Source organism: Gopherus flavomarginatus, chromosome 18, assembly GCF_025201925.1.
Source record: "Gopherus flavomarginatus isolate rGopFla2 chromosome 18, rGopFla2.mat.asm, whole genome shotgun sequence".
NCBI lineage: Eukaryota > Metazoa > Chordata > Testudines > Testudinidae > Gopherus > Gopherus flavomarginatus.
Genome location: NC_066634.1, coordinates 15,213,935 through 15,273,023, shown reverse-complemented (window position 1 = coordinate 15,273,023; position 59,089 = coordinate 15,213,935). Strand labels below are relative to the sequence as shown.

The window sequence follows — 59,089 nt, the reverse complement described above, 5'->3', positions numbered from 1 at the left end:
CAATGTGTCTCTCCCAAAGCCTCAGATCTGCGTTCCCAGAAGGCTCCTGCGCTGCCTCTGCTCCTTTCACCTTCTACAGCAAGGAGCAGCAGCAAGGGTCAGGCATGAGCCATAGGCACTAGGTGGGAGGCAGAGGCTTCAGGAGCCCAGAGTGTTTGCCAGTCTGGGCATTTTGGCTGAGACCTCAGGGACACATTGTGAGGCAGAATCCCAGGCATCTGTATGAAAGGAGCATAGGGACTTAAGAGCAGCCAGACTGGGTCAGACTGGGTCCATTTTGCCCAGTGTCCTGTCTTCCCATAGCGGCTAAAGCCAGGTGCCCCAGAGGGAATGAACAGAACAGGTAATCATCAAGTGATCTATCCCCTGTCACCCGCTCCCAGCAAACAGACACTAGGGACACCTTCCCTGCTTTTTGCTGGCCGCTGCACATTGAGTGGATGTTTGCAGAGAACTATCCACAGTGACTCCAAGATCTCTCACTTGAGTTGCAATAGCTATTTTACATCCCATCGTTTTATATGTAGAGTTGAGATTGTGTTTGCCAATGTGCATCACCTTGCATTTATCAACATTGAATTTCATCTGCCATTTTGTTGCCCTTTCACCCAGTTTTGTGAAATCTCTTTTTAGCTCCTCACAGGCTGCTTCGCACTTAACTATCCTCTGTAGTTTGGGATCATCTGCAAAATTTGTCACCTCGCTGTTTAGCAGATCGTTTATCAATATGTTGAATAGTCCCAATACAGACACCACTAGTTACCTGTTTGCTTCCTGAAAACTGACCATTTAGTCCTACCCTTTGTTTCCTAGCTTTTAACCAGTTATTGATCCAGGTGAGGTCCTTCCAGAGGTGAAAGTAAGCCGGGCCGGTCCGGTATGGGGTACCGGCAAGAGCGGGTACGCTGTGCTAGCCCGGCCCAGCTTCCCCAAGCTGGTGATTTAAAGGACCCAGGGCTCCCTGCAGAGGCCAGAGCCCCGGGCCTTTTAAATCGCTGCCTGAGCCCCCCTGCCGGAGCCCTGGGGAACAAATCACTGCCGTGGAACGCTGCTCTCTCCCGCCCCACGAACACAGAGCAGGGGCGACGGGAGCTTCCTTACAGTGTGTGTGGGGGCACTGTTGTCTGAACTGTGGTGCTCCCATGACACCCCTTCCCCAGGGACCCACATTCACACCACCCCTCCCCCGAAGCCACACCCAGAGAACGCCTTTTCCCCCCAAGACTCCACCCTTCCCCCCACTCCATCATTTCTCCTAACAGCCAGTAAAGAGTGGTGGGGCCATGGCCCTCTAACCCCCTGTTCCAGCACCCCTGACACAGAGCTAAGCAGGCAGCAGTGTGTGTGTGTCACAGAGGCTGCTGTGCTGAGATGAGCCAGTGAGGGAAACAGTGGCTGATGTTGGGGCTGTCCCCTTCCCCCTGCCTCAGGACTGGTTGCTTGCAGCAGCTGTCTGAACTTAGAGACAGTGTGCCCACACAATCCCTCTCCCCACACACACAAACACACTCTCTACCCCACCAGGCACATTGCAGTTGAAAAGCAGCAGGCAATCTAGTAGGATTCCCATGGAACAATGGGATAGAGAAACCTGCATCATGTGATGCTGTACCAGCCCATGAGGCTTTGCAAACCCTTCCCAAAGCACCCGCAGCCAGTTGCACAGCTACCCACAATGCACTGCTCTCTGTGGCCATCCAAGAGTCTAGCCTGGATGTGTTCTGGTGACACAAGGGGCATAGTGTGGACATGCAACAGCTATTTAATTGAAACACTTTAAAGCCACATTACCCAATAGTGTAGATATAGCTTGAGAGTGAGACAAGACCCAGCTCTGTTGAAACTGAAGAACCACAACTTCCTCCATAGTTGGCAGGATTTGAACCTGTTCAGGGAAACCCCAATGGATTTCTAGCCCATCACCTTAACCCCTCAGCCACAACTACTTGCTTGAGATGTGTCTCTCACTACACTCCAGTTCTGTTCTCACTGAGTGATCAATTCCAATTGTTCCCTCAGACCAGCTTCCACAACACACACACTGCTGTGCCATTGTGTAAGTGTGTCCCTGGCTGAACTGCAAGAATTCCTGGGCATGGCCCAACATCTAAACAACATCTAAACAACATCTAATTCAAGAAAGATGTGGAGAAATTGGAGTGGGTCCAGAGAAGAGCAACAAGAATGATTAAAGGTCTTGAGAACATGACCTATGAAGGAAGGCTGAAGGAATTGGGTTTGTTTAGTTTGGAAAAGAGAAGACTGAGAGGGGACATGATAGCAGTTTTCAGGTATCTAAAAGGGTGTCATCAGGAGGAGGGAGAACACTTGTTCACCTTAGCCTCCAATGATAGAACAAGAAGCAATGGGCTTAAACTGCAGCAAGGGAGATTTAGGTTGGACATTAGGAAAAAGTTCCTAACTGTCAGGGTAGTTAAACACTGGAATAGATTGCCTAGGGAAGTTGTGGAATCTCCATCTCTGGAGATATTTAAGAGTAGGTTAGATAAATGTCTATCAGGAATGGTCTAGACAGTATTTGGTCCTGCCATGAGGGCAGGGGACTGGACTCGATGACCTCTCGAGGTCCCTTCCAGTCCTAGAGTCTATGAGTCTATGAGTCTAAGTACTTTGCCTCAGTTTTTAATAAGACTAGTGAGGAGTCTAGCGATGATGGAGGGATGATAAACGGGAATGTGGATATGGAAGTGGATATTACCACAACTGAGTAGAGGCCGTACGTGAACAGCTCAATGGGACAAAGTCGGAGGGCCCGGACAATCTCCATCCGAGGATATTAAAGGAACTGGCGCGTGAAATTGCGAGCCCGTTAGCGAGAATTTTTAAGCAGTCGATAAACTCGGGGGTTGTGCCGTATGACTGGAGGATTGCTAATGTAGTTCCTATTTTTAAGAAAGGGAATAAAAGTGATCCGGGTAATTATAGGCCTGTTAGCTTGACGTCTGTAGTATGTAAGGTCTTGGAAAAAATTGTAAGGGAGAAAGTAGTTAAGGACATAGAGGTCAATGGTAATTGGGACGAATTGCAATATGGATTTACTAAAGGTAGATCGTGTCAAACCAATCTGATCTCCTTCTTTGAGAAGGTGACGGATTACTTAGATAAAGGAAATGCGGTAGATATAGTTTACCTCGATTTCAGTAAGGCATTTGACACGGTTCCGCATGGTGAACTGTTAGTTACATTGGAAAAGATGGGGATGAATATGAAAGTTGTAAGGTGGATAAGGAACTGGTTAAAGGGGAGACTCCAGCGGGTCGTATTGAAAGGTGAACTGTCAGACTGGAAGGAGGTCACTAGTGGAGTCCCTCAAGGATCGGTTTTGGGACAGATCTTATTTAACCTTTTTATTAATGACCTTGGCACAAAGAGCGGGAATGTGCTAATAAAGTTTGCGGATGACACCAAGCTGGGGGGTATTGCTAACACGGAGAAGGACAGGGATACTATTCAGGAAGATCTGAATCACCTTGTAAACTGGAGTAATAGAAATAGGATGAAATACAATAGTGAAAAGTGCAAGGTCATGCACTTAGGAATTAATAATAAGAATTTTAGATATACGTTGGGGGCGCATGAGTTGGAAGCGACAGAGGAGGAGAAGGACCTTGGGGTATTGGCTGATAGCAGGAAGACTATGAGTCGCCAATGTGATACGGCTGTTAAAAAAGCAAATGCGATTTTGGGATGCATCAGGTGGGGTATTTCCAGCAAGGATAAGGAGGTGTTAGTACCGTTATATAAGGCGTTGGTGAGACCCCATCTGGAATACTGTGTGCAGTTCTGGTGTCCCATGTTCAAGAAGGATGAATTCAAACTGGAACAGGTTCAGAGACGGGCTACTAGGATGATCCGAGGAATGGAAAACCTGTCATATGAAAGGAGACTCAAAGAGCTTGGCTTGTTTAGCCTGGCCAGAAGAAGGCTGCGGGGGGATATGCTTGCTCTATATAAATATATCAAGGGGGTTAACGTTAGGGAGGGAGAGGAATTATTTAAGTTTAGTACTAATGTAGGCACGAGGACGAATGGGTATAAACTGGATATTAGGAAGTTTAGACTTGAAATTAGATGAAGGTTTCTAACCATTAGGGGAGTGAAGTTCTGGAACAGCCTTCCGAGGGAAGTAGTGGGGGCAAAAGACTTTTCTGGCTTTAAGACAAAGCTTGATAAGTATATGGAGGGGATGTTATGATAGGATCGTTAATTTGGGCAATTGATCTTGGATTACCACCAGATAGGTCTGCTCAGTGGTTTGCGGGGAGATGTTGGATGGGATGGGAACTGAGTTACTGCAGAGAATTCCTTCTTGGGTGCTGGCTGGTGAGTCTTGCCCACATGCTCAGGGTTTTGCTGATCGCCATATTTGGGGTCGGGAAGGAATTTTCCTCCAGGGCGGATTGGCAGGGGCCCTGGAGGTTTTTCGCCTTCCCCTGCAGCGTGGGGCATGGGTCGCTTGCTGGTGGATTCTCTGCAGTTTGAGGTCTTCAAACCAATTTTGAGGATTTCAATAACTCAGTCCTGGGTTAGGGGTTGTTATAAAATTGGATGGGTGGGGTTTGGTGGCCTGCCTTGTGCAGGAGGTCAGACTAGATGATCATATTGGTCCCTTCTGACCTATGAGTCTATGAGTCTATCAGGAGAGTGTGTTTGTGGTCAATGACGTTCCTGTAGATTCTTGTCCATTTCTTGCCTTGATCATTCAGACAGTTCCTTTACCATCATATCCCCAGCACATCAGGGATTGCAATAGCAGGGGGCAGGTTTTCTCTGGGGCACGAGCTTTGCCAGGGAGTTGGTGGTTCCTCTCCTTCCTCACCCTGGAGTAAACTCAGCTTTTTATTCCATCCTTGATGTTTCAAGGAATAACAAGAGATGACCAAGGAAAGAGGTGGACAGTGCGGGTCTCAGGTAAGGGGCAGAGAGGTGCAAGTGGTGGGCAGGGCCAGTCTTATGGGTGGGGCAAAGAGGTGTGGGTGGTGGACAGGGCAGGTCAGGGGAGGGGATAGAGAGGTGTGAGTGCTGGGCAAGGTGGGTCTCAGGAGAGGCAGAGAGGTGTGAGTGCTGGGCAGGGTGAGTCTCAGGGGAAGGGCAGAGAGGTGGGGGCAGCAGGCAGACCCTTGGGGGCGGGGGTGGAGAGACACAAGGAGGCCTTCTGGGAGGAGAGGAGCAAGCAAAAGGTGGACCAGCAGGCCTCAGCCAAAGAGAAAGAGCAGGAGTGGGAAGTGGCCAAATGGGAGTGAGAGCAGAGCACAGGTGGGGCTTCAGAGGGAGGAGAATGAGTCAAGGGGGTGGAGTGGACAGAACTGCACAGAGGATTCAGGGGGCCTGAGGCAAAACAATTTTGGGTGCCCCTTCATAAAAAAAAGTTGCAATACTATAGAATACTATATTCTCATGGGATCCCTGCAGGGTCTGGGGTAAATTGCCCCACTTGCCCCCCCCGGGTGACCGTGCCCTCAGCCTCTCCTCGTAAGTCCACTGACCCCTAATCATTTTTGTTGCCCTCCCCTAGACTCTCTCCAATTTGTTTCTGTAGTGAGAGGGCAAAAACTGGACACAATGCTCCAGATGTGGCCTCACCAGTGCTGAATAGAGGGGAATAATCACTTCTCTCGATCTGCTGGAAATGCTCCTACTAATCCAGCCCAATACGACCAGTTACCCATACTGAATGCAGACCCAGCAATATTTGATAAACTGGTTACTGTCCATTCAGGAGGTTCTTTCCTACCTATTCATAAAGAGTGAAGATGCTCTAAGCAGAGGGGAGAGAGCTGTCCCATCCGTGTAGTTAATCCATCTCCCCGAGAGGTGGTAGCTATGTCACTGGGGGAAGCTATGTGGGTGGGTGTGCAAGCTGTGGTGTCTCCATATATCTATAAGTTTAATCAAACCCCATTTTTAAAAGCACTGTGGTCTGGGAAGAGTACAGGAGATCTCTGAGGCAGGGCCTGTCCTTCAAAATCTTTACAATCACCGATTTACCTCCACAGCAGCCATGGGGGTGTAACTCAGTAGTAGAGTATTTGACTGAAAATCAAAGGGGTCTTGGTTCAAGTCCCTTTGCCACCTTACAAACTTCTTCCTTCAACAAAAATAATTTCATTTCCATTATGTTGAGGAGTTCCACTGAATAGGGATCCCTGAAATGAATGGAAACACTCAATATTTTCCTGTGCAAATGCATGAAAACCTAGCAAACATGTGACTCCACTGAAATCAGTTCCAATCCTCTAAAGGATTAAAGAATCCTTACTGAGGTTGCAGGAAAAAACCATCCCAATGTGTAGAAAGAATAGTATATATGGCAGGTGACCAGCTTGGCTTAACAGTGAAATCCTTGCTGATCTTAAACGCAAAAAAGAAGCTTCCAAGAAGTGGAAGATTGGACAAATGACCAGGGAGGAGTATAAAAATATTGCTCAGGCATCCAGGAGTGAAATCAGGAAGGCCAAATCACACTCGGAGTTGCAGCTAGCAAGAGATGTTAAGGGTAACAAGAAGGCTTTCTTTAGGTATGTTAGTAACATGAAGAAAGTCAAGGAAAGTGTGGGCCCCTTACTGAATGAGGGAGGTAACTTAGTGGACAAAGGATGTGGAAAAAGCTAATGTACTCAATGCTTTTTTTGCCTCTGTCTTCACAAACAAGGTCAGCTCCCAGACTGCTGCACTGGGCAGCACAGCATGGGGAGAAGGTGACCAGCCCTCTGTGGAGAAAGAAGTGGTTCGGGACTATTTAGAAAAACTGGAGACAAGCACATGTCCATGGGGCCGGATGCGCTGCATCCGAGGGTGCTAAAGGAGTTGGCGGATGTGATTGCAGAGCCATTGGCCATTATCTTTGAAAACTCATGGTGTTCAGGGTGGTCCCGGATGACTGGAAAAAGGCTACTGTAGTGCCCATCTATAAAAAGGGAAGAAGGAGGATCCAGGGAACTACAGACCAGTCAGTCTCACCTCAGTCCCTGGAAAAATCATGGAGCAGGTCCTCAAGGAATCAATTCTGAAGCACTTAGGGGAGAGGAAAGTGATCAGGAACAGTCAGCATGGATTCACCAAGGGCAAGTCATGCCTGACTAACCTAATTACCTTCTATGAGGAGATAACTGGCTCTGTGGATGAGGGGAAAGCAGTGCATGTGTTATTCCTTGACTTTAGCAAAGCTTTTGATACGGTCTCCCATAGTATTCTTGCCAGCAAGTTAAAGAAGTGTGGGCTGGATGAATGGACTGTAACGTGGATAGAAAGCTGGCTAGATCGTCAGGCTCAATGGGTAGTGATCAACGGCTCCATGTCTAGTTGGCAGCCGGTTTCAAGCGCAGTGCCCCAAGGGTCGGTCCTGGGGCTGGTTTTGTTCAATATCTTCATTGATGATCTGGAGGATGGTGTGGATTGCACCCTCAACAAGTTTGCAGATGACCCTAAACTGGGAGGAGTGGTAGATACACTGGAGGGTAGGGATAGGATACAGAGGGACCTAGACAAATTAGAGAACTGGGCCAAAATAAACCTGATGAGGTTCAGCAAGGACAAGTGCTGAGTCCTGCACTTAGGACGGAAGAATCCCATTCACTGTTACAGACTAGGGACCAAATGGCTAGGAAGGAGTTCTGCAGAAAAGGACCTAGCGGTTACACTAGACGAGAAGCTGGCTATGAGTCAACAGTGTGCCCTTGTTGCCAAGAAGACTAACGGCATTCTGGGCTGTATAAGTAGGGGCATTGCCAGCAGATCGAGGGATGTGATCATTCCTCTCTATTCGGCATTGGTGAAGCCTCATCTGGTGTACTGTGTCCAGTTTGGGGCCCGACACTACAAGAAGGATGTGGAAAAATTGGAAACAGTCCAGCAGAGGGCAACAAAAATGATCAGGGGTCTGAAGCGCATGACTAATGAGGAAAGGCTAAGGGAACTGGGCTTGTTTAGTCTGAAGAAGAGAAGACTGAAGGGGGATTTGATAGCTGCTTTTAAGTACCTGAAAGGGGGTTCCAGAGAGGATGGACCTAGACTGTTCTCAGTGGTAGCAGATGAGAGAACAAGGAGTAAGGGTCTCAAGTTGCAGTGGGGGAGGTTTAGGCTGGATATTAGGAAAAAACTTTTTCACTAGGAGGGTGGTGAAGCACTGGAATGGGATGGCTAAGGAGGTGGTGGAATCTCCTTCCTTAGAGGTTTTTAAGGGCAGGCTTGACAAACCCCTGCCTGGGATGATTTAGTTGGGGATTGGTCCTGCTTTGAGCAGTGGATTGGACTAGATGACTTCCTGAGGTCCCTTCCAACACTAATATTCTATGATTATATGATTAGATGCTCTAATGGTTTCTTCTGGCCATAAAGTCGACTAATTTCTGAAAAACGGAGCGTAGCATTGGGAGCAGCATCTGATGTTTTACTGTCTAGACGGCTTGCTGCCTAGAACGAACACTCTTTGAGTGGGGTGATCCACAGGGAGTAGCTCAAACCTCCAAAGTGCCTGGCCTGGGGTAGGACATTAGCACAGCAAGGGAGGGGTGTGGCAGTGACATCACAAAGGCCTTTTGCAGGACCTCAGACTATTGGTCAAAGGTGGTGGGGAGGTGGTGACCTCACAGAGAGATGCTGACATCAGCCAGGCAGGACAGGGGCGAGGGGCCAGGGAAACCTCAGAGACCCCTGTGGCTTTGCGTCAGCAAGTCTCCTTCTCCAGGTCTCTCCTTGAGGACTGATAAAGTATTCGGGTTCACAGATGTGAGCACCAGGAGCAACCTCTTTCGAGTTTTCTCCTTCCCTTGTAGTGATTTTACTAGAAAACAGCTGTCCCTGTTTAGAAGGTAAGAGCCTCCTGGAGGTTTGAAACCTGTTCAGTCTGATCCCTCTGGTGAGAGTTGAATTCTAGACATGGAAAACACGAGCTTAAGGAGGCAGAATTTTATTGCGCACCAGGGATTTTGTCCCTTAGAATCAGTGCGGACATAAGGGTTTGTCCTTTTTGTTTCAGCTTTTCCTTCATCCATCCTTCCCTCCTTTCTCTTCTTCTCTTGCTTCTTATTTCCTTTTTCCTATTCCCCTCTCAACACCAGGATGTGTGCTTCTGTGTGTGTGTGTGTGTGTGTGTGTTGCGGGGGAGTGCTCTGCAGCTCCCACTGTGAGAGATCCACCCAAAAATGTGGGACTGAAATAGTGCTTGGGCAGTGATCCCCAGCAGTCACCTGGGCCATCTTTTGGGCTCTCTGGTAAGAATCCTCAGCCTCCCATCCTCAGTCTCTATCCTGATTGGCTGAGCAGGGGGTTATTGACAGGGAGGAGACTCAGGTCCATGTTGTTCTCTTTTCAGAACAAGGAAATAAGTCAGAACCAGTTCTATGTTTGACATATTTTGTTGCTTCTCTGCATTAATTGTCTCGGAGCAGTTGGTGATTCTCTCTAACATTGCAGTTCTCCTCAAATACTTGCTGAATAATTACTGTGCACTGTTGTTGGTCTGGAGCTCATCTGAGAGCACATTATTCAGGTCATTCAATGTCTGAAATTCAAGATCCGATGGTTGGTTTGAAAATCAGGGCTCTTGGGTCCTATTCCCAACTCTGCCACTGCCTGGCTGTGTGACCTAAGACAAGTCAGTTCTCCTTTCTCAGCCTTAGCTCCTCCCTCTTTCAATAGGGATAATAATGATCCACTCTTACCTACCTCATGGTGGTGGAGGATGGGGATCCATTGGAGAGTGTCACTAAGAGTAGTGCATAATATGAGGTGTCCCATCACGTTTACTCAGAGCAGATTATGACATAATAGATTAGCTGAAACAGTCTTTTTTATTTGTATTTTTTTATTTTGGAATTGTTAAGAGCAGCAATGACTTAGCTCAGACTGAAGCATCTTATCTAATTCTCAAGATCTAAGTGTCTCCTCCTTGTGTGTGATGACACAATTTAACACACTGTGACAAACAGGAGATGCTTTTGTTTTGCAACAAAATCTTTTTGCAAAGAACTTCCATCTCACTTCTTATGATTCTGAGAAACAAACTGGTTTAGTCTGAATGGGATATTTGGACAGAAACGGTTGGAATGAATTTTCCCACCATCTCAATTCCTGAGCTCTATCCCTGCCTCTGGGGGGATTTGTTGTCTGTTAGAACAGGAGTCTGACTGGCGGCTTCTCTTTCTGGCTCTGCCACCGCCTTGCTGTGTAGGCCCTTGGGTAGGTCACCTCCCTTCTCTGTACCTCAGGCTCCTCCCATTTGTCCAATAGGAACAGGGACAGTTCTCGAATTCTGGGCAGTTGTGAGCCTGAGTGAGAAAAGGGGTGTTGAAGCCCTCTGTGAAGAAGAAAGGGGAGTTTCACAGTGTTTTTGCACCAAGGAATTCTAAAGTTTGCTAAAGTGTCTAGTCTGTGGAAACAATAAATGGTCGGGGCCAAACTTATTAACTACTGCCTTTTTAAAGCCCTTTCAAGGATGTGAATCCCTATCTTTTAGGTACCTGGGGTTCTTTGCCAGCAGGAGAGAAGAGGTTCCTGCCTCCGTTTTTGTGGCCTTAACAAACCAGGTGTTATGACCCAGTTCTCGTCTGAGATCCCTGAAAAAGAACATCTTCCCATCCATGAACAAGACAGGACCTATCTTTCAAGGGAGAACAAAGAGATCCCTGGGACTTACAGACTAGCTAGCCTGACTGCCATAGCTGGAGAGATACTGGAATACATTCTTAAACACTCAGTTTGTCAGCAGCACCTACAGGATAATTTGGTTCTTAGGACGAGTGAGCATGGATTTGTCAAGAACAAATCATTCCAAACCAATCCTCATTCCTTCTTCGGCAGGGATCCGGGCCTGGTGTAGGTGGGTAAACAGTAGATGGGATATAGCTTGCAGATACTAAGGCTTTTGACACTGTCCTGTAGGACATTCTCACAAGCAAACGAGGGAAATGCAGTCCAGCTGCAATCAGTGTAATGTGGGTGCAGAGCTGGTTGAAAGCCGAGACTCCAGGAGCCCTTCTCCATATTTGGCTGTCCAATGGAGAGGGTGTACCTAGTGGGTCTGGCAGGCATCAGTCCAGAGTCCGGTACTATTCAATATTTTCATGAATGATTTTGAAAATGCAGTGCAGACCATGCTTCTAAAATTTGCAACTGACACCAATCACTTTGGAGCACAGGATTGAAATTCAAAACGTCCTTAACAAATTGGACACTTGGTCTTCTTGAGCCAAACTCCATGGTTGGGCCCCTCTCTCTACACTGGGCTGAAGTGAAACCCCAGAGCCAAACACTCCTCCTGGGCAGTGCGCTCTGACCTTGAATGGTCAGATGCTGCTTAGCACTCTCAGAGCAACTTTTGCTGGGAGATTCTCCCAGCACTTTCCAATAGCGGGAAAGTATGAAATCCCCATTTCACTGCTGGGGAAAGAGCCCTAGAGGGGGGAGCAACTTGCCCAAAGTCCCCCAGGAAAAGGAAAAGAACCAGCAGTGGAACCAATAGGAAACCCAGCAATGGAACTCAGGAGTCCTCGGGGTGTGCTAGGGTGACCACATGTCCTTATTTTATAGGGACAGTCCGAATTTTGGGGTCTTTTTCTTATCTAGGATCCTATTACCTCCCACCCCGTGTCCCGATTTTTCACACTTGCTGTCTGGTCACCCTAGGGTGTGCACATGTGTGGGTCCCAGCTTCTCCCTGCCCCCCTCATTGAAGCAGAAGAGCAGGGTTACCGCCCTGGGTACTGCAGGGCACCGGTGGATATGGGGCTGGCTGGAGGTAGGGTCTGGCTGCAGGCAGGGTATGGGGTGCGGGGCTGTCTGGCTTCAGGCAGGGGGGTGCATTGGGTTGGCTGGAGACAGGGCAGGGGATGCAGGGCTAGCTTCAGACAGGGGGTGCAGGGCTGGTGCAGGCTGAGTGTGTGGGGGGGGCTGGTTGGCTTTGGGTAGGGCCACAGGGGTGTGTGGCAGGAGATGGCTGGAGACAGGGCTGGGGGTTTGTCAGGGGCTTTGCTGCAGGGCTGGCTGCAAGTAGGGCAGGGAGGATGCGGCTGGTGTGGGCAGGGCAGAAGGTGCAGGGCTGTCTGGAGACAGAGGATGGCTGCGGGCAGGGCAGGGCAGGGGGTGCAGGGCTGGCTGCAGGCAGGGCATGGGGCAGGGCTGGTGCAAGGATGTTTCACTCCCTAGGCGAAACTTCCACCTTGCACCCTGCCCCCCTGCGCCCCCACCCTGAGGTGCCCCACCCGTGGCAGCTCCTCCCCTCCACCCTGAGGCTCCCCTCTTGTGGCAACTACCCCGCTTTGCCCTGTGGCAGCCCCCCTCGCCCCAGCTCACCCCTGCTCCAAGCACGAGCACCCTGAGCACACCATGGCCGCTTCACTTCTCCTGCCTCCCAGGCTTGTGGTGCCTAAGCCTGCCAGGCAGTCAAGCACCCTCCTCTGAGCCACAGCAGCCCTGACAGTTGACAATAGAGGCACCTTAGCTCCTGAGTTCCTTCAATGTGTCCCCCTCCGGGGTCCAGCTCCGATCACCAGATACTCGGGGTATGTCTATACCACCTGCCGAATCGGTGGGCAGCGATCGATCCAGCGAGGGTCGATATATCGCGTCTAGTGTAGATTCAACACATCGAGTGCTCTCCCCTCGACTGCTGTACTCCAGCTCGGTAAGAGACACAGGCAGAGTCTACGGGGAGCTGCAGCAGTTGACTCACCGTGACTGTGACATTATAAGTATAATATAATATCTCATTGAAAGGTGACAGGGCCAGAAAGAGTTAATTAACTCACCTCACCGACTGATCTGACCCATGGGTGAACCTTAAGAACTGGTTAGCAAGATATGTGAATGAACAGAGCTTTGAAATGCAAGTCTGTATTGTTAGAGGTAGAAGGGGAGATGTTTGCTCAGGTCTTGTGATGTAGGCAAACAAGTCTTGTCTATTGCTACAGTTTTAATTCAAAGAGCAAAAAAGGAATATTAACATTAATGATGATACTTGAGTGAAATAGTATTATTGTCTATGTGTCTCTTTGAAGGTTGTGGTAACCTGTATCTGAACTGTTTAATGAATAAATTACTCTGTACTAATTGCCAGGATGCTTGGAAGGAGAGTTAAGCCTATTGTCTTCTGAGACCGAAAGGCTGCTGGAAATGTATAAGAACCCTGGGACACGATCCTTCTTCATCTCAGATCTGCTTTGGGTTTCAAGAAGGGGAAACCTTAAGCCACAAGGATTGAGATCCCCAGTCATTGACTGGAGCCACCCTGAATATGGAAATTGGACTATAACGTATGGACTATTTCTAAAAAGACTTTTGGCAACTACAAACTCACCTCTACTATGTATCTGAACTTCAAGAATTGAATTCAAGTCTATATGTCTATTGATCTTTTAACCAACACTCTCTCTCTTTTCTTTTCTAATACATTTTAGCTTAGTTAATAAGAATTGCCTATAGCATGTATTTTAGCTAAGATCTAAGTTATAATTGAACCTGGGTATGTAGCTGATCCTTTGGGATCAGAAGAATCTTTTCTTTAACATGATGAAGTAAGATTTTCAGGAATCATCATCATATCTGACAGGTGTGTCTGGACGGAGGCCTGAGGCTGGGTACTTTAAGGGAACTGCGTGGTTTAAACTTCTAAGTAACCAGTGAGGTACTACAGAAGCTGTTTTGTGTTGACTTGGTAAATCTAAGTATTGGAATAACCAGCAGCATTTGGAATTTGTCTGTCCTATTTTGTTTGCGGTTCACCCTGATTGAGTGACCTCAGCTGGCTCCCACGGGCAGCACCATCACACCTACATCCAGGCTGTAGGGGTCCGGGGGATCTTAGGGGCCTTGGGGTGCACAGATACCTACGTCAAGGCTGTAGAGGTCCCTGGGGGGCTTAGAGAGCTTTGGGGAAGGGCACAGATACCAATCTCCAGGCTCTAGGGGTCCGAGGGGCTTAGGGGGTTCGTGGGGGGCACATATTCGTACATCCAGGCTTTAGTGGTACCAGGGGGGCTTAGATTGTTAGTGGGGGGCATAGATACCTACGTCCAGGCTGGAGGCATCCTGGGAGTCTTAGGGATTTTTGGTGGCCCAAGATACCTATGTCCAGGCTGTACGGGTACCAGGGGGTCTTAGGGGTTTGGGTGGGCACAGATACGTATGTCCAGGCTGTATCAGTCCCGGGGGGGAGGGATAGAGGTTTCATGAGGGGCACAGATATCTACGTCCAGATTGTAGCTGTCCCGGGGGGTGAGGGGGTTTCTGGGGGGGCACATATACCTACGTGCACACTGGAGTGTCCCGGGGGGCTTATGGAGTCCCTATAGGGCACAGATACAAATGCCCTGGCTGTATAGGTACCTGGGGGGCTTAGGGGGCTTGTGGGGGGCACAGATACCTAAGTTCAGGCTGGAGGGGTCTCCGGGGGCCTTAGGTATTTGGTGGGGGGCACAGATACCTACATCCAGGCTGCAGGGGTCCTGGAGGGGCTTAGGGTCTGTCACGGAGTGTGGGAGAGTCCAGTCCTGCACCCCTCTTCCTGGGACTCAAAGTGACTCTCAGCCAGCCAGTAAAACAGAAAGTTTATTGGACAACAGGAGCGAAAGATACAGCAGAACTTGAAGGCACAGGCAGGATCCCGCATTCGAGTCCTTCTGGGGCTTCAGGAAACTTAGTTCCCAGTTTGGGATTCCCTCAATTCCAACCACCCAGACCAAAACCGAAACTGAACTAACCCAACTCTCTCCAGCCAGCCCCTTCTTTTGTCCAGCTTCCCGGGCAAAGGTGCTGACCCCCTCCCTCCTTCCTAGCTCAGGTTACAGGCTGAGCATGTGTCCAGTCCTAAGGTCACCTGCTGCTCTCCCATCCCCCCCACAGACAGTCCCTACTCCATCACAGTAATGCACAGAGCATTTCCCTCACAGAGCAACAGTGACACCATGTGGCCATATAGGATAATGCACAGAGCATTTCCTGCATGGAACAACAGTGGCACTGTGTGGCCATGCAGGGTAATGCACAGATCATTTCCTGCATGGAGCAACAGTGTCACCATGTGGAGACGCAGGGTAGTACAGAGAGCATTTCCCTCATGGTGCAACAGTGACACCATGTGGCCACGCACGGTAATGCACAGAGCATTTCCTGCATGGAGCAACAGTGACACCGTGTGGCCACTCAGGGAAATGCACAGAGCATCACACCTACGTAGTTGCTTTAGAGAACCCTGGGGGGCTTAGGGGCATGGGGGGCACAGATAGCTACTTCTAGGCTGGAGGCATTCCGGTGGGTATTAGGGGCTTCATGGGGGACACAAATATCTACTTCCGGGCTGGAGAGGTCCCTGGATGGCTTAGGGGGTTGTGGTGAGCACAAATACATAAGTCCAGGCTGTAGTGGTCCCTGGGGGTTTAGGGAGTTGGTGAGGGGCACAAGAACCTACGTATGGTCTGGATGGGTCCCTGGGTGACTTAAGGGGTTGTGATTGTGCAGATACCTACGTCCCAGTTGGAGCTGGCCCTGGGGAGCTTAGGGTGTTTGTGCCTCATACACACACCTACAAACAGACTGGTGGGGCCCCTATTTGTCTTAGGGGGCTTGTTGGGGGCAGAGATACCTATGTCCAGGCTGGAGAAGTCCTGGGGAGGCTTAGGGGGTTCCTGGAGGTCACAAATATCCACAACCAGGCTGGAGGGGTTCTGGGGGTATTAGGGAGATGTAGGGGGGCACAGATATCTATTTCGAGGCTGTAGGGGTCCCGGGGTTACTTTTGGGCATCTTGGAGTACAGATATCTACGTCCATGCTGTAGGGGTCGCTGGGAGGATCAGTGGTTTCGTGAGGGTGCACAGATACCTATGTCCAGGGTATAAGGATCCAGGGGGGCTTAGGGGTTTGTGGGGGGCACAGATACCTTCATCCAGGCAAGAGGGGTCCTGGGGGCCTTAGGCGGTTTGTGTTGGGCACAGATACCTGCGTCTAGGCTAGAGGCATTCCGCGGGGCTTAGGGGGGTTGTGAGGGCACAGTTAACTATGTTGAGGCTGGAGAGGTCCCATCATGGCCTAGGAGGGTTATGGGGGGCACAGATACCTGCGTCTAGGCTGGAGGGGTTTTGGGGGTCTTAGGAGGGTTGTGGGGGCACAGATACCTATGTCCATGCTGGAGGGGTCCCGTCGTGGCTTAGGAGATTCGTGGGGTCAGAGATACCTACGTCTAGGCTGGAGGGGTTCTGGGGGGAATTAGGTGTTTTGGGGGGGAACAGATACCTATGTCCCGATTGTAGGGGGCCCTGGGTAGCTTAGGCGGTTTGTGGGGATCACAGATACAAACATCCATGCTGTACGGGTCCCGAGGGTCTTTGTGTGGCTCTGGGGGTCACAGATACCTACCTACAGGCTGGAGGGGTCCTGTGGGTCTTAGGGGGTTTGTGGGGCATACAATGCCTACATCTGGGCTTTTGGGTTCCCTGGGGGGCTTAGAGGTTTGTGGGGAGCACAGATACCTTTATCCAGGATAGATGGGTCCCGGTCGGATTAGGGGGTTGTGGGGGGCACAGATACCTATGTAAGCAGAATCAGGATGAACTCTACCCTGACGTCTGGTGGTGAATTATGGCAAGTGTGGAAAAGAATTTCAGGAGCTGATCGTGTTTGCATAGGCACACCCACCCCGCCTGACATGGCCACGGCAGCCTGGGATGGTTGCTTTGGCAGCTGTGGTATCACATTTATTTGTTGTTGGGGCATGAGATGTGGAGTATTGTCACCCTGATTGTGTGGATGAGGAACTGTGAAACTGCTTTGAGACAGTGATTCTCACCACCAATTGAGTGGCACTCGCTAGACAAGGGAGTGGGCTCCTTGGGTGTGTTAGAGTCACCAATTGCACTTTTTTTCTTTTAACAGTTGGATAGCAGTGTTGATTTTTTATTCTCTTAAGAGTTGAAATTCTAGGTTCTTGAGCTGAAATCACTGAAAAGATGTGTTAGCTTGTGGGGGACTCTGAAACTGTATTGCAGGACACAGTAGTTGACAGAAAGGAGCAGTTTGTGGGAGTGGCCCACGGAGTGAGGGGAATCTAGCAGTTTTGTGGGACAGCTGGAGCAGAACACAGGTCAGCTGGCAGAGCAGCTGGTGGACCGAGCTGAGCAGTTTGTGGGGAAGGCAAAAGCAGAATCCCATGGAGAGGCAGAGCAGTCAGCAGTGGAACGCATAAGGTGCCTCTTTCTACTCAGGCTGGCAGGGGGAAAAACCCTGCAGATAGACTCTTGAACTCAGGGGTTGCGCAACTGTGGGTGATTTTGGGTTTGCTGGACTCTTGAAACATTGGAGATATTGGACTTTGGAGCCTTGGGGTGATTTGGGGATTGCTGGACTCATAAGCCCAGGGAAAAGGACATGGCCTAGTTGAGGTGTTTTCCCAATTTAATGCTATGTTGTTTATCTCACGTTATTAACCATTTTCTGCTACACCCAGACTCTATGCTTGCGAGAGGGGAAGTATTGCGTCTTTGAGGCACCTAGGGGTGCGTATGTAAAATTTTCCCATGTCTCTGGGTGGGGGCTCAAGCTGGTTTGCATTACATTGTAGGCAAGGGACCCCTATGTATTGAACCCAGTCCTTGCTGCTATCAGTTCAGACTGGCAGAAGGGTTCCACCTACGTCCAGGCTCAAGGGGTCCCTGGGGGGCTTAGGGAGTTCGTGGGGGGCACAGATATCTAGGTCCAGGTTGTAGGGGGTGGGGGAGGCTCAGGAGTTTGGTGGGGGGCACAGATACCTACGTCCAGGCTGCAGGGGTCCCAGAGGGGCTTAGGGGGTGTCACGTAGTGTGGTGGAATCTGGCCCTGCACCCCTCTTCCTGGGACACACAGTGACTCAGCCAGCCAGTAAAACAGAAGGGTTTTTTGGCCAACAGGAATGAAGGATACAGCAGAGCTTTTGGGCACAACCAGGACCCCTCAATCGAGTCCTTCTGGGGGTTCAGGAAGCTTCGTTCCCAGTTTGGGATTCCCTGAATTCCAACAACCCAGCTCCAAACCAAAACTGAACTAACTCCCTCCAGCCAGCCCCTTCCATTATTCAGCTTCCTGGGCAAAGGTGCTGACCCCCTCCCCGCTGCCTAGCTTAAGATACAGGCTTAGGTCCTGTCCCTCACCTAAAGTCACCCGCTGCTCTCCCATCCCCCACACAGACAGTCCCTACTCCATCACAGTAATGCCCAGAGCATTTCCCGCATGGAACAACAGTGACACCATGTGGCCACGCAGGGTAATGCACAGAGCATTTCCTGCATGGAGCAACAGTGACACTGTGTGGCCACTCAGGGTAATGCACAGAGCATCACACCTACGTAGAGGCTGTAGAAATCCCTGGGGGCTTAGGGTTCATGGGAGGTACAGATAGCTACATCCAGGCTGGAGGCATTCTGGGGGGCTTAGGGGGGTTCGTAGGGTCACAGATACCTATGTCCAGGATGGTCGGGACTCTGGGGGAGTTAGGGGGGTTGTGGGGGGCATAGGTACTTGCGTCCAGACTGTAGAGGTCCTGGTGGGGATTAAGGGCTTCCTGGAGGACACCAATATCTACGTCCGCGCTGGAGTGATCCCTGGACGGCTTAGAGGTTGTGTTGAGCACAGTGATCCCTGGGGGTTTAGGAACTTGGTGAGGAGCAGAGGTACCTATGTTTGTCCTGGAGGGGTCCCTGGGGGGGCTTAGTGGTATTGTAGGGGACACAGATACCTACGTCCAGGCTATAGGCATTCTGGGGGGGCTTAGGGCTTTGGGGGGGCACAGATACCTACATCCAGGCTGGAGGGGTCCCAGGGGGGCTTAGGGGGATTGTGGGGGGCACAGCTATGTACGTCCAGGCTGGAGAGGTTCCAGGGAGTATAAGGAATTTTTGTGGACAGCAGAGATACCTATCTCCAGGATCTAGGGGTCCCTGGGGGGCTTAGGGTTTTTTTTTGGGAGGCACAGATAACTATGTCCAGGTTGGAGTAGTTCCTGGGGGGATTAGGGGGTTCCTGGGGGGCACAGATACCTAGGTCCATTCTGTAGGGGTCCCCTGGTGGATTAAGGGTTTTCTGAGGGGTACAGATACATATGTCTAGGCTGTAGGGGTCCCTGGGAGGCTTAGCGGGTTTGTAGGGGGCAGCGATACCTAAGTCCAGGCAATAGGGCTTCCAGGGGGAATTAGTGTGTTGGGGGGGCACAGATACCTAGATCCAGGCTGGAGGGTTCCCGATGTGGGGGGGCTTAGGCAGTTTGTGTTCAGCAAAGATACCTACCTCCAGGCTGGAGGGGTGTCTCGGCACTTAGGGATTGTGGAGGGGCACAGATACCTCCGTCCAGGGTGGAGGGTCCCTGGGGAGCTTAGCGGGTTCGTAGGGGGCACAGATACCTAAATCCAGGCTGGAGGGATCCAGGGGGGGCTTATGGGGTTCAGGGGGCACAGATACTTATCTCTAGGCTGTAGGGGTCCCTGGTGGGCTTAGGGGTGTTTGGGGGGCCCCAGATACCTAAGTCCATGCTGTAGGCGTCCCTACAGGTGCTTATGGATTCGTGGGGTGCACAGATACTTATGTCCAGTCTGGAGGGGGCAGGGGGGGTTGGGGTTTCATGGGGGGCACAGATACGAACCTCCAAGCTGTAGGAGTCCCAGGGGGGCTGTGGGGGTACAGATACCTACATCTAGGCTGGAGGGGTCCTGGGGGGTATAGAGCGTTTGTGGGGGGCACAGATACCTAGGTACAGGCTGTCGGTGTCCCGAGGAGATTAGGCGGTTCACTGGGGGCTCAGATACATCCAGGCTGGATGTGTCCCGAGGAGCTTAGGGGTTTCGTGGGGGTCACAGGTAGTTACGTCCAGGCTGTAGTGGTCACTGGGACGTTTAGGGTGGTTGTGGGAGCACAGATACCGATGTCCAGGCTAAAGGGGTAATGGGAGTGCTTAAGGGATCGGGGCTGACACAGATACCTACGTCCAGGGTCTAGGGGTCCCCAGGGGATTGGGGGTTGAGGGGGGAACAGATACCTACGTCATAGCTGGAGGTGTCTTGGGTGGTTTAGGAGGTTCGTTGGAGTCACAGATACCTAAGTCCAGGCTGTAGGCATTGTTCCTGGGGCATTCAGGGATTTCTGGGGGTCACAGATACCTAAGTGCAGTCTAGAGTGGTCCCAGAGGGCTTAGGAGAATTATGGGGGTCACAGATACCTACATGTAGACTGGAGGGGTCCTGGAGCGCTTAGGAGATTTATGGGGGGCACAGATACCAACATACTGGCTGTAAAGGTCCCTGGTGGCTTTGCGGGTTCGGGGGGTACAGATACCAATGTCCTGGCTGTAGATGTTCCTGGGGTACATAGAGGGGCTGTGGTCGCACATAACCCTACATCCAGGCTGTCGGGGTCCCGGGGGCTCCTGGCCAAATTGGGTCCCCCTGGAAAAGTCTCCCTCACGGTGGCCCCAGGGCTGGAGGAGCTCCCACTCCCTGATATGGCACAGAGGCTGCAGCAGGGGCACAGAGCTTCTCTGGTGTCAGGGCCACAGCGGGGCAGGGGTAAAGGAGTGAGACCAGAGAAGCTCTGTGCCCCTGCTGCAGCCCCCAGGTAATAGAAGGGAGTGGGAGCTCTTCCAGCCCTGAGGCCACCGTGGAGGAACATCTACAGCCAGGACATTGGTATCTGTCATACATTAGAAGCAAGAGGAAGACTAAGGACAGGGTAGACCCACTGCTCAGTGAGGAGGGGGAAACAGTAACGGGAGACTTGGAAATGGCAGAGATGCTTAATGACTTCTTTGTTTCAGTCTTCACTGAGAAGTCTGAAGGAATGTCTAGTATAGTGAATGCTTACGGGAAGAGGGTAGGTTTAGAAGAGAAAATAAGAAAGAGCAAGTAAAAAATCACTTAGAAAAGTTAGATGCCTGCAAGTCACCAGGGCCTGATGAAATGCATCCTAGAATACTCAAGGAGTTAATAGAAGAGGTATCTGAGCCTCTAGCTATTATCTTTGGGAAATCATGGGAGACGGGGGAGATTCCAGAAGACTGGAAGGGTGAAAATATAGTGCCCATCTATAAAAAGGGAAATAAAAACAACGCAGGAAACTACAGACCAGTTAGTTTAACTTCTGTGCCAGGGAAGATAATGGAGCAGGTAATCAAAGAAATCATCTCCAAACACTTGGAAGGTGGTAAGGTGATAGGGAATAGCCAGTATGGATTTGTGAAGAACAAATCATGTCAAACTAATCTGATAGCGTTCTTTGATAGGATAACGAGCCTTGTGGATAAGGGAGAAGCGGTGGATGTGATATACCTAGACTTTAGTAAGGCATTTGTTACGGTCTCGCATGATATTCTTATAGATAAACTAGGAAAGTACAATTTAGATGGGGCTACTATAAGGTGGGTGCATAACTGGCTGGATAACCGTACTCAGAGAGTAGTTGTTAATGGCTCCCAATCCTGCTGGAAAGGTATAACAAGTGGGGTTCCGCAGGGGTCTGTTTTGGGACCGGTTCTGTTCAATATCTTCATCAACGATTTAGATGTTAGCATAGAAAGTACGCCTATTAAGTTTGCAGATGATACCAAACTGGGAGGGATTGCAACTGCTTTGGAGGACAGGGTCAAAATTCAAAATGATCTGGACAAATTGGAGAAATGGTCTGAGGTAAACAGGATGAAGTTCAATAAAGATAAATGCAAAGTGCTCCACTTAGGAAGGAACAATCAGTTTCACACATACAGAATGGGAAGAGACTGTCTAGGAAGGAGTATGGCAGAAAGAGATCTAGGGGTCGTAGTGGACCACAAGCTTAATATGAGTCAACAGTGTGATACTGTTGCAAACAAAGCAAACGTGATTCTGGGATGCATTAACAGGTGTGTTGTAAACAAGACACGAGAAGTCATTCTTCCGCTTTACTCTGCGCTGGTTAGGCCTCAACTGGAGTATTGTGTCCAGTTCTGGGCACCACATTTCAAGAAAGATGTGGAGAAATTGGAGAGGGTCCAGAGAAGAGCAACAAGAATGATTAAAGGTCTTGAGAACATGACCTATGAAGGAAGGCTGAAGGAATTGGGTTTGTTTAGTTTGGAAAAGAGAAGACTGAGAGGGGACATGATAGCAGTTTTCAGGTATCTAAAAAGGTGTCATCAGGAGGAGGGAGAAAACTTGTTCACCTTAGCCTCCAATGATAGAACAAGAAGCAATGGGCTTAAACTGCAGCAAGGGAGATTTAGGTTGGACATTAGGAAAAAGTTCCTAACTGTCAGGGTAGTTAAACACTTGAATAGATTGCCTAGGGAAGTTGTGGAATCTCCATCTCTGGAGATATTTAAGAGTAGGTTAGATAAATGTCTGTTAGGGATGGTCTAGACAGTATTTGGACCTGCCATGAGGGCAGGGGACTGGACTCGATGACCTCTCGAGGTCCCTTCCAGTCGTAGAGTCTATGAGTCTATGAGTAATCTGTGCCCCCCATAAACCACCTAATCCCCACGGGAACCCCTACAGCCAGGATGTTGGTATCTGTCCCCCTATAAATCTCCTAAGCCTTCTGGAACCCTTCCAGTCTGAACGTAGATATCTGTGACCCCCAGAAATCCCCGAATGCCCCAGGAACCCCTACAGCCTGGACTTAGGTATCTGTGACTCCAACGAACCTCCTAAACCACCCAGGACCCCTTCAGCTAGGACGTAGGCATCTGTTCCCCCCTCAACCCCCAATCTCCTCGGGACCCCTAGACCCTGGACGTAGGTATCTGTGTCAGCCCTGATTCCCTAAGCACCCCCATTACCCCTTTAGCCTGGACGTAGGTATCTGTACTCCCACAAACCCCCTAAACGTCCCAGAGACCCCTTCAGCCTGGAAGTCCCTATCTGTGACCCCCACCGACCTCTAACCTCCCAGGGATCCCTACAGCCTGGACACAGGTGTCTGAGCACCCCACAAACCCCCTAAGCTCCTCGGGACACATCCAGCCTGGATGTATCTGAGCCCCCAGTGAACCGCCTTATCTCCTCGGGACACCGACAGCCTGTACCTAGGTATCTGTGCCCCCCACAAACCCCCTATAGCCCCCAGGACCCATCCAGACTAGATGTAGGTATCTGTACCCCCACAGCCTCCCTGGTACTCCTACAGCCTGGAGGTTTGTATCTGTGCCCCTCATGAAACCCCAACCCCCCCGTCCCTTCCAGACTGGACATAAGTATCTGTGCACCCCACGAATCCATAAGCACCTGTAGGGACGCCTACAGCATGGACTTAGGTATCTGGGGGCCCCCAAAACCCCCTAAGCCCACCAGGGACCCCAATAGCCTAGAGATAATCATCTGTGCTCCCTGAACCCAGAAGCCCCCCCTGGACCCATCCAGCCTGGACTTAGGTATCTGTGCCCCACATGAACCCGCTAAGCCCCCCAGGGACCCTCCAGCCTTTATGGAAGTATCTGTGCCCCCCACAACCCCTAAGTGCCGAGAAACCCCTCCAGCCTGGAGGTAGTTATCTGTGCCCACCAGAAACCGCTTTAGCCCCCCCAGGGACAACTCCAGCCTGGATGCAGATATCTGTGCCCAACACAAACAGCCTAAGCCCCCCCCCGGGAACCCTCCAGCCTGAACCTAGGTATCTGTGCCACCCCAACACACTAATTCCCCCTGGAAGCCCTATTGCCTGGAAGTAGGTATCTCTGCCCCCCACAAACCCCCTAAGCCTCCCAGGGACCCCTACAGCCTAGACGTAGGTATCTCTGACACCGAGAAAACCCCTAAGCCACCCAGGGACCCCTACAGCATGGACCTAGGTATCTGTGCCCCCCAGGAACTCCCTAAACCCCCCAGGAACCACTCCAACCTGGACATAGGTATCTGTGCCTCCCAAAAATCCCTAAGCCCCCGGGACCCATAGAGTATGGAGATAGCTATCTCTGCCATCCGCAAAAAACCCTAATCCTCTCCGGAACTTCTCCAGCCTGGATGTACATATCTGTGCCCCTCCCCACAAACCACCTAAGCCCCCCGGGACCCCTCCAGCCTGGATATAGGTATCTGTGCCCCCCCAAAGCCCTAAGCCCCCCCAGAATGCCTATAGCCTGGACGTAGGTATCTGTGTCTCCTACAGTACAACTAAGCCCCCCCCAGGGACCCCTCCAGGACATACATAGGTATCTGTGCCCCTCACTAAGTCACTATACCCCCAGGGATCACTGTACTCTCCACAACCCCCTAAGCGTCCAGGCACCCCTTCAGCCTGGACGTAGATATTGCTGTCCTCCAGGAAGCCTTTAATCCCCACCAGGACCTCTACAGCCTGGACGCAAGTACCTATGCCCCTCACAACCCCCCTAACTCTCCTAGGGTCCCGCCCATACTGGATGTAGGTATCTGTGACCCTAGGAACCCCCGTAAGCCCTCGAGGGATCTCTACAGCCTCCACGTAGGTGCGATGCTCTGTGCATTACCCTGTGTGGCCACATGGTGTCACTGTTGCTCCATGCAGGAAATGCTCTGTGCATTACCCTGCGTGACCACATGGTGTCACTGTTGCTCGATGCAGGAAATGCTCTGTGTATTACCTTGCGTGGCCACACGGTGCCACTGTTGCTCCATGCAGGAAATGCTCTGGGCATTACCCTGTGTGGCCACACGGTATCACTGTTGCTCCATGCGGGGAAAGGCTCTGTGCATTACCCTGCGTGACCACATGGTGTCACTGTTGCTCCATGCAGGAAATGCTCTGTGCATTACCCTGCGTGGCCACATGGTGTCACTGTTGTTCCATGCGGGCAATGCTCTGTGCATTACCCTGTGTGGCCACACGGTGCCACTGTTGCTCCATGCAGGAAATGCTCTGGGCATTACCCTGTGTGGCCACACGGTATCACTGTTGCTCCATGCGGGGAAAGGCTCTGTGCATTACCCTGCGTGACCACATGGTGTCACTGTTGCTCCATGCAGGAAATGCTCTGTGCATTACCCTGTGTGGCCACACGGTGCCACTGTTGCTCTATGCGGGGAAATGCTCTGTGCATTACCCTGTGTGGCCACACGGTGTCACTGTTGCTCCATGCGGGGAAATGCTCTGTGCATTACCCTGCGTGGCCACATGGTGTCACTGTTGCTCCATGCAGGAAATGCTCTGGGCATAACCCTGCATGGCTACACAGTGTCACTGTTGCTCCATGCGCGAAATGCTCTGGGCATTACTGTGATGGAGTGGGGACTGTCTGTGTGGGGGATGGGAGAGCAGGGGGTGACTTTAGGTGAGGGACAGGACCTAAGCCTGTAACTCGAGCTAGGCAGGGCTGAGAGAGTGAGCACCTTTTCCCGGGAAGCTGGACACAGGAAGGGGTCAGCTGGAGGGAGTTAGTTCAGTTTTGGTTTGGAGCTGGGTAGTTGGAATTCAGAGAATCCCAAACTGGGAACTAAGCTTCCTGAAACCCCAGAAGGACTCGACTGACGGGTCCTGGTTGTGCCCCAAAGCCCTGCTGTATCCTTCGTTCCTGTTGGCCAAAACAACCCTCTGTTTTACTGGCTGGCTGAGTCACTGTGTGTGCCTGGAAGAGGGGTGCAGGGCCAGATTCCACCACACTTCATGACACCCTCTAAGCCCCTCTGGGACCCCTGCACCTGGGATGTAGGTATCTGTGCCCCCCACCAAACCTCTGAGCCCCCCAGGGACCCCTACAGCCTGGACCTAGATCTCTGTGCCCCCCAGGAACCCCCTAAAACCCCTAGGCACGCCTTCAGCCTGGAGATAGGTGTAACCCGTCTGCCAGGCTGAATTGATAGCAGCAAGGACTGTGTTCAATACATAGGGGTCCCTTCCCTATTACGTAATGCAAACCAGATCGAGCCCTCACCCAGTGACATGGGAAAATTTTACACACACACCCCTAGGTGCCTCAAAGAGGCAATACTTCCCCTCTCGCAATCATAGAATCTGGGTATAGCAGAAAATGTTTAATAACGTGAGATAAACAACATAGCATTAAATTTGGAAAACACCTCAACTAGGCCGTGTCCTTTTCCCTGGGCTCTAGAATCTAGCAATCCCCAAATCACCCCAAGACTCCAAAGTACAATACCTCAAATATTTCAAGACTCCAGCAACCCCAAAATCACCCACAGTCCCGTAGCCCCAGAGTTCAAGAGTCTATCTGCCGGGTTTTCCCCCCTGCCAGCCTGGGTAGAAAGGGGCACCTTACGTGGTCCACTGCTGTCTGCCCTGCCTCTCCGTGGGATTCTGCTTCTACTTTTCCCACAAACTGCTCAGCTCAGTCCACCAGCTGCTCTGCTCCACCAGCCAACCTGTGATCTGCCCCAGCTGTTTCCAAAAACTGCTTAGTTTACTTTACTCCGTGAGCCATTCCAAGTGTTCCACAAACTGCTCTTTTCCATCAGCTGCTCTACAATACAGTTTCAAACTCCCCCACTATTTAACACAGCACTTCAATGACTTCAGCTCAGGAACCTGGATCTTCAGTTATTAAAAAACTTAACCACCACCTCTACTATTCAACTGTTAAAAGAGAAAATGTAATTGGTGTTTCTAGTTTATCCAAGGAGCCCACTCCCTTGTCTAGTGAGTGCCACTCAACTGATGGTGAGAATCCCTGTCTCAAAGCTGTTTCACAGTTCCTCATCCACACAATCAGGGTGACAACACTCCACATCTCACACCCCAACAACAAATAAACTGGGGATGCCATAGCTGCCAAAGTAACCATCCCAGGCTGCCATGGCCGTGTCACACACGGTGGGTGTGTCTATGCAAACATGATCAGACCCTGAAATCCTTTTCCACACTTGCCATAATTCACCACCAGATGTGAGGGTAGAGTTCATCCTGCTTCTGCTTACATAGGTATCTGTGCCCCACACAACCCCCTAATCCCACCAGGACCCATCTAGCCTGGATAATGGTATCTGTGCTCTCCACAAACCTCTAAGCCCCCCAGGGAACCCACAAGCCCAGATGTAGGCATCTGTATGCCCCACACACCCCCTTAATACCCACAGGAACCTTCCAGACTGTAGGTAGGTATCTGTGACCTCTAGAGCCTCACAAAGTCCCTCGAGACCCCTACAGCATGGATGTTTGTATCTGTGACCAACAAAAACCGCCTAAGCTACCCAGGGCCACCTACCATCAGGATGTAGGTATCTGTTCCCCCCCCAAACACACCTAATCCCCCCAGAACCCCTCCAGCCTAGATGTAGGTATCTCTGACCCCACGAATCCGCTAAGACATGACAGGACCCCTCCAGCATCGACATAGGTATCTGTGCCCACACAACCCTCCTAAGACCCCCAAAACCCCTCCAGCCTAGACGCAGGTATCTGTGCCCAGCATGAACCCCCTCAGGTCCCTAGGACCCCTCTTGCCTGGATGAATGTATCTGTGCCCCTTACAAACCCCTAAGCCCCCCCCACAGGATCCCTATAGACCGGACGTAGATATCTGTGCACCCTCACAAACCCACTGATCCTCCCAGCGACCCCTACAGCATGGAAGTAGGTATCTGTACCCCAAAATGCCCCAAAGCAACCCCAGGACCCCTACAGCCTCGATATAGGTATCTGTGCCCCCGCACAACTCCCTAATACCCCCAGAACTCCTCCAGCCTGGACGTAGATATTTGTGACTTCCAGGAACCCCGAAAGCCCTCCCCAGGACTTCTCCAGTCCCTATATAGGTATCTCTGCCCCCCACCAGCCTTCTAAGACCCATAGGGCCCCCACCAGCCTGGTTATAGCTATGTGTATGCCACACAAACCCCCTAAGCTCCCCAGGGCCTCCTCCAACCGGTACGTAGGTATCTGCGCAACCACAAACCCTTAAGTCCCCCAGGGACCCCTCCAGACCATACGTAGGTTTCTGTCACCCTTACCAACTCCTTAAACCCCCAGGGACCACTACAGCCTGGACGTATGTATCTATGCTCACCACAACCCCGTAAGCCATCCAGGAACCTCTCCAGCCCTGACGTAGATATTTGTGCTCCTCATGAAGCCCCTAATGCCCACCAGAATGTCTCCAGCCTGGACGTAGCTATCTGTGCCCCCCACGACCCCTAAGCCCCCCAGGGATCTCTACAGCCTCTATATTGGCGTGATGCTCTGTGCATTACCCTGCATGGCCACATGTTGTCACTGTTCCTCTATGAGAGAAATGCTCTGTGCATTACCCTGCGTGGCCACATGGAATCACTGTTGCTCCATCCAGGAAATGCTCTGTGCATTTGCCTGCATGGCCACATGGTGTCACTGTTGCTCCATGCAGGAAATGCTCTGTCCATTACCTGGTGTGGTCACAAGGTGTCAATGTTGCTCCATGCGGGAAATGCTCTGTGCATTACCCTGCCTGGCCACACGGTGTCACTGTTGCTCCATATGGGAAATGTTCTGTGCGTTACCGTGCGTGGCCACATGGTGTCACTGTTGCTCCATGCAGGAAATGCTCTGTGCATTACCCAGTGTGGCCACACGGTGTCACTGTTGTTCCATGCGGGAAATGCTCTGTGCATTACTGTGATGGAGTAGGGACTGTCTGTGTGGGGGATGGGAGAGCAGGGGGTGACTTTAGGACCGGACACGTGCTCAGCCTGTAACCTGAGCTAGACGGGGGGCGGGGTCAGCACCTTTGCCCGGGAAGCTGGACACAGGAAATGGCCAGCTGGAGGGAGTTGGGTTAGTTCAGTTTCGGTTTTGGTCTGGGTGGTTGGAATTCAGGGATTCCCAAACTGGGAACTAAGTTTCCTGAACCCCTAGAAGGACTTGATAGTGGGGTCCTGCTTGTGCCTCCAAGCTCTGCTGTATCCTTCGCTCCTGTTGTCCAATAAACCTTCTGTTTTACTGGCTGGCTGAGAGTCACTGTGAGTCCCAAGAAGAGGGGTGCAGGACCGGACTCCCCCACACTCCGTGACAGACCCTAAGCCCCTCCGAGACCCCTGCAGCCTGGGCGTAAGTATCTGTGCCTCCCACCAAACACCTAAGACACTCAGAGATCCCTCCAGCCTGAACTTAGGTATCTGTGCCCCCCACATACCCCCTAAGCCCCCGCGGGACCTATACAGCCAGAACATTGGTATCTGTACCCCATATAGACTCCATAAGCCCCTTGCGACACTCCAGTGTGCACGTAGTTATATGTGCCCCTCAAAAACCCTCTAAGCCCCCAGGAACCCCTACAGCCTGGACATAGGTATTTGCACTCCCACAACCCCCCTAATCTCCCCCTCCCGGGACATCTACAATCTGGACGTAGATATCTGTGCCCCTCACGAAACCTCTAACCCCCCCTGGGAACGATACAGCCTGGACATACGTATCTGTGCCCACTCGAACCCCTAAAACCCACTGATACCCCTACAGCCTGGACATCATATGTGTCTTTGGCCCCTACAAATCCCCTAAGACTCCCAGGATGCCTCCAGCCTGGACGTAGGTATCTTTGCCCCCCACTAACCCCCTAATCCCCCCTGGTAACCCTACAGCCTGGATGTAGGAATATGTGCCCCCCACGAACCCTCTAAGCCCCCATGGGACCCCTAGAGCATGGAGATTGGTATCTGTGTCCCCTCCAAACTCTCTAAGCCCCCCAGGGACCCCTATGGCCTGGACATAGGTATCTGTGCACCCCAAGGCCCCTAAGATCCCCCGGACCTCTGCAGCCTGGATGTAGGTGTGACGGTGCTGCCTGTGGGAGCCAGCTCAGCTCACTCAATCAGAGTGAATGGCAAACAAAACAGGGCAGACAAATCCCAAACGCTGCTGATTATTTTCAATACTTAGCGCACGTCCAGACTAACCCGCGGCATCGGCGGGTTAAAATCGATTGCTCGGGGATCGATATATCGCGTCTAGTCTGGACGCGGTGTATCGATCCCCAAGCGCGCTTACATCGATTCCGGAACTCCATCAATCCGAACGGAGTTCCGGAATCGACACGGAGAGCCGCGGACATCGATGCCGCGCCGTCCAGACTGGTGAGTACCTCGATTTTAGAAATTCGACTTCAGCTACGTTATTCACGTAGCTGAAGTTGCGTATCTAAAATCGATTTTAATTCCTAGTCTGGACGTGGCCTTAGATTTACCAAGCCAGCACAAAACAGCTTCTGTAGTACCTCACTGGTTACTTAGAAGTTTAAACCACGCAGTTCCCTTAAAGTACCCAGCCTCAGGCCTCCGTCCAGACACACCTGTTAGATATGATGATGATTCCTGAAAATCTTACTTCATCATATAAAAGAAAAGATTCTTCCGATCCCAAAGGATCAGCCACATAACCAGGTTCAATTATAACTTAGATTTTACCTAAAATACATGCTATAGGCAATTCTTATTAACTAAGCTAAAATTTATTAGAAAAGAAAAGAGAGAGAGTGAGTGTTGGTTAAAAGATTAATAGACATATAGACTTGAATTCAATTTTTGAGGTTCAGATACAAAGTAGAGATGAGCTTGTAGTTGCCAAAAGTCCTTTTAGAAATAGTCCATAGGTTATAATCCAATGTCCATATTCAGGGTGGCTCCAGTCAATGACTGGGGATCTCAATCCTTGTGGCTTAAGGTTTCCCCCTCTTGAAACCCAAAGCAGATCTGAGATGAAGAAGGATCGTGTCCCAGGTTCTTAAACATTTCCAGCAGCCTTTCAGCCTGAGAAAACAACAGGCTTAACTCTTCTTCCAAACATCCTGGCAATTAGTACATCCATCAAACAGTTCAGATACAGATTACCACAACCTTCAAAGAGACACAGACAATAATACTATTTCACTCAAGTATCATCATAAATGTTAATATTCTTTTTTTGCTCTTTGAATTAAAACTATAGCAATAGACAAGACTTGTTTGCTGACATCACAAGACCTGAGCAAACACCTCCCCTTCTACCTCTAACACTGCAGACTTGCATTTCAAAGCTCTGTTCGTTTACATATCTTGTTAACCAGTTTTTAAGGTTCACCCACGGGTCAGGTCAGTCGGTGAGGTGAGTTAATTAACTCTTTCTGGCCCTGTCACCTTTCAATGAGATATTAGATTATACTTATAATGTCACAGTCACGGTGAGTTGACTGCTGCAGCTCCCCGTAGACTCTGCCTGCACCTCTCACCGAGCTGGAGTACAGGAGGCGAGGGGAGAGCACTCAATGTATTGCATCTATACTAGACGCGATATATCAACCCCCGCTGGATCGATCGCTGCCCACCAATTCGGCAGGTGGTATACACATACCTCGAGTATCTGGTGATCGGAGCTGGACCCCCGAGGGGGACACATTGAAAGAACTCAGGGGTTAAAGTGCCTATATTGTCAACTGTCAGGGCTGCTGTGGCTTAGAGGAGGGTGCTTGACTGCCTGGCAGGCTTAGGCGCCGCAAGCCTTGGAGGTGGGAGAAGTGAAGCGGCCACGGCGTGCTCGGGGTGTTCGTGCTCGGAGCAGGGGTGAGCTCGGGTGAGGGGGGGTGCCGCAGGGCAGAGCAGGAGAGTTGCCACAAGAGGGGAGCCTCAGGGTGGAGGGGAGAGCTGCCACGGGTGGGGCGCCTCAGGGCAGGGGTGCGGGGGCGGGGAGGGTGCAAGGTGGAAGTTTCGCCTAGGGCATGAAACTTCCTTGCACCGGCCCTGCCCCACGCCCTGCCTTCAGCCAGCCCTGCACCCCCTGCCCTGCCCTGCCGGCAGTCAGCCTCTGTCTCCAGCCAGCCCTGCACCTTCTGCTTTGCCTGCACCAGCCGCATCCTCCCTGCCCTGTCTCCAGCCAACCCCTGATGCACCCCCCTGCCTGAAGCCAGCCAGCCCCACAGCCCTTGCCCTGCCTGAAGCCAGACCCTACCTCCAGCCAACCCCACATCCACTGGTGCCCTGCACTTCCCAGGGCAGTAACCCTGCACATCTGCTTCAATGAGGGGGGCAGGGAGCAGCTGGGACCCACACATGTGCACACCCTAGGGTGACCAGACAGCAAGTGTGAAAAATCGGGACGGCGTGGGGGGTAATAGGATCCTAGATAAGAAAAAGACCCCAAAATTCGGACTGTCCCTATAAAATTGGGACATCTGGTCACCATAGCACACCCCCAGGACTCCTGAGTTCCATTGCTGGGTTTCCTATTGGTTCCACTGCTGGTTCTTTTCCTTTTCCTGGGGACTTTGGGCAAGTTGCTCCCCACTCTCGGGCTCTGTCCCCAGCAGTCAAATGGGGATTTCATACTTTCCCGCTATTGGAAAGTGCTGGGAGAATCCCCCAGCAAAAGCTACTCTGACAGTGCTAAGCAGCATCTGACCAATCAAGGTCGGAGCTCACTGCCCAGGAGGAGTGCTTGGCTCTGGGGTTTCACTTCAGCCCAGTGTAGAGAGAGAGCCCTAACCATGGAGTTTGGCTCAAGAAGACCAAGTCTCCAATTTGTTAAGGGTGTTTTGAATTTCAATCCTGTGCTCCAAAGTGCTTGGTGTCAGTTGTAAACTTTAGGAGCATGCTCTCCACTCCATTTTCCAAATCATTCATGAAAATATAGAATAGTACCTGACACCGGACTGATCCCTGCCAGACCCACTAGGTTCACCCTCCCCGTTGGGCAGCTAAACATGGAGAAGGGCTCCTGGAGTCTTGGCTTTCAACCAGCTCTGCACCCACATTACACTGATTGCAGCTGGACTACCTTTCCCTCGTTTGCTTCTGAGAATGTCCTATGGGACTGTGTCAAAAGCCTTAGCAACACCAAGCTAGATCCCATCTATTGTTTACTCACCTCTACCAGGCCCAGAACCCTGCCAAAGAAGGAAAGAGGATTGGTTTGGAATGATTTGTTCTTGACAATTCCACGCTCACTAGTCATAAGAACCAAATCATCCTGTAGGTGCTGCTGACAAACTGAGTGTTTAAGAATGTATTGCAGGATCTCTCCAGCTATGGCAGTCAGGCTAGCTAGTCTGTAAGTCCCAGAGGTCTTTTTGTTCCCCTTTGAAAGATAGGTCCTGTCTTGTTCATGGATGGGAAGATGTTCTTTTTCAGGGGTCTCAGACAAGAACTGGGGCACAACACCTGGTTTGTTAAGGCCACAAAAACAGAGGCAGGAACCTCTTCTCTGCTGCTGGCAAAGAACCACAGGTACCTAAAAGATAGGGACTCACATCTTTGAATGGGCTTTAAAAAGGCAGTGGTTAATAAGTTTGGCCCCGACCATTTCTTGTTTCCACAGACTAGACATTTTAGCAAACTTTAGAATTCCTTGGTGCTAAACACTGTGAAACTCCCCTTTCTCCTTCACAGAGGGCTTTAACGCCCCTTATCTCACTTGGGCTCTAAACTGCCCATAGTTCGAGAACTGTTCCTGTTCCGATTGGACAGATGGGAGAAGCGAAGTGACTTACCCAACACCTACACAACAAGGCGATGGCAGAGCCAGAAAGAGAAGCAACCAGTTCTGACTCCTGTTCTAACAGATGAAAACACCCCAGAGCCCAGGAATCGAGATGGTGGGAAAATTTCATTCAAACCGTTTCTGTCCGAAAATCCCATTTAGACTAAACCAGTTTGTTTCTCAAAATCATAACAAGTGGGATGAAAGATCTTTGCAAAAATATTTTGTTGCAAAATAAAAGCATCTCCTCTTTGTCAGAGTGTGTTAAATTGTCTCCTCGCACACAAAGAGGAGACACTTACATCTCAACCATTAGATAAGATGCTTCAATCTGAGCTAAGTCGTTGTTACTATTAGCAATTTCAAAATAAAAAAATACAAAAAAAATAGACTATTTCAGCTAATCTATTATGTCGTAATCTCCTCTGAGTAAACATGATGGGAAACTTCATATTATGCACTACTTCTAGTGACACTCCCAAATGGATCCGCATCCTTCACCCACCATGAGGTAGGTAAGAGCGGATCATTATTATCCCTACTTGAAAGAGGGAGAAGCTAAGGCTGAGAAAGGAGAATTGACTTGTCTTAGGTCACACAGCCCGTCAGAGGCAGTGTTGGGAATAGGACCGAAGAGCCCTGATTTTCAAACAAACCATCGGATCTTGAATTTCAGACATTGAATGACCTGAATACTGTGCTCTCAGATGAGCTCCAGACCAACAACAGTGACAGTAATTATTCAGCAAGTATATGAGGAGAACTGCAATGTTAGAGGGAATCATCAACTGCTCAGAGACAATTAATGCAGAGAAGCAGCAAAATTAATCAAAGATAGAACTGGTTCTGACTTATTTACTTGATCTTAAAAGAGAACAACAAGGACCTGAGTCTCCTCCCTGTCAATAACCCCCTGCTCAACCAATCAGGGTAGAGACTGAGGACGGGAGGCTGAGGGTTCTCACCAGAGAGCCCAAAGGATGGCCCAGGTCACCGGTGGGGATCACTGCCCGAGCACTATTTCAGTCCCACATTTTTGGGTGGACCTTCCATAGTGGGAGCTGCAGAGGACTTCCCTGCAACACACAAACACACACCTCCGTCCTGTTGTTGGGAAGGGAACAGGAGAAGGGACAAAAGAAGCAAGAGAAGAAGAGGAGGGAGGGATGGAGGAAGAGGTGAAACAAAAAGGACAAACCCTAATGTCCCCAGCGATTCTAAGGGACAAAGTCTCAGGTGCGCAATAAAATTCTGCCTCCTTAAGCTCGTGTTTTCCATGCCTAGAATTCGCTTGTCACCAGATAGATCAGACTGAACAGGTTTCAAACCTCCAGGAGGCTCTTACCTTCTAAACAGGGACGGCTGTTTTCTAGTAAAATCACTACAAGGGAAGGAGGAAACTCGAAAGAGGTTCCTCCTGGCGCTCACGTCCATGACCCCAAATAATCTCTCAGTCCTCAAAGAGAGACCTGGAGAAGGAAACGTGCTGAAGCAAAGCCACAGAGGTCTCTGAGGTTTCCCTGGCCCCTCGCCCCTGTCCTGCCTGGCTGATGTCAGCATCTCTCTGTGAGGTCACCACCTCCCCACCACCTTTGACCAATAGTCTGAGGTCCTGTAAAAGGCCTTTGTGATGTCACTGCCACACCCCTCCCTTGCTGGGCTAATGTCCTGCCCCTGGCCAGGCACTTTGGAGGTTTGAGCTACTCCCTGTGGATCACCTCACTCAAGGAGCGTTTGTTCTAGGCAGGAAGCCGGCTAGACAGGAAAACATCAGACGCTGCTCCCAATGCTACACTCAGTTTTTCAGAAATTAGTCGACTTCATGGTCAGAAGACACCATTAGAGCGTCTAACCTGCATATCACAGGCCTCCTGTATGATATAACAGCTACTTTGGGGGAAAACACATTCCAGAAAGGCATCTAGTCTTCATTAAATGACATCAGGAGATGGTGAATCCACCACTTTCCTTGGTAGCTTGCTCCTGTGGTGAATCATCCTTGCGTTTGACTATTGTGCCTCAGTTGTAATATGAATTTGTCTCTTTTCACTTTCCAGCCATTGGGTCTTGTTATGCCTTTCTCTGCTCCATTCAAGAGCCCGTAAATACCCAATCTTTTCTCTCCATTAAGGCACTTCAACATTTCAATGAAATCACCTTTCAATCTTCTTTTGATAAGCTAAACAGGTTGAGCTCTTTCAATAGCTCACTAGAAGGTATTTTTCTCCAGCCCTCAGAACATTTGGTAGCTCTTTGCTGCCCTAGCTCCAATTTCACAACATCTTTTTCAAATGAGGACACCAAAACTGAAAGCTATTCCAATATCAGTCTCACTGATGCCATGTCACCTCCTGTGACGTTATTGACATAATCTGTAACTGTGCAGATCACTGTTGCGACCACTGTTCTATATTTGCAGCCAATACTGTAGAAAGGTTGTCATGTAAGGGGTCTATGGAGAGGTTCTGATTGGCTAATTATAATGATGCTATCTCTAGATGTGTATCATTTTTGTAGTTGATGTTATGAATATTGGCTCTATGCTGCCCATATTTCAAACTTGTGCCATAATGGGGGACAAATCAGCTACCTTGTTAGAAGTGGCTTTGCCAATAGATGGAACCTGGGATTTAAACTCCCAATGATCGCACTGTGTTTGGGATCCATTTGAATTCCTCTCCCAGGTCTTTGACACTTTCATCTCCACTCATAGCGACTCTGATAGAGGATTAAAGAAGTCAAAGCATCATCTCCAAGCACAGACAACGGAGAATGCTTCATCACATGACACTTTGAGAAGTGGATGGATAGAACGTGATGAAGATAAACTCTGCCTGGCTCAGACAAAAGATAACAGTTGTGCAGTGATTAGGAAGGAGGGAATCTCTGAGTCACCCGTCCGCGGTCGTGTCTTCACAGTGCTCCCAAGCTGGAGAGTGAAGAACCCCCTCGGTCCCACCGTGAGACTGAGGAACAGGAGGCCTGTCACCCCCATTCCTGCCGTCCTGCATTCCTGGTGTCCAGCATCCCAGAGGGCCTCCGTGCCAGCAACGAAACCCAACCATCGTCTGGACTCCCCAGCGCTCCTCCTGAACGGCTCTAAATCAGCGGGAGAGTGGAAGGTCCTGGGCGTCGCGCCGGCACCTGGGATCCACTGCACCTGAACAGTGGGGAAAGGTTTCTGTGTTGGGGCATTGTTTAGTGTTTTCTAGTTTCCAAGGGAGGGTTTATGGGCCTGAGCGTTAAGCTCCCAAACCCAGTCACTGTTTCATTGTATTCATTAAGTTTGTATTTTCCCCTGTTCCCCCAGCTTTCTGTACCTTTACCCTGACTACACTTACCTTTGTTTGTGCCAAACCACCTTGTCTCCTCTTTATTTTATTTACACCTCAGAAGGAGGGAGGCAAAATCCACTGGTGATAGAGACAGGAGGGAGTCGAGTTTGTATCTCCTGAGAAAAGGGGCTTTTTCCTTTCCTATTTCTCCCCTACCATTTCTAACATTTTCCTTTGAAGCGTTGCCTTATTCAGCTTGAGGAAACATTAGCTTTTAAGATAAAAACTACGAAATACAGAACTAGAGACATTTTTTAGAAATCTGGGATTTAGACATTTTATTTAAAGCCGGGGGGGGGGGGTGTTGGAGTTTCTGAGAAGGTTTTTGTTTGCAAGAAGCAACATTGTTGTGTCTGTTATTGTACCAAGTGGGGAAGATGGTTGTCTATAAAGGAAGAGTCAAGACTAAATGCATCCAGTGAGGATGGGATTTGAACCCATGCATGCAGAGCACAACGGATTAGCAGTCCATCACCTTAACCACTGGGCCACCTCATCTGAACTGTTACAAAAGGGACAGGAGGAGAGATCTAAGTCCGACAGAGATAGGGACACGAAGGAGTTTTTAAATACTAAGCGTAAGCAGGGTCTGAATGAGCTCCCCCCTCACATCTAGTGAGGAGCTGGGGAAAGACTTCAGGAACAGACCGTGTTTGCATAGACACACCTACTCTGCCTAGCTATGCAGCATGATGGGGCCGCTTCCCCAAAATGACCAGTTTGGGATGGTCTTGGGTTACAAATCACTTTAGGATTGAGTGGAATAAAATGTTATTCTCCTTTCTGTATGAGTGAAGGGCAGCAGAACAGACCTAGTCCATCCTGACGGAGTGGTAGATGGTTGAGGAATAGCTTTTATTGGACTGCAGAGAAGGATTGAGGACATCACGCTAAAACAGTGGTCCCCAAATATTTCACATTGTGCCCTCTTAGCCATGGCTGTGGCCCCTCGGAAGCCACGGTCGAGAAGCAGGGCTGGGAGTGGGACTGTTGCTTGCTGGGGAGAGGGGTGCGGACAGGGGCAAGGGGGTCATCGCTGGGCTGGGAGCCAGAGGCCCAGACTGAGGGTGGGGTTGGGGAAGAGCTGGGACAGAGTGGGGCTGAGTGGTGCTTCCTCCCTGCCCTCCATGGGGGCTGACTCAGGCCCTGAGGTGCCTCCATGAATGTTCCTTTGTGTCTCCCTAGGAGTCATACCCCACATTATGGGGACCACTGAACCCTACGCGCTAAGCCAGGGCTAGTGATGCCAAAGCCCAGGGAAAGGGACAACAAGTGTGGGGGCCCCAGCACCAGAACCATGCACCCCCTTCTGTCTGTGGCTCTGCCCCCTTCCACCCATAGCCCCATCCACTATCACCTCTGTTCCACCCCTTCCCCCACCAGCCCCACCCTGTCACTCCTTTACCCCTGCCCCGCTGAGGCCCTGAGACCAGAGAAGCTCCGTACCCCTGCTGCAGCCCCTGGGCCGTAGCAGGGAGTGGGAGCTCCTCCAGCCCTAGGGCTGACATAGGGGAGACTTTTGCAGGGTGGCCTAATTTGGCCGGGGTCCCAGTCATGGGCCCCACTGTCCCCTTGGTGATGCAAGGTTTGGAGAGACTGAGCCCCCCCGACCTCCATTACGTGCCGCCCAGGCTACCGCTGCTCAGTGTGGGGCCAGTCTCCCTGTGTTTTCTGCTGCTTGTGCTGGGGAGCCTGGCCGGCACTAGGGGTGGGGCCCCCAGCAGCCACCCAAGGCTCCAGGGGGTCAAAGGGCACCGTGTGGCAGTGCAAAGGTGCTCACTGCTCTCCCCTGCCCCAATGCTCCTCCATGGGCCCATAGAGGGTTGGGGGGAGTGAGGAGCAACACTATGTGCTCCATGCGTCCTGGTCACTTTCCCCACCTGGGCTGTGCTGTGAGGGGAGCATCAGAAGCTGCTGCTCTCTGCCCTCCCCTTATGCAGCCCAGCTGAGGAAAGTGACCTGGATGCAGGGAGCTCGGATGACGTCACTTCTCATCTCCCCACCCCCACAGCCCCTAGGGGTACCCGGAGGAGCAGCATCCCAGGGAGGAGCAATGCTAGCTGCTCCATGCACACAGATCACTGTCAGCACGTGGGTGCAGGAGGGGGCACAGGGGTTGGGGACAAAAGAGCGGGGGAAGGGGTTGGGGTGAAGGGGGTGCAGGAGAGGGGCAGTGGCTGGTGGCACAGGAGGGGGTGCAGGGGTTAGGGGTGAAGGGAATTCAGGAGGGGGCAGTGGCTGGTGGCACAGGAAGGGGTGCAGGGGTTAGGGGTGAAGGGGGTGCAGGAGAGGGTCAGTGGCTGGTGGCACAGGAGGGGGTGGAGGGATTAGGGTGAAGGGGGTGCAGAAGAGGGGTAGGGTTTGGGGCACAGGGGTTAGGAGTGAAGGGGGTGCAGGAGAGGGTCAGTGGCTGGTGGCACAGGAGGGGGTGCAGAGGTTAGGGGTGAAGGGGTGCAAGAGAGGGGCAGTGGCTGGTGGCACAGGAGGGGGTGGAGGGATTAGGGTGAAGGGGGTGCAGAAGAGGGGCAGGGGTTGGGGCACAGGGGTTAGGAGTGAAGGGGTTGCAGGAGAGGGTCAGTGGCTGGTGGCACAGGAGGGGGTGCAGAGGTTAGGGGTGAAGGGGGTGCAGGAGAGGGACAGTGGCTGGTGGCACAGGAGGGGGTGTAGGATTAGGGTGAAGGGGGAGCAGGAGAGGGGCAGGGGTTGGGGCGCAGGGGTTAGGTGTGAAGGGGGTGCAGGAGAGGGGCAGTGGCTGGTGACACAGGAGGGGGTGCAGGGGTTAGGGGCGAAGACAATTCAGGAGGGGGCAGTGGCTGGTGGCACAGGAAGGGGTGCAGGGGTTAGGGGTCAAGGGGGTACAGGAGCGGGCAGTGGTTGGTGGCACAAGAGGGGAGTATGGGAGTTAAGGGCAAAGGGGACACAGTGTAGGGGTTAGGGCACAGTTATGGTTATATAATGAACGGCAGCATCTACACTGGCACTCTGTCCCTTTAAGTTTGCTGCAAAAAGCTCTAGGCCTCTCATCGAAGTGGTTTTATTTTGTCACCAAAACAGGGCAGTTTTGTCACCAGATGTGGCATTGAAGTGTGTACACCAGCCACGAGCTGCCGACCGAAGGGGAGTTGTGAGTTTTTCACAGACCTGAGCAATATAATTCTGCTGAAATAATTTTGTAGTGCAGACCTGGCCAAAGATTTACACACACACACACACACACACACACACACACACACACACACACACACACACACACACACACACACACACACACACACACACACACACACAGAGCTTGAAGGAAAACCTCATCTGCTCCTCCGCTTTGCAGAATCCAAACACAAGCAAAGCTTGTCAGGTCCTGGTGGAGATGGCAGGGAGTCAGGTGTGGTCAGACACTGTGTTTTAACCAGACGCAAGCACCATGGCTAAGCTCGCTAAAGCACTTGCCTTGTAAGCAGGAGATCATGAGTTCAGGTCCCTAGGAGAGTGGCTTTTGGGGTACATGGTATTGGCTACTGTCAGAAGACAAGATTCAGAGCTAGATGGGCCTTCGGCCTAGCCCAGTGTGATTTTTCTTATGGTTTAAATTATGCTCAGAGCCACTGATAATAGAGTCATTGAAAGTTTGGGAGATAAGAGCTGATAGGACAGTGGTCCAGTCCCCTCGCAGCTGACCCCCTCCCTCTGAGACAGGGGCAGGTCTGAGCTCTCTCACCAAATGCTCATTGTGGCTGCCAGAATCTGTGGGCAGCTCATTTAATTTGCATTGAGGGTTGAGTCCTGCTTTGTGCCCAGTGTCTGAGAATGAAAATCCTAAACCGCCCTTTGAAACAACAAAAGCAGCAGGACGTGTTATTGTCCCTGCCCCAAAGCAGACAGACCAATGGACAAATGCCACTGAGTCCATGGTAATACTCCACTGCCATTTTACCTTTTTTGCTTGCTAAACTCCCTCCCAACCTTGTGGGGTCCGAGACCCCGGTATTGAGCCTGAGCTGAGATGTCTACACTGCAAATTTACCACCCCACGGCCCAAGCCCCAGGAGCCGGAGCTGGCATGGGGCAGCCCTGGATGTTTCATTGCAGTGTGGACATAGCCTAGCATTATGTCTACACTGCCATTAGCACACCCAAGTCACTATTCTCAAACCCTGGGTCAGCTGATTCAGCCTTGTGGGGTGGGGGTGGAGGGATTAGGGTGAAGGGGTTGCAGGAGAGGGGCAGGGGTTGGGGCGCAGGGGTTAGGGGTGAAGGGGGTGCAGGAGAGGGGCAGTGGCTGGTGGCACAGGAGGGGGTGCATGGGTTAGGGGCAAAGGGAATTCAGGAGGGGGCAGTGGCTGGTGGCACAGGAAGGGGTGCAGGGGTTAGGGGTCAAGGAGGTTCAGGAGAGGGCAGTGGTTGGTGGCACAAGAGGGGAGTATGGGAGTTAAGGGCAAACTATGAGGAAAAGACCCACCCACAAATAAGCTGGGCAGTATCCTTCTCCCTAAGGTTCGTAAGGCCAGCAACCAAAAGTCATTTAACATGAGCCATCTCCTCTCTGCACCCCACTCACAGCTGTTGTCCTTAGTCAGTGCAAGCCCAGAGGTGGCTCTGTAGAGTTCATCTGCCATCCTGGGTGGAAAAGGGGGAAAATAAGAAGGCACCGTACTCACTATGTTGTCTAGGGACTCACTCACCCCTCCACAGCCACCCTGTCCTAAAGTTGGTCTAACACATAAATTTTAGCATGAGGACTCAGGCCCCAGCCCACTTGGATTTGGAACCATGCTGGAGCTCTTTTTCGATTCTGGGACTGCATAGTCACCTGTGCTGATCAGCGCTCCACGCTGGGCAAACAGGAAATGAAATTCAAAAGTTCACGGGGCTTTTCTTGTCTACCTGGCCAGTGCATCCGAGTTCAGATTGCTGTCCAGAGCAGTCACAATGGTGCACTCTGGGATAGCGCCCAGAGACCAATACCGACACTGCCCAGCTTATTTGTGGGTGGGTCTTTTCCTCACAGTTTAGGTTTATGTGTTGGGGCTGCTGACATGACTTCTGCTAACCCTGGGCTTGCATTGCAATGTAGACATACCCTGAGAGTGCAGCTATACTGAGATAAAATCCCTGTGGCCTGGCTGGCCTGGATGATCTGATTTGGGCTCCTGGGGCTCAGGTTGTGAGGCTAAAAACTGCAGTGTAGACATTTGGGCTCAGACTGGAGCCCAGGCTCGGAGACCCTCACCCCTTGTGGAGTCTCAGAGGCTGGGCTCAAGCCCAAGTGTCTACACTGTAATTTTATTACCCTGTAGCACAAGCCCCACAAGCCTGAATCAGCTGACCCAGGGTTTGAGAATAGTGACTTGAGTGTGCTAATGACAGTGTAGACATATGCTAGGCTATGTCCACACTGCAATGAAACATCCAGGGCTGCCCCATGCCAGCTCCGGCTCCTGGGGCTTGGGCCGTGGGGTGGTAAATTTGCAGTGTAGACATCTCAGCTCAGGCTCAATACCGGGGTCTGGGACCCCACAAGGTTGGGAGGGAGTTTAGCAAGCAAAAAAGGTAAAATGGCAGTGGAGTATTACCGTGGACTCAGTGGCATTTCTCCATTGGTCTGTCTGCTTTGGGGCAGGGACAATAACACGTCCTGCTGCTTTTGTTGTTTCAAAGGGCGGTTTAGGATTTTCATTCTCAGACACTGGGCACAAAGCAGGACTCAACCCTCAATGCAAATTAAATGAGCTGCCCACAGATTCTGGCAGCCACAATGAGCATTTGGTGCGAGAGCTCAGACATGCCCCTGTCTCAGAGGGAGGGGGTCAGCTGCGAGGGGACTGGACCACTGTCCTATCAGCTCTTATCTCCCAAACTTTCAATAACTCTATTATCAGTGGCTCTGAGCATAATTTAAACCATAAGAAAAACCACACTGGGCTAGGCCGAAGGCCCATCTAGCTCTGAATCTTGTCTTCTGACAGTAGCCAATACCATGTACCCCAAAAGCCACTCCCCTAGGGACCTGAACCCAGGATCTCCTGCTTATAAGGCAAGTGCTTTAGCCAGCTAAGCCATGGTGCTTGCATCTGGTTAAAACACACTGTCTGACCACACCTGACTCCCTGCCATCTCCACCAGGACCTGACAAGCTTTGCTTGTGTTTGGATTCTGCAAAGCGGAGGAGCAGATGAGGTTTTCCTTCAAGCTGTGTGTGTGTGTGTGTGTGTGTGTGTGTGTGTGTGTGTGTGTGTGTGTGTGTGTGTGTGTGTGTGTGTGTGTGTGTGTGTGTAAATCTTTGGCCAGGTCTGCACTACAAAATTATTTCAGCAGAATTATATTGCTCAGGTCTGTGAAAAACTCACAACTCCCCTTCGGTCGGCAGCTCGTGGCTGGTGTACACACTGCAATGCCACATCTGGTGACAAAACTGCCCTGTTTTGGTGACAAAATAAAACCACTTCAATGAGAGGCCTAGAGCTTTCTGCAGCAAACTTAAAGGGACAGAGTGCCAGTGTAGATGCTGCCGTTCATTATATAACCATAACTGGCCTCCTCCAGTATCCCATAATGCCTGCCGTGAACTCGCCTGCCCTGCATTCTGCTACAGAGCCATGGGACCCTCCCGTTTCATAGCTCCAGGAAGTTCTGACAGCTAAGCCTGCTGCTCTGCTCCGGCAGCCAGGAGCAAATCTCTGCCGTGGATGCTGCTCTCTCCAGCCCTGCAAACACAGAGCAGGTGGCAGGAGCTTCTTTACAGTGGGGGTGGTGGGGCATTGGCATCTGAACTGTGACACCCCCATGATACCCCTTCCTTCGAGGAGGCTCTTACCTTCTAAACAGGGACGGCTGTTTTCTAGTAAAATCACTACAAGGGAAGGAGAAAACTGGAAAGAGGTTTCTCCTGGCGCTCACGTCCGTGAACCCGAATACTCTCTCAGTCCTCAAAGAGAGACCCGGAGAAGGAGACTTGCTGAAGCAAAGCCCCAAGGGTCTCTGAGGTTTCCCTGGCCCCTCACCCCTGTCCTGCCTGGCTGATGTCAGCATCTCTCTGTGAGGTCACCACCTCCCCACCACCTTGGACCAATTGTCTGAGGTCCTGCAAAAGGCCTTTGTGATGTCACTGTCACACCCCTCCCTTGCTGTGCCAATGTCCTGCCCCTGGCCAGGCACTTTGGAGGTTTGAGCTACTCCCTGTGGATCACCCCACCGAAGGAGTGTTCGTTCTAGGCAGCAAGCTAGCTAGACAGGAAAACATCAGATGCTGCTCCCAATGCTACACTCTGTTTTTCAGAAATTAGTCAACTTTATGGCCGGAAGAGACCATTAGAGCATCTAATCTGACCCCCTGCATATCACAGGCCTCCTGTATGACACAAGAGCTACTTTGGGGGCAAAAACATTCCAGAAAGGCATCTAGTCTTCATTAAATGACATCAGGAGATGACAAATCCACCACTTTCCTTGGTAGCTTGTTCCTGTGGTGAATCATCCTCACTGCTGAATTTTTACGCCCTATTTGTAATATGAATTTCTCTTTTCACTTTTCGGCCATTGGGTCTTGTTATGCCTTTCTCTGCTCGATTAAAGAGCCCTTTTATACCCAGTCTTTTCTCTCCCTGAAGGCACTTCAATACTTCAGTGAAGTCACCTTTCAATCTTCTTTTGATAAGCTAAACAGGTCGAGCTCTTTCACTACTCACTAGAAGGCATTTTTCTCCAGCCCTCAGAACATTTGGTGGCTCTTTGCTGCCCCAGCAGAGCAGTTTGCAGGGACCACTGGAGTGGTTCATGGAATGGCTGGTGGAGTGGAGCGGCTCAGACTCCCTGCTTGCAAGAGGGGAAGTATTGCCTCCTAGAGGCACCCAGGGGGATGATGTGTAATTGTCCCAGGTCACTGGTAGGGGCTCGAGCCAGTTTTGTATTGTTTTATTGAAGCAGAACCCCTAGATACTGAACCCAGCCCTTGTTTCTGCCAACTCAGAGGGGCAGAAGAGTTACAGGAATTTATCACACAACCCTCCCTGTTCCCATGGGGAGAATCTAGGGAAGGGGGAGTCATTCCTCACCTGTGCTCCCAGAAGAACTGCTAGGACTCCTTCCTGCCAGCTACTCACTCCTGGATTCACCCTCAGCTCCTGGGATCTTTCTGCTCCAAAGGCTCCAGAGGCCTGGGGTTGGGAGGACGTCACTGCACAGTCTGAAACACAAGGGAGGATTCTGGAATTGAAGGAAGGAGCAGAAAATGGAGAGGAAAGAAACAGAGAGAAAACGCCTCATCTCTCTCCCCTCCCCGTCCCAGCAAGAAATGTTACCAAGGATCAGCGTTAGGGGAAATGGTGCCCTGGGTAAAACTTAGACTTTGGCACTTCCCCATCGCCCCTGGACGATCCCCCTCTCCCTTTACCCCCTAGCTCCGGCACTCCCAACCCTTGTGCCTCCTTCACCCCAACTCCTGCCCCCTCCTGTGCCCTAACCCCTACACTGTGTCCCCTTTGCCCTTAACTCCCATACTCCCCTCTTGTGCCACCAACCACTGCCCCCTCCTGAACCCCCTTGACCCCTAACCCCTGCACCCCTTCCTGTGCCACCAGCCACTGCCATCTCCTGCACCCCTTCACCCCTAACCCCTGCACCCCTTCCTGTGCCACCAGCCACTGCCCCCTCCTGAATTCCCTTCGCCCCTAACCCCTGCACCCCCTCCTGTGCCACCAGCCACTGCCCCTCTCCTGCACCCCCTTCACCACTAACCCCTGCGCCCCAACCCCTGCCCCTCTCCTGCACCCCCTTCACCCTAATCCTACACCCCCTCCTGTGCCACCAGCCACTGCCCCTCTCCTGCACCTCCTTCACCCCTAACCCCTGCACCCCTTCCTGTGCCACCAGCCACTGCCCCCTCCTGAATTCCCTTCACCCCTAACCCCTGCACCCCCTCCTGTGCCACCAGCCACTGCCCCTCTCCTGCACCCCCTTCACCCCAACCCCTTCCCCCGCTCTTTTGTCCCCAACCCCTGCGCCCCCTCCTGCACCCACGTGCGGACAGTGATCTGTGTGCATGGAGCAGCTAGCATTGCTCCTCCCTGGGATGCTGCTCCTCCGGGTACCCCTAGGGGCTGTGGGGGTGGGGAGATGAGAAGTGACGTCATCCGAGCTCCCTGCATCCAGGTCACTTTCCTCAGCTGGGCTGCATAAGGGGAGGGCAGAGAGCAGCAGCTTCTGATGCTCCCCTCACAGCACAGCCCAGGTGGGGAAAGTGACCAGGACGCATGGAGCACATAGTATTGCTCCTCACTCCCCCCAACCCTCTATGGGCCCATGGAGGAGCATTGGGGCAAAGGAGAGCAGTGAGCACCTTTGCACTGCCACACGGTGCCCTTTGACCCCCTGGAGCCTTGGGTGGCTGCTGGGGGCCCCACACCTAGTGCCGGCCAGGCTCCCCAGCACAAGCAGCAGAAAACACAGGGAGACTGGCCCCACACTGAGCAGTGGTAGCCTGGGCGGCACGTAATGGAGGTCGGGGGGGCTCAGTCTCCCCAAACCTTGCATCACCAAGGGGACAGTGGGGCCCATGACTGGGACCCCGGCCAAATTAGGCCACCCTGCAAAAGTCTCCCCTATGTCAGCCCCAGGGCTGGAGGAGCTCCCACTCCCTGCTACGGCCCAGGGGCTGCAGCAGGGGTACGGAGCTTCTCTGGTCTCAGGGCCGCAGCGGGGCAGGGGTAAAGGAGTGACAGGGTGGGGCTGGTGGGGGAAGGGGTGGAACAGAGGTGATAGTGGATGGGGCTATGGGTGGAAGGGGGCAGAGCCACAGACAGAAGGGGGTGCATGGTTCTGGTGCTGGGGCCCCCACACTTGTTCTCCCTTTCCCTGGGCTTTGGTATCACTAGCCCCTGCTTAGCGAGTAGGGTTCAGTGGTCCCCATAATGTGGGGTATGACTCCTAGGGAGACACAAAGGAACATTCATGGAGGCACCTCAGGGCCTGAGTCAGCCCCCATGGAGGGCAGGGATGAAGCACCACTCAGCCCCACTCTGTCCCAGCTCTTCCCCAACCCCACCCTCAGTCTGGGCCTCTGGCTCCCAGCCCAGCGATGACCCCCTTGCCCCTGTCCACACCCCTCTCCCCAGCAAGTAACAGCCCCACTCTCAGCCCTGCTTCTCAACCGTGGCTTCCGAGGGGCCACAGCCATGGCTAAGAGGGCACAATGTGAAATATTTGGGAACCACTGTTTTAGCGTGATGTCCTCAATCCTTCTCTGCAGTCCAATAAAAGCTATTCCTCACCCTCACCTCACCTCACCCCTCCATCAGGATGGACTAGGTCTGTTCTGCTGCCCTTCACTCATACAGGAAGGAGAATAACATTTTATTCCACTCAATCCTAAAGTGATTTGTAACCCAACACCATCCAAAACTGGTCATTTTGGGGAAGCGGCCCCATCATGCTGCATAGCTAGGCAGAGTAGGTGTGTTTATGCAAACACGGTCTGTTCCTGAAGTCTTTCCCCAGCTCCTCACTAGATGTGAGGGGGGAGCTCATTCAGACCCTGCTTACGCTTAGTATTTAAAAACTCCTTTGTGTCCCTATCTCTGTCGGCCTTAGATTTCTCCTTCAGTCCCTTTTGTTACAGCTCAGTTGAGGTGGCCCAGTGGTTAAGGTGATGGACTGTTAATCCATTGTGCTTTGCATGCATGGGTTCAAATCCCATCCTCACTGGATGCATTTAGTCTTGACTCTTCCTTTATAGACAACCATCTCCCCACTTGGTACAATAACAGACACAACAATGTTGCTTCTTGCAAACAAAAACCTTCTCAGAAACTCCAACACCCTCCCCCGGCTTTAAATAAAATGTCTAAATCCCAGATTTCTAAAAAATGTCTCTAGTTCTGTATTTCATAGTTTTTATCTTAAAAGCTAATGTTTCCTCAAGCTGAATAAGGCAACGCTTCAAAGGAAAATGTTAGAAATGGTAGGGGAGAAATAGGAAAGGAAAAAGCCCCTTTTCTCAGAAGATACAAACTCGACTCCCTCCTGTCTCTATCACCAGTGGATTTTGCCTCCCTCCTTCTGAGGTGTAAATAAAATAAAGAGGAGACAAGGTGGTTTGGCACAAACCAAGGTAAGTGTAGTCAGGGTAAAGGTACAGAAAGCTGGGGGAACAGGGGAAAATGCGAACTTAATGAATACAATGAAACAGTGACTGGGTTTGGGAGCTTAACGCTCAGGCCCATAAACCCTCCCTTGGAAACTAGAAAAGACTAAACAATGCCCCAACACAGAAACCTTTCCCCACTGTTCAGGTGCAGTGGATCCCAGGTGCCGGCGCGACGCCCAGGACCTTCCACTCTCCCGCTGATTTAGAGCCGTTGAGGAGGAGCACTGGGGAGTCCAGACGACGGTTGGGTTTCGTTGCTGGCACGGAGGCCCTCTGGGATGCTGGACACCAGGAATGCAATACGGCAGGAATGGGAGTGACAGACCTCCTGTTCCTCAGTCTCACGGTGGGACCGAGGGGGTTCTTCACTCTCCAGCTTGGGAGCACTGTGAAGACACGACCGTGGACGGGTGACTCAGAGATTCCCTCCTTCCTCATCACTGCACAACTGTTATCTTTTGTCTGAGCCAGGCAGAGTTTATCTTCATCACGTTCTATCCATCCACTTCTCAAAGTGTCATGTGATGAAGCATTCTCCGTTGTCTGTGCTTGGAGATGATGCTTTGACTTCTTTAATCCTCTATCAGAGTCGCTATGAGTGGAGATGAAAGTGTCAAAGACCTGGGAGAGGAATTCAAATGGATCCCAAACACAGTGCGATCATTGGGAGTTTAAATCCCAGGTTCCTTCTATTGGCAAAGCCACTTCTAACAAGGTAGCTGTTTTGTCCCCCATTATGGCACAAGTTTGAAATATGGGCAGCATAGAGCCAATATTCATAACATCAACTACAAAAATGATACACATCTAGAGATAGCATCATTATAATCAGCCAATCAGAACCTCTCCATAGACCCCTTACATGACAACCTTTCTACAGTATTGGCTGCAAATATAGAACAGTGGTCGCAACAGTGATCTGCACAGTTACAGATTATGTCAATAACGTCACAGGAGGTGACATGGCATCAGTGAGACTGATATTGGAATAGCTTTCAGTTTTGGTGTCCTCATTTGAAAAAGATGTTGTGAAATTGGAGCTAGGGCAGCAAAGAGCTACCAAATGTTCTGAGGGCTGGAGAAAAATACCTTCTAGTGAGTAGTGAAAGAGCTCAACCTGTTTAGCTTATGAAAAGAAGATTGAACGGTGACTTCGCTGAAGTGTTGAAGTGCCTTAATGGAGAGAAAAGATTGGTTATTAAAGGGCTCTTGAATCTAGCAGAGAAAGGCATAACAAGACCCAATGATTGGAAGGTGAAAAGAGACAAATTCCTATTACAACTAAGGCACAAATAGTCAACAGCAAGGATGATTCACCACAGGAACAAGCTACCAAGGAAAGGGGTGGATTCTTCATCTCCTGATGTCATTTAATGAAGACTAGATGCCTTTCTTGAATGTGCTTGCCCCCAAAGTAGCTCTTGTGTCATACAGGAGGCCTGTGACATGCAGGGGGTCAGATTAGATGATCTAATGGTCTCTTCTGGCCAGAAATTCGACTAATTTCTGACAAACTGAGTGTAGCATTGGGAGCAGCGTCTGATGTTTTCCTGTTTAGCCGGCTTGCTGATTAGAATGAACGCTCCTTGAGTGGAGTGATCCACTGGGAGTAGCTCATACCTCCAAAGTGCCTGGCCAGGGGCAGGACATTGGCACAGAAAAGGAGGGATGTGGCAGTGACATCACAAAGGCCTTTTGCAGGACCTAAGACTTATTGGTCCAAGGTGGTGGGGAGGTGGTGACCTCACAGAGAGATGCTGACATCAGCAAGGCAGGACAGGGGTGAGGGGCCAGGGAAACCTCAGAGACCCCTGTGGCTTTGCTTCAGCAAGTCTCCTTCTCCAGGTCTCTCTTTGAGGACTGAGAGAGTATTCGGGTTCACGGACGTGAGCACCAGGAGGAACCTCTTTCGAGGTTTCTCCTTCCCTTGTAGTGATTTTACTAGAAAACAGCCGTCCCTGTTTAGAAGGTAAGAGCCTCCTGGAGGTTTGAAAGCTGTTCAGTCTGATCCATCTGGTGACAGGTGAATTCGAGGCATGGAAAACACGAGCTTAAGGAGGCAGAATTTTATTCTGCACCTGGGATTTTGTCCCTTAGAATCACTGGGGACATTAGGGTTTGTCCTTTTTGTTTCACCTCTTCCTCCATCGCTCCCTCCCTCCTTTCTCTTCTCTTGTTTCCTTTGTCCTTTGACCTGTTCCCCTCCCAACACCAGGAGGGAGGGGGAGAGAGAGAGTGTGTGTGTGGTTTTTTTTAGTTTTTTTGCAGGGCAGTGCTCTGCAGTTCTCACTGTGGGAGGTCTACCCAAAAATGTGAGGCTGAACTATTGCTCGGGAAGTGATCCCCACTGGTGACCTGGGCCATCCTTTGGGCTCTCTGGCGAGATCCCTCAGCCTCCCATCCTCAGTCTCTACCCTGATTGGCTGAGCCGGGGGTTATTGACAGGGAGGAGACTCAGGTCCTTGTTTTTCTCTTTATAAGTCAAAACCAGTTCTATGTTTGATGAATTTTGCCGCTTCTCTGCATTAGTTGTCTCTGAGCAATTCATGATTCTCTCTAACATTGCAGTTCTCCTCAAATACTTGCTGAATAGTTACTATCACTGTTGTTGGTCTGGAGCTCATCTGAGAGCACTTTATTCAGGTCATTCAGTGTCTGAAATTCAAGATCCAATGGGTAGTTTGAAAATCAGGGCTCTTGGGTCCTATTCCCAACTCTGCCTCTGACTGGCTGTGTGACCTAAAACAAGTCAATTCTCCTTTCTCAGCCTTAGCTTCTCCCTCTTTCAAGTAGAAATAATAATGATCCGCTCTTACCTACCCGACGGTGGGTGGAGGATGGGGATCCATTGGAGAGTGTCACTAGGAGTAGGGCATAATATGAGGTGTCCTATCACGTTTACTCAGAGCAGATTAACACGTAATAGAATAGCTGAAATAGTCTATTTTTTTTTGCATTTTTTTATTTTGAAATTGTTAAGAGCAGCAATGACTTAGCTCAGACTGAAGCATCTTATCTAATGTTTGAGATCTAAGTGTCTCCTCTTTGTGTGCGAGGAGACAATTTAACACACTCTGACAAACAGGAGATGCTTTTGTTTTGCAATACAATATTTTTGCAAAGAACTTTCATCCCACTTGTTATGATTTTGAGAAACAAACCGGATTAGCCTGAATGGGATTTTCTGACAGAAATGGATTCAATGAAATTTCCCCACCATCTCGATTCCTGAGCTCTATCCCTGCCTCTGGGGGGGTTATTGTCTGTTAGAACTGGAGTCAGGACTGGTGGCTTCTCTTTCTGGCTCTGCCACCACCTTACTGTGTAGGCGCTTGGGTAGGTCACTTCCCTTCTCTGCACCTCAGGCTCCTCCCATCGGTCCAATGGGAACAGGGACAGTTCTCAAACTCTGGGCAGTTGTGAGCCTGAGTGAGATAAGGGGCGTTAAAGCCCTCTGTGAAGGAGAAAGGGGAGTTTCACAGTGTTTAGCTCCAAGGAATTCTAAAGTTTGCTAAAATGTCTAGTCTATGGAAACAAGAAATGGTCGGGGCCAATCTTTAACCAGTGCCTTTTTAAAAGCCCATTCAGGGATGTGAGTCCCTGTCTTTCAGGTACCTGGGGTTCTTTGCCAGCAGGAGAGAAGAGGTTCCTGCCTCCTTTTTTGTGTCCTTGACAAACCAGGTGCTGTGCCCCAGTTCTCGTCTGAGATCCCTGAAAAAGAACCTCTTCCCATCCATGAACAAGACAGGATCTTTCTCTAAAAGGGGAACAAAGAGACCCCTGAGACTTACAGACTAGCTAGCCTCACTGCCATTGCTGGAGAGATCCTGCAATACATTCTTAAACACTCAGTTTGTCAACAGCACCTACAGAATAGTTTGGTTCTTAGGACTAGTGAGCATGGATTTGTCAAGAACAAATCATTCCAAACCAATCCTCTTTCCTTCTTTGGCAGGGTTTTGGGCCTGGTGGAGGTGGGTAAACAGTAGATGGGGTCTAGCTTGGGGTTGCTAAGGCTTTTGACACAGTCCCGTAGGACATTCTCACAAGCAAACGAGGGAAATGCAGTCCAGCTGTAATCAGTGCAATGTTGGTGCAGAGCTGGTTGAAAGCCCAGACTCCAGGAGCCCTTCTCCATGTTTGGCTGTCCAACGGAGAGGGTGTACCTAGTGGGTCCTGCAGGGATCAGTCCGCGGTCCGATACTATTCAATATTTTCATGAATGATTTGGAAAATGCAGTGGAGAGCATGCTTCTAAAATTTGCAACTGACACCAAGCATTTAGGAGCACAGGGTTGGAATTCAAAACGCCCTTAACAAATTGGACACCACGTCTTCTTGAGCCAAACTCCATGGTTGGGCCCCTCTCTCTAGACTGGGCTGAAGTGAAACCCCAGAGCCAAACACTCCTCCCAGGTACCGAGCTCTGACCTTGAGTGGTCAGGTGCTGCTTAGCACTGTCAGAGCAGCTTTTGCTGGGGGATTCTCCCAGCACTTTCCAATAGCGGGAAAGTATGAAATCCCCATTTGACTGCTGGGGACAGAGCCCGAGAGTGGGGAGCAACTTGCCGAAAGTCCCCCCAGGAAAAGGAAAACAACCAGCAGTGGAACCAATAGGAAACCCAGCAATGGAACTCAGGAGTCCTGGGGGTGTGCTAAGGTGTCCTGATGTCCCGATTTTATAGGGACAGTCCAAATTTTGGGGTCTTTTTCTTATCTAGGATTCTATTACCCCCACCCCAGTCCCGATTTTTCACATTTGCTGTCTGGTCACCCAAGAGTGTGCACATGTGTGGGTCCCAGCTGCTCCCTGCCCCCTTCATTGAAGCAGATGTGCATGGTTACTGCCCTGGGAACTGCAGGGCATCAGTGGACATGGAGTTGGCTGGAGGTAGGCTCTGGCTGCAGGCAGGGCAAGGGATGCGGGGCTGGCTGGCTTCAGGCTGGGGGGTGCATCAGGGGTTGGCAGGAGACAGGGTAGGGGGTGCGGGGCTGGCTGCAGACAGGGGGTGCAGGGCTGGTGCAGGCTGGGGGTGTGTGGGGGCTGGCTGGCTTTGGGCAGGGCCCCAGGGGGGAGCGGCAGGAGTTGGCTGGAGACAGGGCAGGGGGTGTGTCAGGGGCTGGCTGTGGGGCTGGCTGCAGGCAGGGCAGGGAGGATGCGGCTGGTGCGGGCAGGGCAGAAGGTGCAGGGCTGGATGGAGACAGAGGCTGGCTGCGGGCAGGGCAGGGCAGGGGGTGCAGGGCTGGCTGCAGGCAGGGCATGGGGCAGGGCCCGTGCAAGGATGTTTCATGCCGTAGGTGAAACTTCCACTTTGCGCCCTCCTCCCCCGCGCCCCCGCCCTAAGGCGCCCCACCCGTGGCAGCTCCCCCCTCCACCCTGAGGCGCCCCTCTTGTGGCAACTCCCCCGCTCTGCCCCTGCAGCAACCCCCCCTCGCCCCAGCTCACCCCTGCTCCGAGCACGAGCACCCCAAGCACACCGTGACCGCTTCACTTCTCCCACCTCCCAGGTTTGCGGCACCTAAGCCTGCCAGGTAGTCAAGCACCCTCCTCTGAGCTACAGCAGCCCTGACAGTTGACAATAGAGGCACCTTAACCCCTGAGTTCCTTCAATGTGTCCCCCTCCGGGGTCCAGCTCTGATCACCAGATACTCGGGGTATGTCTATACCACCTGCCGAATCGGTGGCAGCGATCGATCCAGCGGGAGTTGATATATCGCGTCTAGTATAGATGCAACACATCGAGTGCTCTCCCCTTGACTGCTGTACTCCAGCTTGGTGAGAGATGCAGGCAGAGTCTACGGGGAGCTGCAGCAGTCGACTCACCACCACTGTGACATTATAAGTATAATCTAATATCTCATTGAAAGGTGACAGGTCCAGAAAGAGTTAATTAACTCACCTCACCGACTGACCTGAACCCATGGGTGAACCTTAAGAACTGCTTAGCAAGATATGTAAATGAACAGAGCTTTGAAATGCAAGTCTGCATTGTTAGAAGTAGAAGGGGAGATTTTTGCTCAGGTCTTGTGAGTAAGCAAACAAGTCTTGTCTGTTGCCTATAATTTTAATTCAAAGAGCAAAAAGGAATATTAACATTTATGATGGTACTTGAGTGAAATAGTATTATTGTCTATGTGTCTCTTTGAAGGTTGTGGTAACCTGTATCTGAACTGTTTAATGAATAAATTACCCTGTACTAATTGCCAGGATGTTGGAAGGAGAGCTAAGCCTATTGTTTTCTCAGGCCGAAAGGCTGCTGGAAATGTATAAGAAGCCTGGGGACACGATCCTTCTTCATCTCATATCTGCTTTGGGTTTCAAGACGGGGAAAACCTTAAGCCACAAGGATTGTGATCCCCAGTCATTGACTGGAGCCACCCTGAATAGAAATTGGACTATAACCTATGGACTCTTTCAAAAAGGACTTTTGGCTACTACAAAGCTCACCCTCTACTATGTATCTGAACCTCAAGAATTGAATTCAAGTCTATATGTCTATTAATCTTTTAACAACATTCTCTCTCTTTTCTTTTCAATACATTTTTCGCTTACTTAATAAGAATGGCTATAGCATGTATTTTAGGTAAGATCTAAGTGTATGAGTAGATCCCTGAGTATGTGGCTGATCCTTTTGGGATTGGAAGAATCTTTCCTTTTATATGATGAAGTAAGATTTTCTCAGGAATCATCATCATATCTGACAGGTGTGTCTGGACGGAGGCCTGAGGCTGGGTACTTTAAGGGAACTGCATGGCTTAAACTCTAAGTAACAGTGAGGTCCTACAGAAGCATGCTTTGTGCTGGCTTTGGTAAATGTAAGTATTGAAATCACCACCAGCATTTTGGATTTGTCTGTCCCCTGTTTTGTTTGCAGTTCACCCTGATTAAGTGACCTCAGCTGGCTCCCACAGGAGCACCGTCACACTACATCCAGGCTGTAGGGGTCCGTGGGATCTTAGGGGCCTTGAGGTGCACAGATAACTACGTCCAGGCCGTAGGGGTCCCTGGGGGGCTTAGAGAGTTTTTGGGGGAACAAGCTACCAATCTCCAGGATCTAGGGGTCCCAGTGGTGTTTTAGGGGGTTCATGGGGGGCATAGATACCTACGTCCAGGCTGGAGGCATCCTGGGAGTCTTAGGGGATTTTTGGGGGCCCAGGATACCTGTGTCCCGGCTGTAGGGGTACCAGGGGGTCTTAGGGGTTCGAGTGGGCATAGATACGTATGTCCAGGCTGTATTGGTCCCAGAGGCGATTAGAGGTTTTGTGAGGGCACAGATATCTACATCCAGATTGTAGATGTCCCGGCGGGGGGATAGGGGGGTTGTGGGGGTTCAAATACCTACATCCAGGCTGTAGGGTTTCCTGGGCGGTTAGGGGGTTTCTGAGGGGCACATATACCTACGTGCACATTGGAGTGCCCTGGGGGGCTTATGGAGTCTATATGGGGCACAGATAACAATGTTCTGGCTGTATAGGTCCCTGGGGGGCTTAGGGGGCTTGTGAGGGGGCACAGATACCTAAGCTCAGGATGGAGGGGTCTACAGGGGTCTTAGGTGTTTGTTGGGGGGCACAGATACCTACGTCCAGGTTACAGGGGTCCCGGAAGGGCTGAGGGTCCTGTCACGGCGTGTGGGGGAGTTCCGGTCCTGCACCTCTCTTCCTGGGACACAAGGTGACTCTCAGCAGCCAGTAAAACAGAAGGTTTATTGGACAGCAGGAGTGAAGGATACAGCATAATTTGGAGGCACAAGCAGGAACCCCTCAATCGAGTCCTTCTGGAGGTTCAGGAAACTTAACTCCCAGTTTAGGATTCCCTGAATTCCAACCACCTAGACCAAACCGAAACTGAACTAACTCCCTCCAGCCTGCCCCTTCCTGTGTCCAGCTTCCCTGGCAAAGGTGCTGACCCACTCCCCCTGCTTAGCTCACGTTACAGGCTGAGCACGTGTCCGGTCCTAAAGTCACCCTCTGCTCTCCCATCCCCCACACAGACAGTCCCTACTCCATCACAGTAATGCCCAGAACATTTCCCACATTGGAGCAACAGTGGACACTGTGTGGCCACGCAGGGTAATGCACAGAGCATTTTCCCGGATGGAGCAACAGTGACACCCTGTGGCCACGCAGGGTAATGCACAGAGCATTTCCCGGATGGAGCAACAGTGACGCCGTGTGGCCACGCAGGGTAATGCACAGAGCATCACGCTACGTAGAGGCTGTAGAGATCCCTGCTGGGGCTTAGGGGTAGTGAGGGGCACAGATAGCTACGTCTAGGCTGGAGGGATTCCGGTGGGGACTAGGGACTTCATAGGGGACACAAATATCTACATCCGGGCTTGGAGAGGTCCCTGGATGGCTTAGGGGGTTGTGGTGAGCACAGACACATACGTCCAAGCTGTAGTGGTCCCTGGGGGTTTAGGGAGTTGGTGAGGGGCACAGAAACCTATGCATGGTCTGGAGGGATCCCTGGGGGACTTAAAGAGTTGTGGTTGTGCAGATACCTATGTCCTGGTGGAGGGGGCCCTGGGGTGCTTAGGGGTTTGTGGCATACACATAGCTACAACAAGGCTGGTGGGGGACCTATGGGTCTTAGGGGGCTTGTGGGAGGCAGAGATACCTATGTCCAGGCTGGAGAAGCCCTGGTGAGGGCTTAGGGGGTTCCTGGAGGTCACAAATATCTACTTCCAGGCTGGAGGGGTTGTGGGGGTATTTGAGAGTTGTGGGGGGGCACAGATACCTATTTCGAGGCTGTAGGGGTTCCAGGGTTGCTTTGGGGCATTTTGGGGTACAGATACCTATGTCCATGCTTTAGGGTCGCTGGGAGGATCAGTGGGTTTGTGAGGGTGCACAGATACCTACTTCCAGGCTATAGGGATGTTGGTGGGGCTTAGGGGTTTGTGGGGGGCACAGATCCCTTCATCCAGGCAAGAGGGGTCCTGGGGGCCTTGGGGGGGGGGGGGGGAGCTCAGATAACTATGTCGAGGCTGGAGGGGTCCCATCGTGGCCTAGGGGGTTTGTGAGGGGCACAGATACCTGCGTCTAGGCTGGAGGGGTTTCGGGGGTCTTAGGAGGGTTGTGGGGTCTGAGATACCTATGTCTAGGCTGGAGGGGTCTCTGAGAGGATTAGGTGTTTTGGGGGGAACAGATACCTACATCCCGATTGTAGGGGTCCATGGGTAGCTTAGGCGCTTTGTGGGGGTCACAAATACAAACATCCATGCTGTAAGGGGTCCTGAGGGTCTTTGTGTGGCTCTGGGGTCACAGATACCTACCTACAGGCTGGAGGGGTCCTGTGGGTATTAGGGGGTTTGTGGGGCGTACAGATGCCTACATCTGGGCTTGCGGGTTCCCTGGGGGGCTTAGAGGTTTGTGGGGAGCACAGATACCTTTATCCAGGCTAGATTGGTCCCGGTGGGATTACAGGGTTGTGGGGAGCACAGATACCTATGTAAGCAGAAGCAGGATGAACTCTACCTTGACATCTGGTGGTGAATTATGGAGAGTGTAGAAAAGAATTTCAGGGACTGATCGTGTTTGCATAGGCACACCCACCCCTCCTGACACGGCAACGACACCCTGGGATGGCTGCTTTGGCAGCTGTGGTATCCCCGGTTTATTTGTTGTTGGGGCATGAGATGTGGAGTGTTGTCACCCTGATTGTGTGGATGAGGAACTGTGAAAACTGCTTTGAGACAGGGATTCTCACCATCACTTGAATAGCACTCGCTAGACAAGGGAGTGAGCTCCTTGGGTGAACCAAAAACATGAATTGCACTTTCTTTTCTTTTAGTAGTTGAAGAGTAAAGTTGAATTTTGTTTTTTTAAACAATTGAAGTTCTAGGTTCCTGAGCTGAAATCATTAAAGAGCTTTGTTAGCCAGTAAGAGAGTCTGAAGTTATATTGTGGAGCAAAGCAGCTGATGGAGGGGAGCACTTTATGGGATGGTTGGAATAGCTCACAGAGTGAGGTGAGATGAGTCGTTTTTTAGGAAAGCTGGAGCAGATCATCGGTCGGCTGGCAGAACAGAGTAGCTGGTGGACCAAGCTGAGCAGTTCATGGGGAAGGCGGAAGCAGATTCCCACAGAGAGGCAGGGCAGTCAGCAGTGGACCACGTAAAGTGCTCCTTTCTACCCAGGCTGGCAGGGGGAAAAACCCTGCAGATAGACTCTTGAACTCTGGGGTTGCGCAACTGTGGGTGATTTTGGGGTTGCTGGACTCTTGAAACATTTGAGGTATTGGACTTTGGAGTCTTGGGGTGATTTGGGGATTGCTAGACTCAAGAGCCCAGGGAAAAGGACACGGCCTAATTGAGGTGTTTTCCCAATTTAATGCTATGTTGTTTATCTCACGTTATTAAACATTTTCTGCTACACCCAGACTCTGTGCTTGCGAGAGGGGAAGTATCGCCTCTTTGAGGCACCTAGGGGTGCGTATGTAAAATTTTCCCATGTCACTGGGTGGAGGCTCGAGCTGGTTTGCATTACGTAGTAGGGAAGGGACCGCTATGTATTGAACCCAGTCCTTGCTGCTATCAGTTCAGCCTGGCAGAAGGGTTCCACCTACATGCAGGCTGAAGGGGTCCCTGGGGGGGCTTAGGGGGTTAGTGGGGGGCACAGATATTTATGTCACGGAGTGTGGGGGAATCCGATCCTGCACCCTTCTTCCTGGGACACACAGTGACTCAGCCGGCCAGTAAAGCAAAAGGTTTTTTTGGCCAACAGGAATGAAGGATACAGCAGAGCTTTTGGGCACAACCAGGACCTCTCGATCGAGTCCTTCTGTGGGTTCAGAAAGCTTAGTTCCCAGTTTGGGAATCCCTGAATTCCAATAACCCAGCTCCAAACCAAAACTGAACTACTCCCTCCAGCCGGCCCCCTCCTGTGTCCAGCTTCCCAGGCAAAGGTGCTGAACCCTCCCCGCTGCCTAGCTCGAGTTACAGGCTTAGGTCCTGTCCCTCACCTTACGTCACCCCCTGCTCTCCCATCTCCCACACAGATAGTCCCTACTCCACCAGGGTCCCTACCCGTGGGGCCCTAACCCTGGCTCCTGGGGCCCTACCCCTGTGCCCCTTACTCTAGCTCCAGTTGCCATACCCATTGGCCCCTAACCCGAGCTCCAGAGGCTCCATCCCTGGGGCCCCGAACAATAGCTTCAGGTGCCCAACCCGTGGGGCCCATAGCCCTTGTTTCAGGGGCCCTACGAGTGGGCCCCTAATCCTAGCTCCAGAGGCCTTAAGCGTGAGATCTCTAACCCTAGCTCCAGGG

At 51.3% G+C, this 59,089-nt stretch overlaps 2 non-coding genes across 2 annotated transcripts; one reads left to right on the top strand and one right to left on the bottom strand.

The window, feature by feature from the left end:
* Positions 1-37,098: 37,098 nt before the first annotated feature.
* TRNAS-GCU (transfer RNA serine (anticodon GCU)) lies at positions 37,099-37,186 on the bottom strand. The gene has a single exon. It is a non-coding gene; the product is annotated as a tRNA-Ser (tRNA).
* A 10,114-nt stretch (positions 37,187-47,300) lies between these two features.
* Positions 47,301-47,383, top strand: TRNAN-GUU (transfer RNA asparagine (anticodon GUU)). Its single transcript has one exon. It is a non-coding gene; the product is annotated as a tRNA-Asn (tRNA).
* The last annotated feature ends 11,706 nt before the right edge of the window (positions 47,384-59,089 follow it).